The sequence below is a fragment of the Aedes albopictus genome, chromosome 2 (genome assembly GCF_035046485.1).
Source record: "Aedes albopictus strain Foshan chromosome 2, AalbF5, whole genome shotgun sequence".
In the NCBI taxonomy this organism is placed as follows: domain Eukaryota; kingdom Metazoa; phylum Arthropoda; class Insecta; order Diptera; family Culicidae; genus Aedes; species Aedes albopictus.
In genome coordinates, this window is record NC_085137.1 from 37,052,207 (window position 1) to 37,117,859 (window position 65,653).

Sequence of the window (65,653 nt, forward strand, 5' to 3'; positions counted from 1 at the left end):
ACAAGTATAGCTTTCAATTTCTGCCGAAAGAATTAAGTTTTGACATGTTTTAGTGTAGTTATGATTTTTTGAAGTTCAAAAATAGTCGAAAAACACAAAATTGATTTGATGCACCTCTTAATTTCAATGGATTTGGCTGAAATTTTGACCAGTTACTTCTTTTAGGATGCCAATCAAAATATGGGGGTGGACTTGAGAATCAGAGACCATTTTTGAAAAGTTGGACAGGCCTAATAAATATAACCTACAGCAGAGGTTCCCAAACTAATTGCTATCGCGGCGCCCTTTGACCTTTTCGAAAATGACACAGCGCACCAACATTTTTTTACATACAATTTTCATTATTTTAAAACGATCTTTACTTCAGAAATTGAAATGCAAAATTATGAAGAACTTTCAAACATGGTATTTCTTAAAAATCGAATAAAAATTAACTTTTCAACTATTTTTAGGTTTTTCGGGAAAAATTTCTCAAGGATTTCATAAATATGTGTTAGATTTCAAATGTCATATTTATTTATCATGCAAGTTAAACAAATATAACAAAAACTTCTTCAGCTAAAGCAATCTGCTGAGTAAAACTGTTGCAATACTTGGAGTTATCGAAGCGGGTGAATTGAAATGGTTTAACAGAATTTTCTGGAAATATTAAATTTCTGCGGGATGAACTAAAATGTTGAGTTAAGCATGTAGTGTGGAAAATATCAGCAAATTTATAAAAATACAATGTTCTGGCTGATTATAGATCATTCATTATCATGGGTTTGTTAATTAAGTCTTGAGGAAGGCTTGAAAGGCTGTCTTTTACATGAGTTTTGGATGATTATTTTCTAACGACCATTGAAAAATTTTGAGAAGTGATGAACAGTGTTTATTAAAAATGTATGAATATCACGTTTCTAAAAAAAAAATCCTCCATTTTCCATCAAGATCCAAAACCGACAATTTTGAGATGTGACCTACTTGCACGCAACAGACTACCTGAATGTTCTGTGATAGCCACATTAGTAGAAAATATCGTCCCGAAAAGTAAGACACAACATAAAGATCTGAGAAGACTGACGGACATTACTCTGGAACTGGATGAGCGACACTAGTTTTGTCAAAACGAGAAATCCCAAAAAAAATCGCCGAAAAAAAGATAAAAATAAACCGGTAAACCCCGCAAAAGTTTTTCTTCTTTTTTCGGCTTTTTGTGATATTACAGCTTGGGAAAACTGTCGACTCCCCCCCTTCTCTGGAAAGGGGCTGTCCATAAACCACGTGGTCATGAGGGGGGGGGGGGGGGGTTCGACCAATGACCATTTTGTATGGACAAATAAAAATTTTTGTATGGACTAATGACCAGGCGGGGGGGGGGGGGTGGTGGAAAAGTCCCAAAAAAATGACCACGTGGTTTATGGACAGCCCCAAAGACCTTTAATAAGATTTTTGAAATATTTTCTTGTAATTACAATCTGTTGATAGACTCAAAAATCAAACTTAAGTTTTGGAAATTAAAAAAAAAAAAAACAAAAAGGCAATGTAAGAATACAACAGAAAAAGCTCTGAAAATTTAAAAATTTGGTAAAAATCTGAATCTTATCAATTATTCTAAAATTGGGATAAATTTTGGGAAAATGCTGTTGAGCAACGCTCCCAAGTTCCATCAAACATAAAATGGCGTTCCATGCATTGAATCATATTTTTTTCTGTTTTTTTTTTTTTTGACTCAAGAACACGCGGCGCACCTGTTAAAGGCAGTTTGGGAAGCACTGACCTACAGTATGTGGCAGGAAAAAATGCAAAAGTGTTTTACAACTTCAAACCTCATTTTCGTCTATTTGACGTTAACCAATCTATGTTTCAACGTACCATGATCTCTAAAAGGCTTATTTTCTGAAAAGTTAATTCAAAATTTTCCCATTTTGGTCACCAACCTTTACAGGGCGGCGCCTAAAGCTGAAGACAATCAGAATTTTCAAACCGCAGAAAAGTACACAGGTCGCTAAATTTCGTATCTGATAATAAAAAAAAAATCTCTACAATATCATCAAATATATGTACTTATTTAATTTAGTATGTGAAACTACATGGCTCTGGATCAGTGTGGTCTGGTTGTTCATCAAATTTAAGCTAATTTTTTTTACTGTTATAGTAATTTTGTTTGATGACCATTGGGTGCGCAGTTTATTGATACCCGCTTATTAGGCTTACTTTATCACATGTTAAACATGAAATATTCATTTTTATTTTGCAGTGCTAGAATATAGACATTGACTCATACACTGTCATGAAAAAAATAGTCATATATATCCCATATTTAGCGTGTAATAATGCCTTGAACTTTTCGCATTTTTTCCTGCCGCACCCTGTATATGGCACATTTGGACATTTTTAACAAAATTGGCAATAACTCAAAAACGAAAAAAAGTGCATTCCAAAAATTATTGCGATTGAAGCTTATGAAATAACCTTCTCAAAAAAATTTTTTTGAAAATTTTCCACGAGTTCGGGCATAGTTTTCCCGGCTTTTCTTTACGAATTTTCTCAACTGTGGAAAATTTTGTGGAAAACTTTTACAAGTTCTTTTTTTTTATTTCTGAGAAAATTTACTTTCATTCTCTTAAAAAAACTTGGTTTCTACGATGCTTCGTTCTTGAGTTATGATTTTTCAAAGTAAGTAGTGTACGGGGAAAACATATAATTTGCACCATAGTTTTCCGGAAAATAGGCAATCCCCGAATTTTACTCGATTTTTTTGTGTTCATATATCCATGAGCCCTGCCTGTGGAAAAAGTTTCAGGAAGATCTGAGACCCTTCGGCCCAATTTGTACAATACTAAAAAAAAAAACCCCCACCACAGTGTATATTCTTAAAGTGCAGATCATCAGTACTGTAGGAATCCTCCTGCATCAGCACTATATAGGAATCCGAGTCCGTACTACTGGAATCTAGACTGTAATTCAACTTCAAATGTCTGTTAAACATTACAAAAAGCATCGCCCCCGGGTGGACTCGAACCACCAACCTTTCGGTTAACAGCCGAACGCGCTAACCGATTGCGCCACGAAGGCGAGTTGAATTTTGTGCACCTCTTTAACAATTTCAATTTATTTTCTTCACTCCAGCCCCCGTTATCTGGGAGATTCTTACAAACTGATTGCAAACATCACATGTTCATCGGGAACAACCGGCCTGCCGAAGGGAGTCTGCAACTCACATGCCCAAACGATCTCCTGCTTCTGTAGAGTAGTGTAAGTTGTTGACCTAACTAAAACTCCACCAAAACTAGTTTTAATCGCCTTTTGTCATTGTAGGAACTTGTCCACAGAGATCTGCCTCAACTTCAGCACCCTGTACTGGGGCACCGGCGTGTACGTGCTGAACATGTCGGTCATGAACGATGGTACCCGGCTCATCACACGGCGACCGTTTTCGGTGGATTTGTTCTACGAGCTGATCGCCAAGTATCGCATTCGGTTCCTGTACACTCCGGCCTCGTACGCGCTGGGCATTACGAGTGATGCCCGCGCCGGTGAGATGGATTTTTCCAGTATTAAGTTTTGGGCATTGGGTGCTTCGAGCGTTTCCGAAGCTATTCGGGATGCGGTGGATGGGTTGCTGAAACCGTCGGGTGGGAGGTCGTACAATTTCTACGGAACGTCGGAGAGTGGGTTTTTGGCGGCGGATTTCATGCGAAGGAAAGCGAATGCTGTGGGTCAGGTCGGTACCAATATGCAGGTTCGGATAGTGGATGAGGATGGGGAGCCGCTGCAGGTGGGCGAAACTGGGGAACTGGTCGTCAAGTCGATTGGAATTCCCTTTCTGGTGAGTTGGGGGGTTGGGTGGAGTCAATACCGTGAATCGAATGATTATTTATATTCTTTTCCAGGGTTACTACAAGAACGAAGAAGCTACTCGGGAAGCCTTGGACAAGGAAGGATGGTTCCGCACCGGAGATATCGGCTATTTCGATGAGGAAAAATACCTGTATTTGGTAGATCGGAAGAAAGACATTCTGAAGTACATGGGCAATCAGGTATCTCCGTCAGAGGTTGAAGCAGTTATCGAACAGATGGCGGGAGTGAAACTAGTATGCGTTACCGGAGTGCCGAATAAAACGGGAACATCAGATTTGGTTACTGCTGTTATTGTCAAAGATCCAAGTTCACAGTTAACAGCTGAGGAAGTCGAACAGCATGTGGCGAGGAACTTAAGCGATCCAAAGCATTTACGCGGAGGCGTCTTCTTCGTGGAGCAACTTCCGATGACCTCCAACGGAAAAGTTGTTAGAAGGAAAGTACGAGATATCATTCTACAAGAGCATTTTAAAAAATGAATAAATATTAGTTACAGTTAATACACAGTGAGTCATCCGAAAAAAGCCTACCCATGACACAATGTATGATAAGCTTTCCGTGAAACATGAAAAAGTCATCGCGAGCTAGTGTAGCTGACGAGTGAATGAAAAACCCAACGCATAATAAATCGAGCAAACATACCAGATGAGTTATTAAACTTTCGCTGATGAATAATTTAGCACTTGAGCAATGTGAAAAGTTAGAAGTTATTCTCCCGCGCTGTCCTGTCATATGCAATCATATCGTCGCCGTCCTCTGTGCCCGCCGTTCGTTCGCTCGTTCAAAGCTGTTGTCATCACACCGTGTATCCACAGTGTGGAAGTGGACATACATAAGCGTACAAGAAGGGGGCAATATGTAAACCATGTATCCCCATGTGTCTCAACGAATTCTTAGAATTTAATAATTTTGTTTTTAAACATATATAGGGCATGGGACCATTTGAGCAATGGGGTCCATTTTGGGCACTTGTTGCTATAACTCAGTCAATTTCAAACCGATTGATACGTCCAGTATCTAGCCATGTTCAAAAATTCAAGTCAATCGGTTTGAAAATGACTTAGTTATAGCAGCAAGTGCCCAGACATTTCAGCGCCCCCTATTTTCCTATTACTATTTGGCGATTTTTTTTTCCTGTTGGGGACGTAGTACCACTGCGACCATTACCATTACAATTTGGCGATAGTACTATGAATAAATATATTAAAAAAATCCGCCCAAGGAAAACCGCCCGAAATCCATCAGCGGTTCTTTTGACACTTACAGAAGTTTTTTTTGGAATTCAGAAAGAAAATTCTTTCATGAATTCCTTGAATGATTCTGCAAGATTTCCTCCAATGATTCCTTCAGGTATCTCTTCAAAATGTATACCTGTCCATGCATTTCTTTGAAAATTTCCCCAGGAATTCCAGGATTTTTTTTTCAGGAATTCCACCAGTAATTTCCTTGGGATTTCTTCATAAGCTTCACAATAAATTTCTCAAAACGTTCTTCTTGGAACCCTTCCACGCGTTTCTCCAGGTATTTCTTCAAAGATTACTTTAAAAAAAAATGCAATTTCAGTAAAAAATTTGTCACAGTTTCATGCAGAAATTTATGCAGAAATTTATGCAGAGATTTCCGCAGGAGTTCTTTCGGAGATTACTTCAGACATTCATGCAGGAACTCCTCTAATGGTTTCTTCAGAAAATTTGACTCCTTTCCAGAAAAATTCTGCTGGAAATCCTTAAGAGGTTTCTACACATATTCCCAGTTAAAATTTTCCAGGGATACCTTCAAGAATTCCAGCAGGAATTGGGTTTTTAAATTTGGAAAAATGTACTGATATTTTGATTTTATACGAAGGAGCACATTTTTCTGAGCTACTATGATTATTTTGCAGATTTTAGAACTTTATTTTATTACCTAAAATCAATTTCAAAGAGATTTTTTGAAATCACCTTTTGACAGCTGGGCAACTGTTCGACAACTCCGCCCAGTACAAAATGCAACGAGGGGTGATTCGACAAATCGCTCGCATACAAACTTCAAACTAATTTTAAAATAGGTTCCCGTGCACCCAAATTCATGAAAATTTGGATTTCGGCTCAGTTTGACATGCAGATTCAGAATATGGAATTATCTCAATACCGCTAAAAAAGCCAATAATTTCTCCAATAATTTTGGCATTTCTCCAGAAATTTGTTTAGAAAATACTCAAGAGGTTTTCTGGTAGTACCTCCGGAAGTCCTCAATGAATTGCTTCATAAATTCTTCATAGAATTTTTTCGGACCTTTCTTCTGATTCTTCAAGAATATGTCTCGAGATACTCTAATGGACTTTTTTTGAAAATTACGCCACGATCGTTTGGCATTTCTTCAGATTTTTTTTTTCAAGAAATGCTTATAAAGACTGGACTCGAAAAAAAGTGAGACACACAAAACAATGTATAACTTTTAGTTGAGTGCACAAAAAAGCTTATTTTTTACCAGGAATAATGCATTAAACTGTAACTATAACTGTACAGACAAAAATACTGAACCGATTTCAATGAAAAAAAAATTCAAAAACTTCTCTGTTATTTTTTTTTTCAAAAATTGTTTCAGGAATCTGTTTTGGTATTTTTTTCTTAAGTTCCTCCAGAAGTTTCTCATGACATTCATGACATTCTGTAAGGAATATCTCCTTGAGTATTTCAAGGATTTCTTCAATAATTTCTCCAGATATTGTTTCAGGGAGTCCTTCAAGAAAATGTTCAAGAAGTTCCTCAAGAAATCTCCTGAGGTATATCTACACGCAAAAAAAAAACCGTTCCGATATACGTGAACTCCCAATCACGGCAACGGGAACAAACGAGAACTATTCATAGCAACGATAACAATAATAAGAAATGTACACCGTGAACTAGATTTCACGTTTTCTAGAACGCCCATATTGACAGCTGGAACTAGTTGCAGTTCACGGTGTATATTTGCTTGTTCTCATATTTGCGTTTGTTTGTTCACGTTTATCAGAACGGTTTTCTGAGCGTGTAGGAGTTCTCCCAGGGATACCTTCAGAAAATTGTGCAACGATTCCTTTAGAAATTTATTTTAGGATTCCTTCTGCAATATTTTGTGCAACTTCAACTAGAGAACCCAAAGAAATCGCTCGAGGAAGATGAATGTCTAGAAGTTTTTCTGTAGTATTCACTGTATGAAATCCCAAAATAATTTCTGGAGAAATTAAGTGTTGAAGTTCCTTCGGAAATGCTTCAGGAGTTTTATTTGGAAACTCTTCCTTGAGTTCTACCGGATATTATTAGAAGATTTTTCGAGAATCTTTTGATGAGTTATTTTGAACAATTACTCAAAAAGCTCGTTGAGTGCCTTTCGGGATTTCTCCAAAAGTTCCATAGCGACTTCTTCCAAGAAGAAATCAATCGGGGATTCCTCCTTGTATCCTTTGGAATTTCCTGTATGAGTTCCTCCTGAAATTTATTTGGGATTTTTTTTCCAGTGGTTCCATCGGAATTTCTCCAAAAGTTTTATTGGGTATTTCAGGAGTTTTTTCGGTTGTTTCTCCAAGAGTTCCCTCAAGAATTTCTTCTGGAGCTCCTCCAACAATTACTCCAGAAGTTTGTTTAAAAAATATATTGGATGAGCTCCTTCGGGAAATCTCCTCCATGAAACACTTGAATTCTTCTAGGTTTTCAATTCGGAATTTCTCTAGAATGAATAAATAAACGTTCCAAACTTTAGCTTTTAACCTAACCGGTTGTTTTTAAAGTAATCCGTAGGAATATATTGTACCAAAGAAGTCCCCTAACTCGTTCGTTCGAGAATATCATTAAGGATTCCTCCTGGACCCCAATCAGGAATTTCACCGGGAATTCTTCCAGAAGATCCATTGAGAATTTCGCCAGGAATTTTTTTTTTTTCAACAATTACAGCAGGATTTTATTCAATAAGTCTTTCAATGATATCATCGGCAATACCTTGGAAACCCTATACTAACTTAAAAAGTTCCTTCGGGAATGCTTACAGGAGTTTTATTTGAGCATCCCTCCAGGAATAACAAGCAGGAATTCCTTAGAAATTCCATAAAAAATTACTCCAGAAGCTCCTTCAAGAAATCCTTCAAAAACTACTTCGGAAATACCTTGAAATGCTCCAGGACTTCTTCTTCAAGAATTCCTCCAGAAGTTCCTTTGGAAAATTCTCCATAAGTTGAGTTGTATGGAAAAAAAAGTAATAACTTACTTAAAAATTCTCCTGAAGTTCTTTTGGGAGTTCCTCCAGAAGCTCAACCACGAATTCCTCCAGGAGTTCCTTCGGAAATCCTTCTGAGAGTCCCGGTGGCAATTCCTCCAAGGAGTTCTATTGGAAGTTTCTCCAGGAGTTTCCTGAAAAAAAAAACTGCTGAAAGAATTCTCAAAGTATCTCCTGGAGGAATTCCCAAAGAAGCTGCTGGATAAAACTTCAAACTCCAGGAACTCCTCGGCTGCCTCGAAAAGTACACCTGGAAGAAATTTTTAAGAAACTACTGGAGCAACTCCCAAAGGAATTGCTTGAAGAATTTTCAAAGAAACTCCTGGAGGAACTATTTCAGCTGGAGCTTCTGGAGCAATTTTTATGGAACTTCAAACTTCAGTAAAGCGTATTCCTCCAATCGCCCAGGATGGAAATCGTTCAATTCGGCCATCTGCACCACCGTGGGTGCCCAGGACTGAAAGTAAGTAAGTAGGGACCCTTAGGAACTTCTGAAGGAATCCTCGAATGCACTCCTGGTGAAATTTCCGAAAGAATTCCTGAAAAAGTTCTCGAAAGAACTATTTGATAAATTTTCGAGTTAATTGCTGGCAACATTCCCAGGGAAAATTTTAGAGAAGTTCTCGAAATAAAAATTATAAAATTAAAATAGAAGGAATTTTTGGAGGAATTCGTGAAGAATATTCTAGTAAAACTTACGAAGGAACTTCTGGAGGAAATCTCAAGAATTTTCTTTAATGATTCTCAATTATGTTTGTGGAGAATTCTGGAAAGAACTCCTGGAGCAACCCCCGAAGGAATATTTGGAAAATTGAAGGAATTGCTGCAAAAAAACGCAACTCCTGGAGGAATTCCCAAAGAAACTCGTGGGGGCAATCTCCAAGAATTTCTTGGAAGAATCACAAAGATTGTTTTTGGGAAAAAAATGAATGTCCTGTAGGAGTTCTGTTGACAATTCCCAAAAAAAATCCTGTAGAAGCATACAAATGAACTCATTGACAACTTCTCGAAGGTACTGCTGGAGGAATTGCCTGAATATCTTCAGAATAGTTTTCAGAAGAAACTCGTAGAGCCATTTTGTAAGATATTTTTAAAGTAGCTACTGGACGATTTCCCGAAAACACATTGTCGAAGGAAACGTTGAAGGGACTACAGGAAGAATTTTGCCGTGATTTTCTACAAGAATACCCCAAGGAAATCTCGCAAATAATACCGTCAAACCCCCTGAAAGAAACTCCTAGGGGATTCACGAACGAAGAATACAATGTTGGCTGAAGGGTTTTCTTAAGAATTTTTGGAGCTTGACCTTGAGCTTGATTGACCGCCCGTGGATGCAACTCTAGTATCACCAGACTAGCTACACTCATACAAGGAACCACCTGCCGGAGACTAAGCAGGCATCTTCAGTGTGTGAGTGTTGGTGATCTTCTATTTTTCGGCGACTAATGGTGTCTGTCATGTTAGGTTGCAGGTCAATGCGGGAAATGGGAAACAAGTGATGATTGCAATCGTTTGTATCCACAGCAGACAAAATATATCTCTGCGTCTGCACAAATTCACGGGGATGTCGGAATGTTGGTAGGATATGGTTGGCAGAGGGTTTACACATTGGTGTGTGGATGCCAGGCGTAAGGTGAAAGATTAGTGTGTTGATACTCTGAAGATAATGCGGCACAGTTCGCTTGAACACATACATCGTAGGCGTTACCTGATAGAATAAACACTATGCTGTGAAAGTTGGAGGGAGGAGAAACGGCTTTTCAATCGTTTCTGGTTTTAGTAATTGTTCAACAAAGCGAGCCATGAAAATGTTTGACATTTTTGAGGTCATTTTGATAGACTACACACATGCAGGAAAAAGACGGATCATATATTCTACTTTATCGATCTTGTCGCCGTCCTTTTCAAGCTCATGTTACATCTGTCAAAATGACCTGTGAATTGTCAGTCATTTTGAGGTTAGGTTCGTTGGTGTAACAAAGAATGGCATGGCTATGAACATATGATTAAACATGAGTTGTATGTGTTAATAGGAGAGAGAGAGAAAAAGTATATGAGGAAATATATAGAAAAATACAAAGTAGGAAGAAAGGGACGAACTAGGTATTGAACCCAGGACCTTCTGCTTTCCTTTGGAAAGTTCTCCAAGAGTTCAATCGGCAATAACTGCTGGAGATCCATCGCGAATTCCTCCAAGGAGTTTTTTTGGGAGTTTCTCCAAGAGTTTCCCGAAAAGAATACTCCTAGAGGAATTCCCGAAGTAACACAGGATTACCGATGGAACTAATGGAGACATTCCCGAAAAAAAAACATCTGGATAAATTCTTAAGGCACTCCGTGTGAAAATAAGACTCATGGAGAAATTTTCGAAAAAAATCTCAGATGCATTCCCGAAGGAACTTTTGGAAACTTAAAGATAAACAAACTATTGTAGGAATACGTGAAGGAGTTGCAAGGAAAATTTACGAATGTACTTCTGACGACGTTCCTGAAGAACTACCTGGAAGAATTCTCAAAGTATTCTGAAGGAATTCTCAAAGGGACTTTTAGAGGAGTTCCTAAAGAAGCATCTGGATGAAGTTTTGTAGGAACATTTGGAGGACTACCCGTAGGAACTTCTTAAGGAATCCCCGAGTACACTCCTCGTAGAATTCCCGATGAAAATCCTTAAGAATTTCTCGAAAGAACTCCTTGAGGAACTTTTGAATGAACTCCAGGAAAAAACCTAGAAAAAAATCTGGATTAACTCTCGAAAGAATAATTGGAAAATAAAATTGAAGTAAAATTGAAGGAACTTTTAGGAAACTTACGAAGGAGCTTCTGGCGGTGGTCTTAAGGATTTTCTGGAAGGCTTCACAATTATGTACAGGAATAATTCTGGAAAGAACTCCTGGAGCAAACCCCGAAAAAATATTTGGAAAATTTAAAGAACTCCTGCAGAAATTAGCGAAGCAACTCCTGGAGGAATTCCAGAAGGAACGCCTAGATTTTGGAAGAATTTTCTGGACATTCCGGAAAAATTGTATAAGAAATCCCTGAAAGAATGTTTGAAGAAACTCTTAGGGAAACCAACGAAGATTTCCAACATTTCCTTGAAAGAATCCCCGGAAGAATTCCTCGAGGATGTCCTAGAGGAAATTCCGAAGAAAACCTGGAAGCTTCATCGAATCGATTTCCGAAAAAAAAACTCTTAGTTAATGTCCTTATGAAACTTCTGGAGTAATTCTCGAAAAAAAAAACTCTGGAAAATAAAAACGGAAGGAACTTCTTGAGAAATTTACCAAGGAACTTTTTGAGGAATACTTTAAGATTATCTGAAATTGTTCACAATTATGTTCTAGAAAAATTCCGAAAAGTACTCTTGGAGCAATCCCCGAAAGAATATTTGGAAAATTTAGGGTACTCCTACAAAAATTCCTGAACATCTGGAGGGATTACTGAAGGGACTCCTGGAAGTGTTTTAAAGATATTTGGAAAAATTCATGAAGATTTTGAGAAAAAATTGTGAAAGGCATCCCTGAAAAAAAATTGAGGAACATCTAGAGAAATCAAAGAAGAATTTCTAACGATATTGTGAAAGAGTCTCCGAAGGAATTTCTCTTTGAACTTCCAGAAAAATTCTATTGACTACGTACTGCTGGAGAAACTCCTGGACAGTGCTGAAAATGTAATTTCGTTATATCTAAATTCAAACACCCACACCTAATTTCAGAAGCTGAACCTGAGAATATGGTTGAAACTTTAGAGGAATTCCCGTGGAAGCTCCTGTAGAAATCTTCAAAAGAATCCTGAACGAATTCGCGAAGAAATTCCAGGAGGCTTCCCGAACGAACATTAAGCAATCCTGCACGAAATGAGGACCTTATCAATTAAAATCTTGGATAAATTCTCTAAGGATTTTTTTGTGGTGAAAAATAAATGGAACAACTAGAGCGATTCCTGCAGGAACTTCTGAAAATTTTAGAAAGATCTCTTGAAAGTATTTTCAAACGTTTATTGGAAGATTTCAAAATAACATCCGAAGGAATTCCCGAAAACACTCTTGGAGAAATTTGAGAAAGTCTAACATGCATTCTTCAAGGAGTTTTATAGAAAAAGTGCCATAAACAACTCCCGAAAAAAATCCTGAAGGAACTTCCGAAAGAACTTATTGACAACTTCTCGAAGGGAATTCCCTGAAAAACTCCAGCAAAATTTCTAGAAGGGAGACATTTTGGAAAATGCATTTTATCATTAAAATGCTTTACTGAAAATGGAAATCATATCAGTTTCAAATAATATGTGTTGATTCCCCACCCTCTGTTTGAAACCTACTTACGCCTCTGCAATAGATGCAAGCTAGTAGCCTAACTTTCCATTTTTTTTTCTTCCACCAAACTCAACCACCATCGCAACGGGCGTGGCCATGCACTGCACTTTTCCTGTCCAGCGAGTTTTCGTTTCACTTTCTGCCAGCAGCTGGCTCACGGGTCTACCAGGGAAGGAGAACCATATTTCCGGAGACTCCGGCCGGCTGCGGCCATGCTTCCTGGCTTTCTTCAGCTTTCAACCGAGCCGAGACCGAGAGTTAGTGTAACTTGCCGACAAGCGAGCAGCTGGGTCCCCCCGTTCTATCGTTGGGTTAGTTGGCCAACTTTTCCGTTGAGTGGCGGTGTTGCTGCTGCAGTAAAGTCCCCTGCTCTACCTCCTCCTTCCGAGCCAGCTCGCCAACATAATGCGCAGAATAAATTCTGTGAAATATGCATTTCGCGCTGTGTGAAATATAAATTTAAATATTTTGTTATATCAATCATTGTTGATGATTGCTCGCCGTGGATGGGGCTATCCGTGGTGGCCGTGGCTGTACCTGGCTGGCAGATGTGACGGTTGGGTCGGTCCTGGTTATGACACCGTGCCATAGTCAGCATCCTCCGGATAGGGGAAGCAGATTGAACCGAAGTGTAAAAGTGGCACTACTGGCGTTTGTCTTTTATGGCCTCCGGTTTTGATGGACTTTGAATGGGTTTTATTTTTAATACTTTTTGTTGGTTTAAGTGTGACACCACTGGAATTGATTTATTGTTCGTTTGATTTTCACATTGGCAAGATTCATGCACATTGCACGTGGGGTAAAAGCAGTCTATTTGCTCTAATTTCATATATGTACTACATTCCACCTTTATAGTGTTCATGTCATACGAACCCTTTCGGTCACCTTTCATACGCCGCGTTCTATAGTACTGGGCCCAGGATGGATCCCTGAGGTACCCCCGCGGTGATGATGTAGCTCCCCTCGCCTTCTTCCGTGTCAAAGATTAGCACCCTATTTTAAAAGTAGCTCTCTAGTATCCGGCATAAGCTAACCGGGACTCCTGGGTGGTAGGGTATCGAGCCACTTGGGTTGGTGGCTTCTATATTTGTCTGTTTTCCACTTATAACTTAGTCAATTTTGAATCAATTCACTTGAAATTTTGTACACGGGTAGATACTACACCTATCTCACCGCATTTCAAAAATTGTGTCAATTGGTTCAAATTTGATTGAGTTATAGCGGAAAACAGACGAAAATAGAAGCCACCGCCCAAGTGGCTCGATTCCCTATATGGCGCACTCGATGGCGGCTCAGCTGACACTGTTGAACGCATTATTTACGTCCAGCGTAACAACCGTTCGCTTCTTTTGGAGCGCTATCTCGGCCTCGACAAAATGATCCATTCCAACAATTTTGCAGCTGTATCCAGCAGGCAGATAGGTCTGTATGCCGACGAGTCACCAGGTGGCTTCCCGGGTTTGGGCAGTAGATTTAATCTTTGTCTTTTCCACCTCTCCGGAAATTCGTCTCTGTCTAGGCACATCTGCATAGCCATTCTTAACATGTCAGGGCTAGCCTCAATGGCCGTCTTGATGGCGACTGTCGGGATTCCGTCCGGACCAGTGCTGTCATGGTAAAATCAGAGCTGGTTACTCAAAGTTTCCAAATCTCAGTGCCCCCTATGCTGGTACGCCTCAAGGAAATTACTTCACTATTGCGCCTTATTAAGAATTATTCCGGGAAAACCCCTGCTTGCATTATTCAGAGATTCTTTCAGGAATTCCCTCAGGAGTTTTCCTGAGTACTTCTTCAGATTTTTCTCAAAAAAATTTATCAAATGATTTATCTTGAAACTGATACATGGGTGTCATCAGACATTTCTTCGTCAACTCCTCATGGGATTTCTTAAAGGATTCTGTAAGGAATTCCTTCAGGGATAGCTACATAAGCTCATGGTTGCATTCCTTTATGTATTGCTTCCAACATTTCTGAAGGAATTCTTACTGAAATATTGTCGGAATTTTCGCAGGCGGTTTTCTTTAAGATTTCTCCAATAATTCTTTTGGATTTTTTTTCTGAAGTTTTTCTAGGAATTACTAAACGGGTTTTTCCAGAAATGTCTCCAAACGTTTTTTTTAAACGCAACAAGAAATTTGTTCACAAAGATTCGGAGAATTTTTCAGAAATTCCTTCAGGAGTTTCTTTCAGAAGTTCAGATTTTTTTTCCAGAATTTTTTTCAGAAATTAATGTTTCTTTTTTTTTTTGGGATTTCCTCCAATAGTTCCTTCAGGTATTCCTCCCGGCATTGCTTTGGTTTTTTAGATTTTTTTCCTACGATGTTCTTAACATATTTTGCAAAAATTACTTAATTTTCAAAAAAAAGAAATCAAGATTTTTTTTTCTATGAATACCTGCAGAGGGTTTTTCAATTCCTCCAGATATTATTTAAAATATTTCTTCCATTTTTTTCTTCAGTGATATGCTAAAGAATTTCTCTAGGATTTTTTAATTATGTCTGCAGAATCTCCTTCAGAAAATTTTCCAGGTAATAGTTTAGGGATTATTTCCTTCAGGAATTGTATAAAAAAAAATGTGATAACGACACTTACCACACTTACCGTATGTCGCAGTTTGCTATGATACTATCAGAATGGTAGATAGGGTATTGATACCGTATGTACCAAATATATTTGTTATGATACATTGTTACATAGAGTGTTTTTCATTTTAATTCCTATAAACTATTGGAATGCTATTTGACAATAAAAAGAAGCTTTACGTATAGAATCTATACCAGTGCATGCAGAATCATCAAAATATCGATTTGTTTACATTTGGTACATACGGTGTTTTGTAAAGTTAAGCTTGAATTCTTCAGAGATGTTTTTTACATGAATCCCTTCAGAAGTTTCTCAAACATTTTTGGCTTGGAATGAATGGCAAAGATCCTCCATCAGTCTCTCATGATTTTTTTTCTGAGAATTAAGGGGGTGCCTTGAGGTGTTTCTTCAGATATTCTCATAGGCATTCATCTAGGAATTGCTCAAATATCTTCAGAAATTGCTCCTGGAATTTTTGTGCAAGAATTCCTAAAAAAAATCAAAAAATTCTTCTTGGAATTTCCAAAGATGTCTCCAGGAGTTTTTCAGGGGGTTTCTTGTGACAATTCTCCAGGGATTTGTTATAAATTCCTTCAGAAATCTATTAAAGATTCTTCAGTGATTTGTTCAATTCCTGAAATAACTTCTAAAAAATCCCAAATCTCGAAAAAAATGAGGAGGGATCTCATCTTATGAGATATTTCTGATGGAAACACAAGATCTTCCAAAGAAGTTGAAGTCCGTGTAGGAATTTCTGCAGAAATCACTGAAGGAATATCTCAAAGAACTCTTTAAAAAACCTTTGAAAAAATTTCCGAAGCAATCTCTGAAGGATTTGTAACGAAATTTTCAGAAGATTTTTGGAGTTCTTCACCATGGGAGAACTTTTGAAGAAATTCCTTGCTGAAATTCCTGACGTAATCCCAAAAAATCTAAAAAAGTCTCTGGAGATAAAAATATATCATCGAAGGAATTGCAGAAGGAATCTCAGCACGAATTTCCGAACAAAAGAACCTGAATGAATTTCTGAAGAAACTGTCAGTTGAATTCCTGTAGACATTTTAGGATGTTCTTTTGAAAAAATCTTTGGTGGAATTTTCGAATAAATTGCAAAGAAATTCTTGAAGGAATCCCAGGATAAATTCCTAGAAAAGTGTCTCGGGAAACCCTTGGTGGCATTCCAAGAAAAAATAAATAAAATGGTATTCATAGGAAAATTCCTGGAGAAATCCTTTTGTTAAATGTTTGAAGGATTTTCTAAAAGTCTATTTGGATAAATTCGTGGACGAATTTCTGCAAAAAAAATCGTCAATAACGTGGAGAATGGCATAGACAAGCGTCTGCAAAGATCCTTGAAAAAAAAAACTTTTAATATACATATTTCTAAAGGAATTCCGGAGAAATTCCTAATAAGTTATTTTTGAATAAATATCTTAAGAATCCATAGAGAAATTATTGGACTTGTCCTTAAAGAAAATGCCGGATAAATTTCTGGAGTAATACATAGAATAATATCCGAAGGAAATTCTGAAGGAATCTCTGTATGGACTTCAGCTCTGGAGGAATCGCTGCCTGGATCACTGAAGCAATGAAGGTAATAATGCAAAAATCTCTAGAATAATTCATGCAGAATTTTCTGCAGAAAAGTTTTTGGACTCATTAATGTTGGAATGTTTAATGCAATCCCTAGAACATTTGCAGAACAAATTTCTGGTGCATTTCGTAAAGAAATATTTAATGCAATTTCTTAAGGAACGTCTGTAAAATTTCCTGAAGCAGTTTCTTATTAAACAATCTTTGAAAACATTTCTACAGAACTACCTGTAGAAAATCTTGAAGAAATATCCATTGAATTATTTAACGAATCCATAAAATAATTCCTAAAGCAATTCCTGGTGAAGTTTCAGAAGGAACCCAAAGAAATCTACTTTATAGGATTTTTGCAGCAATTCACGAGGAAATATCTGAAGTAACCTCTTTACAAAAAAAAAAAACACCGAATGAATTTCTGTAAGAAACTTTGGTAGATTTCAGACCGAACTCCTGGAGTAATTTCTGAAGGAATCCATCGGTTAACTTCAGAAGGAATCCATAGAAGATTTCCTTGGACTCATTGAACAAATTTACGAAGGAATCTCATAATGATTTTTGAAGGAATCTCCAGGGAAATTTTTAAAAGCGTCCTTGAAAGAATTTCTATAGGAATCTCTGTAAGATTTTCTGTGAAGTCTGTGGAAGATTTTTTTTGGAATACATTGGAGAAATTTTTGATTTTTTTAAAGAATCGCTGAAAGCATTTCTGAAGGAATCCGTGGATGATTTTCTCATATGAATTCTCAAAGTAAAAAATAAATAAAACTGTGCACGATTTTTCAAGGAATTCCATGTACGCTTTTTTAGGGGAATTTTTGAAGAAAACGAGACTTCTGACGAAAATTCCGGATGAAAGTCTGAAGCGATCCAAAGAACTTTCTAAATATATCTGTGGAAAATAATTTCTGGAGGATTTTCCAAAATAATCCATAGAGCAATATCGGAAGAAATCCAGAGAAGGTTTTATAAAAGAGTTCCTAAACTAATTTCTGGGGTAATTCTTGGGGAAAACTTTGGAGAAAATTCAAAAGGAAACTAATAATTTTCTAATGGCGAATGAACTCTTGAAGGATTTCTCAAAGAAATCTCAAAAGGCATTCATGTTAGCATTTCTTTAAACTTTACAAGAACTTTTTATGAAGGAATCGCTGGAGGAATATCTAAAGAAATACCTGAACGATTTTTGGATGAATATATAAAAATATCCATTAGATATCCTACAATTCATGAAGAAAATTTCTGGATGATTTTTGAAAGAGATCCCATTGGAATTTCGGAAGAAATTTGTGGGGTTTTCATTAAAATTCTGAAGAAATGCCGTGACGAATTTTTTAAAAAGAATTCCCAACATATTTATTTAATTAAAATGGATTTTTGAAGGAATCTCTGAAGAAGTTCTAATATCACAGAGCTTTTTCGCACGTGTGAGGGAACAAAAAATAAATAAAAAACTCACAATGTAACGTTATTTTTCCACAAATATGAGGCCACAAAAAAAATCGGTTTCTTATACATGTGAGGTGAAATATCCATTACATATGCAGGTACTTACTTGTAATATTCACATAAATTATCACCCTCATTCTTGTTTTCGGGCGCATCCACTTTCGAGCGTATTTGGTTCGTTCAAATCCGTAGCCCATTTGTTTTTGCTGACGTGAACGGGAATGCGAACGATACACGTTCGAAAGTGGATTTGATCGAAAACAAGAATGAGAGTATTTCTCTATGTTTGTGAGAGCGAAAAAATATAATGAAAATTATAAAGGTGATTTTGTTATATTCAGGAGGGCGGATTAAAAATTTCCTAGTAATAAAACAAGTGCTTATTCCTTCAAATTTGAGAGGCACAAAAATATGAGGCTCTTCAACCGTTCAAAAAAAAACTGTTATCTTCCTTACACGATTAGGAATGGGAGCGCAAAAACAATGTAAATGTAAATATCAGAAAGGAAATTTTTCATTTCAGGGCGCTTCATATAAAAAAGTGAAAGAGGTGATATTCTTATATATTGGATAGCGGTAGAAAACTTCTGTATTCCCCATTCCATAAAAAAGCTATTTTACACCTAAAGCTTGGAATATTTGCAAGGGCAGTTTTTCTTAAATTCGTGAGTGAACAAAGATATGGAAACCCACATAGGAGATTTTCTTACATTCAGGTGAGCGTTGGAAATTTTTTCAATATCACAGTAATTTTTACTTACAGGGGATAGACAAAATGATCGGGATAGGCAAAATTTTCACTTTTCCAAAAATGTTCAACTAGCTGTAACTTTTCGAAAAGTGCATCACATTTTCTCACTATAAGTTCAACAACTAGTTGTGTATCAGTGGACAAAATTTGGAAAAGATCGGGCTATTCTACACGAAGTTATAATGATTCTAGAAATAGGTATATTTATCCGATAGCCAACTTTGAGCTGTTATATCTCCGGATTCAATGAACCGAATGCAATGAAATTTTGACCATTTATGACTTATATAATGAGCTCTGAAAAACAATTGACAAAACTTTACATTATTAACAAGAGAAAAAGTTATAGTGATTTTATTTATTTTATGATTTATTAATAAATTGGTCTATTTTTAATATGCATCCCAATACATTTTCTATTAATTGATGGCTATGTCGCTACTTTCCTTCAACACATATTTATATTAAAGACAATTAGAGGGATTTTAAGTAAACTATAATTAGCATCTTAAACTTTGAAACGATGTTGAAGTTTTAAAAAATTTGAAGTTTTATTAGGAAAATTAACTAATCGTAATAATTTTCTTCCGTATTAAGAATTTCAAGTTGTGTCAAAAGTTTTTCAAATTTTATTATATAAATCATAAATAGTCAAAATTTCATTGCATTCGTTTCATTGAATCCGGAGATATAACAGCTCAAAGTTGGCTATCGGACAATTATACCTTTTTCTAGAATCTTTATACTTCGTGCATAATAGCCCGATATTTTCCAAATTTTGTCCACTGATACACAACTAGTTGATCAACTAATAGTGAAAATTTGAGAATATTTTATGTACGTTTCGAAAAGTTACAACTAGTTGAACATTTTTTTTAAAGTAAAAATTTCGCATGTCCCTATCATTTTGTCTATCCCCTGTATATGAGGGCGCAAAAATTTAGAAATGTCCAGGTAATTTAGATTTATTTAGGAGACGAAAGAGTACATTCCAATATATATCATACATGAAACTTTTTTACACGTCTGTGGGCGCAAAATGTTAGAATATTTATAAACTCAATTTTGCTGAAATTTGTAAAGGCGTTAAACATCTCAAATCACATAGGTAATTTTCTTATATTTGACCGAGCGTATGAAAAAAATATTATATTTATCACAAAAGAGATTCTTCGTACAAGTATGTGACAGCGAAATCTTTTATATAACATATATATATATATATGAGAGGGCCAAGCTTGAAACCAAGGGAGTTAACCCTTTCCTATTACTCAAGTTCCATATAGTTGGCGCCCTACATCCTTTTAATACGAAAAATCGCTCCCTGACCGCCTTTGCTCGGGCCTGGAGGGCGCCAATATCCCGAAAAAATCACCAAGGTGTTTTTTTTTAATATGCAGTAGGGCGGAAACATTTCCTAATTTTACAGAGAAGCTATTTTCTTACATGTATCGAAGTACAAGCATTAATTTTAAACAACATAGGTTGTTTTGCTTATATTTGCGAGGGCGCTCATATTGGAAGTTTTTTTTTGTTTGACCTCAAGAGCAAGTTACTCAGTGAGTAACTTGGAGTAACCACGATGACACCACTGGTCCGGACCAGAAGCCTTGTTCAACTTAAGCGACTACGCTACTGCGATGAGCTCTTGTCGCTCGTTACCGGGGCGAACTCGCTTTGGCCGGTTTGGCCATGGGGGAGGGTGGCCCATGGCCTTGAATCGAAAACAGCATTTCCACGATCTTCTGCAACATCACGAGGGAGCGTTCTGGGGGTGCTGACGCGCCCTTCGTTTTGGCCATGACTACTCTGCTCTTCTGCAGGCAACACCCCAAGGGGTCGTGTTGGCTGCCTGGCAGAGATTTCCGAAGCACACTCGCTTCCCAAGTAACAGAACTAGCTGAATAACAGTTTCTTAAGCTAAAGTTTGATTAAGAGTAGTTTATTCCACTCTTGTACAGCAAAAATGTTTGTTGGGTTACGTCTTTCGGCCTTCGGCTGTGGCCGTCTTCTTCCGTGTTCCACCCTGTATCAAATCGCCAGGTGGTCACTGGTCGTGTATCCATCGTCGACCCTCCAATCCGAGCTAAGGTTTAGACCCGCACTCCAGAATGTCACATCAATGATGGACTCTGCACCATACTGTACATTTTCGTCACCTATGTTCGCGACATTCACGTTCAGTCTAGCCATAGCTTCGAGTAGAGCTCGCATTCTCGCATTATTCGAGCGGCTACCCCACTCAACCGCCTAGGCCTCCACCGATGACCACGGGACTCAATCCCAATAGTGCGTTTGATAGCGTATCCAGCATAGACGACTTCACACATCAGCGCACACCGACAACATGGATCACGCATTCTTTATTCTGTATTACACCAACGAACCTAACCTCAGAATGACTAACAAGTCTCAGGCCAGTTAGACAAGTGTAACACGACCATGAAAAGGACGACTAAGGTCAGTAGAGAAGTAGATATTTTTCTCTTCTTCATGCATGTACATATATGATCTGTCAAAATGACCTGAGAATTGTCAATCATTTTGAGATAAGGTTTGGTGGTGTAATAAAGAATTACACCATAAAACCTTTCCTACGAAAGGTCGAATCTATGACAAAAGGTCGAAGGACATAAGGTCGAAGGACAAAAGGTCGAAGGAGAAAAGGTCGAATGAACAAAAGGATGAATGGACAAAAGGTCGAAAGCACAAAAGGTCGAATGGGAGAAAAGGTCGAATGGGACAAAAGGTCGAATGGGACAAAAGGTCGAATAGGACAAAAGGCTAAATAGAAAATAGACAAATTGGAAGACAAGAAAAAGTCATCAGAATTTGCTAGATACACGATAATTAAAAATCCGACAAAAATAATAGAAGCAATGATACTTAAAACTTAAACTTTAAAACACCTAACTTAACATTATTGCACTTAAAAAAACGTTATTGAAAAATAGGAAAATACCGCATTGCATTGATATTCGAAATAGATGCCCATAAATGATAAAAAGTATCGAAAACAATATTCCTTGAAAGAACAGCCTATGTGTAGAAGAAGGATACACAGCGTAACAAAAAATAACTTTTTGTCTGTCTCAAGAGCAAACTTATGTGTCTCCGAAGGTTTTTGGGCCGCTGAATCCGAATCCGGGCTCAGATTTGTTCTAACACGTCACAATTTTGAGCTATACCTCAATCTATAGGGCAAAATATGCGATTTTGGGCTTTTTTGACTGCAAGCCATTAAGCTTGGAAATATTTTTTTTTAAGCAATCAAAAGGTTAACTGGTCAATTAACATCTAAACTAACGACTCATGCAAAATATTTCGTTTTACCAAATTGAATTTGATAGTTTTAAGCGATTTATGTTAGGTACGATATTTCCCATACAAGTCACCCTCCAAAAGTTGCATGCAAGTTTTCATACTAACATAAAATGCTTGAATCTATCAAATTTGATTAGGTAAAACGAAATATTTTGCATGAGTCGTTAATTTAGATGTTAATTGACCAATTAACCTTTTGATTGCTTAAAAAAAATATTTCCAAGCTTAATGGCTTGCAGTCAAAAAAGCCCAAAATCGCATATTTTGCCCTATAGATTGAGGTATAGCTCAAAATTGTGACGTGTTAGAACAAATCTGAGCCCGGATTCGGATTCAGCGGCCCAAAAACCTTCGGAGACACATAAGTTTGCTCTTGAGACAAAAAAATGTTGCGCTGTGCTATTTGATTTATAAATCATAGATTGAAATATTGACATATGAAACTCCAATCATATAGCGATTAAATCAATCCAAACGGTCTATGAATTAGAGAATTTGGGTATTATATGAGCACACAAACCTATATTACTCGCAAGAACTGCCTATCAATTCAAGAGAGGATGATCACTATGCACAAGTAGTCAATGATTATTTCTGCAGAATAGTTAGGAAGAACAGCTATTGAATAAAAGAAGGCAAAGTTTCAGTTTGAAAAATAAGTACCTAAAGAGTCAATAATTATTTGAGTAACACAACAATAAAGAACAGCTTATAAATATAAGAAGGAAAAATTCTTGAATAAAAAATCAAACTAAATTGCCATTAAAACTACATTAACGCAACTTGAAAGAACAGCCTATAAACAAAAGAAGGAAAAATTTCCTATAGAAATGTTAGTGGCTGAAATGCATTCTATAATAGCACTATAATGTTTCTCTCAATGAGAAACAACTAGGACTCATCTTTTTTTTTTATTAGTGAGGCACATCAGCTGGTAACTTGGTCTACTCAAATTTTTGTCCATTCGACCTTTTGTCCCATTTGACCTTTTGCCCCATTCGATCTTTTGTCCCATTCGCCCTTTTGTCCTTCGACCTTTTGTCCTTCGACCATTTGTTCTGAGACCTTCTGTCCTAAAGCCGTCAGGTCACTTGATGAGCGGGCTATGTTACCGTCAGAAGGAGATCGAAGTTTATGGGTAAACTTTAAATTGGAAATCTTTCCCGTAGAGGGTATTTCTCATTCAGATAGTACTTCGAAAATAATATTACCAAAGCATTCTTCAGAAAATACTTAGAAAATTCCTCCAGCAGATCATTCCCGGGTTCCTTCCGGGGTTCTTCAGAAATTCCGGGTTTCTCCAGTGAAGAACACAATCATTTGTCCGGGTTTCATCTAGTGAATCCTTCCATGATTTGGCAGAGTTTCTTACGGAATTTCTCAAGGATTTCCTTTCGGTATTCTCTAGTAAATCCATAAGGGAATCTAATGCTTTTCTTCCATTATTTCTTCAGTAGCCGCTTCTTCCAAGACTGCTTTCCAAAATTCCTCCAAGACTTCATTCCCGGATATCTCATAAAATTCCGCATTCCTGCAGGTATTCCTTACGGGATTCTTCCAAGACATTCCGGGATTCCTTCAGGAATTCCTTCAGGAATTCCTTCAAGGATTGCTTCAGGAATTCCTTCAGGGATTTCTTCAGGAATTCCTTCAGGGATTCCTTCAGGAATTCCTTCAGGGATTCCTTCTGGAATTCCTTCAGGGATTCTTTCAGAAATTCCTTCAGGAAATCCTTCAGGAATTCCTTCAGGGATTTCTACAGGAATTCCTTCAGGGATTCCTTCAGGGATTGCTTCAGGAATTCCTTCAGGAATTCCTTCAGGGATTCCTTCAGGAATTCCTTCAGGGATTCCTTCAGGAATTCCTTCAGGAATTCCTTCAAGGATTCCTTCAGGAATTCCTTCAGGGATTCCTTCAGGAATTCCTTCAGGGATTCCTTCAGGAATTCCTTCAGGGATTCCTTCAGGAATTCCTTCAGGAATTCCTTCAGGGATTCCTTCAGGAATTCCTTCAGGGATTCCTTCAGGAATTCCTTCAGGGATTCCTTCAGGAATTCCTTCAGGGATTCCTTCAGGAATTCCTTCAGGGATTCCTTCAGGAACTCCTTCAGGGTTTCCTTCAGGAATTCCTTCAGGGATTCCTTTAGAAATTCCTTCAGGGATTCCTTCAGGAATTCCTTCAGGGATTCCTTCAGGAATTCCTTCAGGGATTCCTTCAGGAATTCCTTCAGGGATTCCTTCAGGAATTCCTTCAGGGATTCCTTCAGGAATTCCTTCAGGGAATCCTTCAGGAATTCCTTCAGGGATTCCTTCAGGAATTCCTTCAGGGATTCCTTCAGGAATTCCTTCAGGGATTCCTTCAGGAATTCCTTCAGGGATTCCTTCAGGAATTCCTTCAGGGATTCCTTCAGGAATTCCTTCAGGGATTCCTTCAGGAATTCCTTCAGGGATTCCTTCAGGAATTCCTTCAGGGATTCCTTCAGGAATTCCTTCAGGGATTCCTTCAGGAATTCCTTCAGGGATTCCTTCAGGAATTCCTTCAGGGATTCCTTCAGGAATTCCTTCAGGGATTCCTTCAGGAATTCCTTCAGGGATTCCTTCAGGAATTCCTTCAGGGATTCCTTCAGGGATTCCTTCAGAAATTCCTTCAGGAATTCCTTCAGGGATTCCTTCAGGAATTCCTTCAGGGATTCCTTCAGGAATTCCTTCAGGGATTCCTTCAGGAATTCCTTCAGGGATTCCTTCAGGAATTCCTTCAGGGATTCCTTCAGGAATTCCTTCAGGGATTCCTTCAGGAATTCCTTCAGGGATTCCTTCAGGAATTCCTTCAGGGATTCCTTCAGGAATTCCTTCTGGGATTCCTTCAGGAATTCCTTACGGGATTCCTCCAGAAATTCCTCCAGGGATTGTTCGAGGAATTCTTCACAGGATTCTTCCAGCAATTCCTCACAGGATTTGTCCTGGAATTCCTACAGGGATTTTTCCAGCAATTACAACCGGGATTCCTTCAAAAATTCCTTCCGGGATTCCTTCTAGGATTCTTTCCGGGATTCTTTAAGCAATTCCTTCAGGGATTCCTTCAGGAATTCCTGGAAGAATCATAGAAGGAACTCCTGGAAGAATCCCGAAAGGAACTCCAGGAGAAATCCTGGAAGGAGCTCCTTGATGAACATCGGAAGGGATTCCTGAAGCAATCCCAGGAAGAACTCCAGGAGAAATCTCATATGCAACTTGTGTAAGAATCTCGGAACTCCTGGAGGAATCCTAGAAGGAACTACTGGATGAATCCCATAAGGAACTCTTGGAGAATTGCCTGATGGAACTTCTGGAGGAATCTCAGAAAGAACTGCTGGAGGAATGCTGCAGGATGCTCCTGGAGGAATCCCGGAAGACATTTCTGGAGGAATCCCGGAAGCATCTCGAAAAAAAAAGTCTTGAAGGAACTCAGGTAGGAACTCCTTAAGAAACTCAAAAGCAACTCTTGAAGGAATCCCGGAAGGAACTTCTGGAGGAATCCCAGAAAAACTCCTAGAGGAATCCTGGAAAGAACTCCTGGAAGAACCCTGGAAGGAACTTTTGGAGGAATCCTTGAAGGAACTCCTGGAGGAATCTCGGAAGGAACTCTTGGAGGAATCCTGGAAGGAACTCCTGGGGGAATCTCGGAAGGAACTCCTGGAGAAATCTCAGTGAAAACTCTTGGAAGAATCTTGGCAAGAACTCCTAGAGGTAACTCAGAAGGAACTCCTGGAGAAATTCAGGAAGGAACTCCTGGAGGAATTCCAGAAGGAACTCCTGGAGGATTCCCAGAAGGAACCTTGGAGGAAACCCAGAAGGAACTCCTGGAGGAATCTCAGAAGGAACTCATGAAGAAATCTCATCTCTCTTCTGAAGGAATCTTGGAAGGAACTCCTGGAGAAATCTCAGAGGGAACTCCTGGAGGCATCTCGGAAGGAACTCTTGGAGAAATTCCAAAAGGAACTCCTGAAGGAATCCCGGAAGAAACTCCTAGATGAATCCAGGAAGGATCACTTGGATGAATCCTGGAAGTAACTCCTGGAGGAATCTTGGAAGAAACTCCTGCAGAATACCCAGAAGAAACTCTTGGAGGAATCTCGGAAGGAACTTTTGGAGTTATCTCGTAAGGAACTCCTGGAGGAATCTCAGTTAAAACTCCTGGAGAAATCTCATAAGAAAATTCTGGAGGTATCTCGGAAGGAACTCCTGTACTCATCTCGGAAGGAATTCCTGGAAGAATTTGGAAAGGAACTCCTGGAGGAATCTCAGAAGGATGTCCTGGAGGAATCCCGAAAAGAACTCCTGGAGGTATCCTAGAAGGAGCTCCTGGGGGCATCTCCGAAGGAATTCCTGCAGGAATTCAGGAAGGAACTCCTGGAGGAATCTCAGAAGGAACTCCTGGAGGAATTCCGAAAAGAACTCCTGGAGGTATCCTGGAAGGAACTCCTGTAGGAATCTAGGAAAGAACTCCTGGAGGAATCTCAGAAGGAACTTCTGGAGGAATCTCGGAAGGAACTCCTGGAGGAATCCCAGAACGACCCATTGGAGGAATCTCGGAACGAACTCGTGAAGAAATCTCATAAGGAACCCCTGGAGGCATCTCGGAAGGAATTCCTGGAAGAATTTAAGCAGTAACTCTTGGAGGCATCCCGGAAGGAACTCCTAGAGGCATCTCAGAAGGAACTCCTGGAGAAATTCAGGAAGGAAGTCCTGGAGAAATTCCAGAGAGAACTCCTGGAAGAATCTCAAAAGGAGCTCTTGAAGGGATCCCAGAAGGAACTCCTAGGAATACCTCATAGAGATCACCTGGAAAACCTCAGAATGAATTTCAGGAGAATACCAAAATAACATATGTCGATATGCTCGTTTTTATTTACAGGTTGCTAGATTTCGTTTCTTAGGTGCAAAACATTTTGAAAAGGCGAAATGACATCTGTTTGTTGACGGTTTTTCCTAGTTACGGACGATTTTTCAATCTAGTGTGCATTGAAAAGTGGTTGTTGCATTCGATCTCTCCCTATCTCGATGGTCCATTCAATTCTTTATTACACCAACGAACCTAACCTCTAAATGACTGACAACTCTCAGGTCATTTTGACAGATGTAACATGAACATGAAAAAGACGGCAACAAGATCGAAAAAGAAGAATAATATATGATCCGTCTATTTCGCACATGTGTGTGGTCTGTTAAAATGAACTGAGAATTGTCAAACATTTTCATGGCTTGCTTCATTGGAGTAATGAAGAATCCGAGGAAAGGCGTGATCACGGATTTTATGTCAAACACTTCCATGGCTAGCTTTGTTGGTGTACTAAAGAATGTCGAGATGTAGAGAGTAGCCTGGTACACGGTTTACATGGGAAAATATAAAAAAATGAAAAACTCCAACTCCTGTATACTTTTTGAGTTCCTTTTTGGTCCCATATCAACTGTGCAAAATTTCAGATCGATCGAAGAAACTATATTTTAGCGCCCGCCTTTCTTAGTTTTTCATACGATTTACTATGGGGAAAATTTACTTCTTCAAAGAAAAATCGCTTGAGGTCGCCCATTGATCCCTAAAAATAGGTCGTTGAATGATTTCTGTAGATAACTTCACGAGGAATCAGACCTTCGAAGACCGCAAAGCGATGCGACATTTGTGGAAAAAGTTATTAAGCCTTACCCGATCGATAAAATGACGAGATTTTATTATTTATTGTTATTCCTTACATGTTAAACAGCGTTGGCATGCCATTCGGTTTTCAGTCAATATCTTTTTCCACATGCCTTAGATCGCTTTGCGGTCTTCAGAGGGTTTGTTCCTCGTAAAATTTCCAACAGAAATCATTCATCGATATATTTTTAGGAGTTAAGGGGCAACCTGTGGCGATTTTTCTTTGAAAAAGTGATTTTCCCCATAGTAAATCGTATGAAAACTTAAAACGGCTGGCGCTAAAATATAGTTTCTCCGATCGAGCTGAAATTTTGCACAGTTGATATGGGGCCAAAATGGAACTCAAAATGTGTACAGGAGTAAAATGTATTTTTGTGTCCCACGCTAGTAGAGAGGCAACTGTAATTCTTCATTACACCAACAAAGCTAGCCATGAAAATGTTTGACACTTCTCAGGTCATTTTGACGGACCACACACATGTGCGAAATAGACGGATCATATTTTCTTCTATATCGATCTTGTTGCCGTCCTTTTCATGCTCATGTTACATCTGTCAAAATGACCTGAGAGTTGTCAGTCATTTTGAGGTTAGGTTCGTTGGTGTAATAGCGAATGATCAAACACACCGGAATCGCTTAATGCGGTTGAAGCATTGAAGGCAAATCAAAATCGGCATACAGCCGTCGATAAGATCAGTTCCCCTGTGGCACAGAATTCAACGATTGATATCTGAGACAATTATCATCGTATATCGAGCTAACCAGACAAACTGGGTACAACCCTGTTGTAAATTTCTCAGGATGTACGTTACCACCTGGAGGAAACGACAGATTTTAGTATTTAAGCTGGGTGAATTCGATGACTTCTTCAGTGAATATCTGACCCTGATAAAGACTGCAAGTGGATGAGCATCATAGGACGGAAATAAAAAGTATTTACAATGGCTCGGAAAGTCGGTGGAAGATACAATATATTTTTTATATATACTTATCCTAATCTACAGGTCCAACTTGAGTTAAAGACGCATTTACTACTGCACATTGGTACTGAAAGGAACGATACTGTTTCCTATTTTACTTTTTCGATAGTAGAAGAAAGAGATCGAGGCGTGGTGTTGGTTCTGTTGTTCCATATCAGCCAATCCGAAGAGAAGTCCATTTGGTGTTGCCGTGAGTCCTTATCCATTTGTCCTTTTCGCTTGAGCAATTGCTTACAGAGGGGTTAGTGTGAATCGATAATATCAATATAAAATAGAATATAGTAGAGTAGAATAAAGTTAGGCAATAAACAAGTAAGTAATAAAGTTCAAATTCTGCATGTGAAACAAATGAGCCATAAATCAGGGTACCTCAAGACTATCCTTGAATTACTTGTTTGATTCTACGGATTCTATCATCAGCGATTTTCCTTGCCGTAGTTGGTTTTATTTTGTTGGCCATCTTTTGCATAATATCAATCACACTTTTCAACTCTCCACTCAAGTCTTCTTGAGAGCTGACCTTCTTAAGATCTTCGCAACACCTTCTGATGGCTGCTTCTTTTGCATCCAAGGCTTTATTCAATGCAGCAATATCTTCGCTCAGCTCACTAATTTTGTTATTTACTTCAGCATTCTTGCTTTTGCTCTGATCATAGACTGCTTTCACGTCGTAGAGAATATTTTCAATGGTTTTTGTTTTTCTGACTGGCTTCGTTGAATCGTCATAATGAAGAAAGCGTGAGCATTTGCATTTATCACAGCCAGGTGCACCAATGATCGTTTGAAATAAATTACCCACGAAGTTGATCACACTATGAGCTGTTGTTGAAACCAAAAATCCAGATATTGAAGACGTAGATACCCAATCTTCGTAGCAGATCCGCGCACAAGATGAACAAATTCTGCTGTAGAAATCGGATGGCACGTGTTCTACCCATTCCACTTCCCTGGTTCTTTTGTAGCTGGAATATTTTTCAATATCGTTCAGAATGTTTTGCTGAGCCAGTTTTGATTCGTCCAGCTCGTTTTGAAGGTTTTGAAGAATTTCCAGATCTTGCAGGAATTTATGAAGCTTTGACTTGATTTCATCTTTTTGGGTTGCTTGTGATGAAGCCATTTTTAGTTGAAGATAAACTGGAAGAAAAATTCAATGAAATTACATTAATGAATCCGTCCCGATGAAGCTGGTTCACATTCAAACAACGCAGTTAATCTAAATCGAGATAGTATTTTGCTTTTATTTGTTAACTTTCTTCCACAACGGATCCAATAATTATTTATCTTCGTATCTGAGGCAGCATTAGGCTGACCATCCGTCCCGTATTTAACGGGACAACAAAATTTTCAAACACTCGTCACTGGAGCATAATTAACGATTTTGACTCAATTATTCGTTCTTTCTAGCTGAAATAGCATTATTCACAACATGCAGTTCTGTTTTTGAACATTGATTTGCTTTTTGTAGAGTTTCCGAATTGTGTCCCGTATTTAAACGGGACAAATCTGGTCAGTCTAGGCAGCATAGTTTTAGAGAAAGAAAGATGAAATGTCTACTTACCGGTTTTCTTATCACAACTTGGATCACACTTTCGAACCAGTACCCACTAATTGTGGACAAATCGTTCTGACTGATTGCTGATATGGTAGTTTGGGATGCTATCCTCCCGATAGTTGGAGAAAGATTGAGTAAAGATTGCACTGTGCTGCGCTCATTATATAGTCAGCTATATTCAATCATGTCATTCCATGTAGAATCATGTCTTTTCAAGATTTTATGCATTGCATCAGAAAGAGCAAACTAAAAAAATTTTGCGTTCAATGGTGAAATAGATGTACATTTCCAAAAATAATCATGATTCAGTGATCACTGTTCTGTATTTGTCGACGAATTGTTACTTTGTGTTTAATTCAATTCGTAGAACTCACTTTTCATGCACGCCTCTGCGAATGACAGAAAGGTATGAGTCACTTTGAATCAGGAGTCTGTGGTGTAATACAGTCCAGTGTTGATGAGCCAATTATAACGTTTTCGTGTTGAAACATGCTCGAAAAAAAGTAATCCCAATGCTTCCACTAGGAGAACATCAGCGATACTACTGCCAACAATCTTTAGCCTTGACTCAAATTAGAAAACACGATCAGTCAAGGTTTCATCGTTTGGCGTTATAGCGTCTACCACCTGCAGTGTACAATGTGAAGTAGGTATGTGTTATCCGATCGTCTACTCAGTGGTATTACCGTACGAGAACACGCTGCTACGTTGGTTACATTGTAATGTCCTTATCTGCACAAGTAAAGGTTGCTGAAAATAGAATTGAGAGTATTCGATACAGTGGTAGACATTGGTTTAGTCGACTGAATAGATTGTATTCTGATTGAAATAATATTAATTTGAAACATCGCATTATAAGACAGTGCCACCAAACATTTGCAGTGCCATCATGGTAAAGTCAGAGTCAGATTCTCCCGGGAATTTTTTTTCTTTAGAATTTTCTCCATAAGTACCTCCAGGAATATCGCCACAGTTTCCTTTGGGATGGTTGGGATTTACCAAATTATTTTCGGATTTTTAATAGAAAGAAATTCTCGAAATTGTTTCAATCTAAATCAATTGCTTAAAACTAGTGCAAGCATTTCTTAAGGAAAATTTTCGAAAATTGCTCCCGGGATTCCTTCAGGGATTCCTTCGGAAAATCCTTCAAGGACTGCTACAGCAGTTAATGCATGTATTTATTTATGTTTTCTTTCAAGCAATTCTTAAGGAATTCTTCAGGTGCACTATCAGATTTCCTGCCACAGTGTTTTTTTTGCGATTTCTCCAGAAATTCTTCATAAAATTTTTCAAGAAATTCTAGCAATTTCGCCAAAGGTTTTTCCAGAAATTCCTCCAAACATTATTTTTTTTAAATGAAGTTCAAGGAGATTTGTTTTCCAAAGATTCGGACATTCTTTCAGGAATTCTTCTAGAAATTTTTCTAGAAAATCCCTGATATTCAGATATTTTTTCACCAGCTCTTTCAGAAATTATTGTTAGAATTTCTCAAGAAGGTCCTTTATGTATGTATTAATACTTATCGCTTCATATTTACAGGGGTTCTATCAGGCATTTTATTAATAAATTCGTCTTGCAAAATCTCTAGAGATTCTACCGACAGTTCCACCAGGGGTTTTTCCAGAACATCCTCCATTTATTCCTCCAGGGATTACCTACATTCTTTCGTGATTTTTCCGGTAATGCTTCAGGAATTCTTTTAAATATTTTCTCAGCAATACCTGCAAACGCTACTTCAGAATCTATTTGTTGGCATTTTTCAAGGATTTTTTCAAGAAAATCGTTGCGGAAAAACCTGCGGAGAGTGCTACAGTTCAACTAGGTATTCTTTCAAAGATTTCTTGAAAAAAAACTCTTTTAATAAAAATTTCTTGGGTGATTCTCTAAAGATCTCCTCCAGGATTTTTGTTGTTGTTTTTGCAGGATTGCGTTAAAAATTTTCTCTAGGATCTTTGTGTATTATTATATATTATGTGTATTATTATATGTTTGTGTAAGGGTATCTCTAGGAGGTCTCCTAAGGATTCCATAAAAAAACCAGGGACCCTTCAAAAATTTATTTGAGAGGTTTTTTAAGAATTTGTTCAGGTATTCAACCAGGAACTCCTCCAGAAATAACGTCAGGGATTGCTGCAAGCATTTTTGTTCGGGAATCCTTCCAGAAAATTTTCAAAAATTTCTTCTAGTAATCTTTAAAGCTAATACCAGGATTTTTTTAAGAAAGTCTTTCAAATAATCCTTAAGGAGTTCTCTCAAGAATTCGTCCAGTAATTCTGTGCAATTTCAGGAAAGAAACTTTAAATAAAAATCACTGGAAAAACATCAGAAACAATGATGATGAACCTGAACGTGTAAGTGGATTAACTTACAGATACAAAGAAAATCGGGTTAAGTACTGTTCCTTTTGATTCCACGAAGAATTTGCTTCCATTTTCAGACACGTATTTCAACCTCAACTGTAAGGTCGTTTTCAGAGTCCCAGAGTCAGATTAGAAAAATTTAGGGTCGCCTCCAATGGATTTTTTTTTTGTTTTACCCTAACACTATTTACTTTGAAAAATCAAAACTCAAAAACGAATCACCGTGGAAACAATTTTTTTTAAGGATATGAGAGCAAATGTCTCAGGAATCCAAAAAAAAAAAGAATTGGAAAAAGTTTTCCACAAAATTTTCCATAATTGAGGAAATTTGTAAAGAAAGTCCGGAAAAACTATGCCCAAACTTGTGGAAAATTTTCGGAAAATTATTTTTGAGAAAGTAATTCCATAGGCTTTAATCGCTGAAAATTTTGGAATGCATTTTTTTTTTCGTTCCTGAATTATGGCCAATTTTGTGAAAAATGGTCATTTAAAATAGGCCGTTCAGCCAGAATTCTTCTAAAGATTCCTCCGAGAATTCTTGTAAATTGTTTTCATTTCCTTGTACTTCTTTGGAATTTTCTCCATGAATGCCTCCAGGGACATTGCCACAAATTCCTTCGGGATAGTTTCAGGATATACCTTTTTTTTCCAAAATTTTGAAAGAAATAATATTTTTCACGGTTTTTATAAAATGCTTCCAGCAGAATTTCTTCAAAGATTCCTCCAGGTCCCTTTAAGAATGTGTACCTGTCCATGTATTTCTTCGAGATTCCTCTAGAGATTCATTCAGGAATTCCTTCTTCAGTTCCTTGAAACTAGTGCATGGGTAAATTTGGGTCAATGGGTTAATGGGAAATTTCTTCAAAAATTCTCCAAAAAATCTCATCAAACATTGCTACAGCAGTTTATGCATGTATTCCTTCATGTTTTTCTTGAAACATTTCTGAATAAAATCATTAGTAATACTTTCAGATTTCCTCCCGGAGTATTACTTTGGGATTTTTCCAGAAATTCTACTTGAAATTTATCAAGAAATTCGTCTTGCAATTACTCCAAGCGTTTCTGCACGAATTCCTTTTTTTAACATTTCTTCAAAAAATGCCATTCTAGGATTTTTTTTTTCTCCGGAAATTCGGACATTCGGAATTTTTCAGAAGTTTCTCTAAGATTTTCCTTTAGACAGTCAGACATTTTTTCACCAGATCTTTTAGAAATTTAAGGTAAACGTTTCTTTATGTATTGCTTTATAAATACACGAATTCTCTCAGGCAATAGTAATAATTTCGTTTCAAAAACTCACTAGAGATTCTTCTGACAGTTCCACCAGGGTTTTCTCCAGAAGTTCCTCCAAGTATTCTTTCAGGGGTTACTTAGAATACATTCCGACCTTTCATTAGGGATTCCTTCAGAAATTTTACGGATAATGCTTCAGGAGTTTCTGAAAACATTAGCGCAGCAATTCCAGCAGAAACTACTAGAGAATCTATTCGTAGGCTTTATTCAAGGTTCATCGAATCAAGAACGATGAAACGGTCGTTACCAGCGTACAGTGGTTTATATAAAATTAAAAAATCTAAAATAATAACACGTATACATGTACATAAACAGCCAACCAGAAAAGCATTCCGTGTGCAGAAAACCAGAAAACGATAAACGGTAGACACTACGCACGACCCTTGAAAAAGGCCAAATTCCCAGACCGAAACGTCGGGAAAGTAGATAAAAATCGTTCTTGATTCGAAGACTGAAAAAGCCTTTCGCCCTTGCCATTGAGTTTCCAGTCTCAAAACCCAACACTTAATTTCTTTAGTACTTTAGGGGTTTTTCTTGGGAATTAATCCTTACAGAAGTTGTAGAAATTCCTCAAAGAATTCCTCAGGAAGTATCTCTAGAAGGTCTTCCAAGAATCCCTCCAGAAATTCATCCAGTGATCCCTCAGAAATGTATTCAGAAAATTCTTCAAGAATATCACCAATACCTTTGGTTGTACCCAAGTAACAATGAGAGGTGAATAACAGCTTATACAGCTGAAATGTATAAAGTCAAGCTTAAGAGCGGTTTATTCATCCATTGTACAGCAAAAATGTTTGTTGGGTAATTTTGCAATTTTAAAAGACTCCTACGTCTACAGATTTCTCAAGGAATTTATCCAGAAATTTCTCAAGTAATTTTTCCTTGGAAATACTTCCAGAGTTAATCTAGACTAAAAGTTTTGTATCACTTTTTTTTTTTAGAAACATGAGGTATTTTAAGTTATTTTTTCAGGTATTCTCCCGAGCATTCATCCAGGGAGTTAACGCCAGGGAACACTGCAGGAATTTGTGTCCGGGAATCATTCAAGAAAATATTCAAGAATTTCTTCTACGAATCTCCAAAGGTAATACAAGGGTTTTTTAAGAGATTCGTTAAAACAATTTTCCAGAGATTTCTTGAGGAATTCTTTCAAGAATTCGTCCAGCAATTTTTTACAATTTCTCAAAAAAAAACTCAAGAAAAAGATCCCTGGAAAAACATCAGAAACAATTCCAGCATAAATCTCTGAGGAGATATTTCTGACGAAACCGCAGAAGTAAATTCTGAATAGAGCTCCTGTAGGAATTTCATCAAGAATTCCTGACAGAATGTCTCAAACATTTGTCGGAAGGACGTTTGGAAAAATGTTCGAAAGAATCTTTGTAGGATTACTAAATAAATTATCGGAGGAATTTCTGAAAAATTCCATGGAAGGACTTTTGAAGATATTCTCTGCTGAAATTCATGAAGAAATCCCTACAGTTCTGAAAAATACTTGGAGATTTAAAAAAAATCGGAAAGAATCAGAGCAGAAATTTCTGAAAAAAATCCCAAAGAATCCATGTAAATTCTCAAAAGTATTCTTGAGTGAATCTCTGGAGGAATAACGGAAGCAACGGAAAATCTTGATGGAATCCCAGGAGGAATTTCTGAAAAAAATGACACATTATATTTAAGTTAAAATACATAAAAATAAAAATTTAAAAAATTGAAAAAAAACGAGATTCTGTAGCAAAATTTGGAGAAACTCCTCGAGAAAACCTTAGTGGAATTTCAAGAAAAGTTTATTCAGGAATTTTGTGGAATTTTGAAATCTTTTGAAAATAAAAAACTTGGAGGATTTTCCGGAAGTACTCCTGGAGCGTTCTATGGACATATTTCAGAAGGAATTACTGGAGGCACATCTATGTAGATAAGCTTCGGTAATGATCCATAGTAAAAAAATGGATTTCAACCATAACATATTTTTCAAATCACTTGATATCAAACATTTGGTCCACTTTTTGCACACTATTATCGATTTTTGCAGTACAAGCAAAATATAATTGTGCTATAAATCTCGTAAGTTGCAACATTAAGCAAATCGGGTAGATGTTCCATGTACCAAATACAATGCATGATCAAATGCCTCAAAAATCTCATTTCCATAAATTTTGTTACTTGTTCCCCTCTGACTTGTATTGAGCAGAACTCAATCAAATTAATACAGCCCACAATTCACGGAATCCCATGGCAATTGTCAAAATTTCAGGCAAATTTGTTCACTAGTAATCGAACACCGTATGGTCAAACATTTCAGAAGTAGCTAAAAAAAGGTACCTAATAGAATATACATAAAAGCCAAGCGTTGTCTGTCTGTCTGTCCGCAACGCTTTGAAATGTTTCGTTGAAATGTTTCGCCATAGTGGTATCAAATTTAAAAAAAATACGAGAACTTTCTGGATGTGTTTTGACTTTCGAAGAACCTTCCGGAATGTTCTCTGGAACATCAATATTCTAAAGATTCCAAGAACTTTCTGAGAGATGATGAAGCTTCCTGAAAAAAGAAAAAGAACGTTCTAGAATGTTCAGGAGTATTGAACTTCTTAAAGTTTCGAGAATCTCCTCGAAGTTTCTTGACGCTTCAAAAGAAGGGGAAGAATCTCCTGCAGCATTATGGAACATCTTCTTCTTCTTTTTCTTGGCGTAACATCTCAACCGGGACATAGTCTGCTTCTCAGCTATGAGCATCTGTATATGATCTCTACCACAATTATTGACTGAGAACTTCCTCTTCTAATCACCACTTCTAAGTGATTGAACTTTTTAGAAAAGAACCTTCTAGAATGTTCTCAACATCAATCCTAATAAAATTTAGAAAACTTTATGGAAGTTAGAAAAAAAAACCTTCTCGAATGTTCCGGAACATAAAAATCTATAAAATTTCCAGAAACCTCCTGAAAGTTACTGAATGTTTCAAAAGTAAAACAATCATCTGAGATATTCTGGAATATCACACTTTCTCAAATACGGAAAACTTTCTGTAAGCTACTAAAATGAGAAGAACCTTATGGAATGTTCTGTTACACTTTTTTAATTTCTGGAAGTTGAATATCGTTCAAGAATAAATACAGATCCTTTTGGAATGTTCTAAAACATTAAAAATTAAAATTTCGAGAACTTTCTGACGATTACTGAAAGTTTAGAAAAGAAGAATAATAATGTACGGATATGTTCTTGATCATAAAAAATCTTAAGATTCTAAGAACTTTCGAGATGTTACTGGACGCCGCAAAAACAAGACAAAGAACCTTTCGCAAACTTTTAAGATTTACGAAAAGTCTCTGGAAGTTTGTGGACGTTCCAGAAAAAAAAAACTTTCAAGAATTGATTTATTGATTTGTCTTTATTTAAGAGACAGTCAGTCCTTGGCTGGTTCGTCTCTCCCTTCCCTTTAGTTCTGAAACAAAATTCATATATATTTTTTTTTAGATATTTCCGGAAGCTACTCAACGTTCCAAAAAAAACTGAAAAATCCTCTATAATATCCAGGAACATCAAACTGCTTTAAATACCTGGAACTTTCAAGAAGCTGCAGTAAGTATAAGAAAACGAACCTTCTGGAATTTCCTGGAACATATTTTTAATGCCGAGAATGTTCGGAGAGTTCGGTGAGCGTTCATGAAAAAATATAAAATGACCCTCCTAAAAAATTCTGGAACATCAAAATTTCCAACTTCCGGTCTTTCGTGCTTGCAATTAAGGTTTTCGGGTGATTTTATTACCAGCCAAGTGTTTCCAAGTAGATTGAGGCACCCATGGAGGCGCATGGTTGATGAAGTCTACGCTATCCATGTTAGGGGTCATTCAAATATGACGACCATCGTTTAGCGGGGAAGGGGGTGACACTCCTTGTATTGAGCATACGAAAAAACATGACAGAGGGGTGAAAGTAAGTCGAAAATGCCAGAAAACTGATGGACGTAATTTTTGAATGTTTTCATGAAGTGGCATCTTACCCCATGGCAGATGGGCTTTTTGCACCACTTCCGTTTTACGAACCAGTTTTTGAAATCGCAAAAAATCGATGAAAATTCAATAGTTTAGTGAATATTTTTGTTGAAGCATCGAGCAAATATTGTCTAGTTGCTGTTACCACCTTGAAAGCCTAACAAATGAGGCTATATATTATTGAAAGCGATGAAAGTTTGACAAATCGCATATTGCCCCACTTTCCCCTACTAACAAAATAGTGTGATCTTAGTTTTGTTAGACATCACAATTCTTAATCTGTTCAGTTGTAAAAAGCGACAAGTGACACGAGTGTGGAGAGAGTTCGTAAGATTTTTCGATTGTTCGGTGAAGATAAGGACATTACAATGTAACCAGCGTAGCGACGCTGGCGTTTGCTGATACGTTAATACCGTTGGCTGGTAGACGTAAAAGCGTCACACGATGAGATCTTGACCGATCATGTTTTCTGCTTTTAGCCCAGGCCAAACTTGTTGATTTGTTGTTTCACTGCTTATTTGCTGGTGGATGCCTTAGGATTATCTTTGTTTTAACATGTTACAACACGATATTAATTCACACTAAGAATAAAATAAACGCAATGAAACTATTCTACAGTGTGGACAATTGATTTAACGTGACTCATATATGCATATAGCTTACTATCACTTATCGCAGTGTGTACGAATTGTGAAATCTTGGAACTAATTTTAGCACATAGTAACAATTTATCGAAAAAGAAAGAATTACCAGTCGTTGCCGAAAATGTTTCTTTGTTAACAGAGTACAACTATTTCATCATCAATAATTCTTTACCTTTACGCTTTCTAACTTGCTGCCTACGAACTTGAAAAGACATGATGCTACGTGAAATGTTATGATTTAATTTAGATGCCTGATAGGCATATATAATGTGTTCAGAGCCATACTTTTTTCAGTCTTTCTCCAATCATTGCAAGGATTGCATCTAAAACAACGATATCAGAAAAAAAAATTCACAATTTGTAGGAACTGTTGCAAAAGTGTGATCGTGGTTGCGATATAGAGTCTGTAAGTAGAACTTTTATCTTTCATTCTGTTAAATTGTAAATGTATGTTTTTCGATTATTAAAAGCCAAATCAAATCAAAAACTATTCACAAATTTTTGGAAAGCTGAACAAAGGTTTAGCGGAACGAACTCTCAAAATCGTTAAGAATAATCGCCTAACGTTCAAATGACCGTGGTTAGGATGTTGGCTAGTTGTGTTAATTTTGATGAATTCTTAAAGTGTTTCCGTTATCTACACTAGTTAACAAAATAAAACGAAAGTCGTGAACTTCTGTCAATGACCAAAATTTTTGAATCATAATTTAGCGCTGATTTCGAAACCGTGCTTCAAAAAATTTAAAGTAGAACAGTTTTTGAGTTTTAGCTCAATATTGAGTTTTACAACTTTTTAAAATATGGAATTTATTAAAATTCAAATATCTTGCGTTTTGTTCAATCAATTTTAAATCTTTTTTCATAAATTAAAAGCTGAATATAATACCATTCGATCATCTGAACGCAGGTTTTGCGTCAGATTGATGAAATTCAAGATATTGGCGAGTTTTGGGGGCGATCTCCTTAAATTTTAGCAAAATTTCCAAAAATATATAAAGAAATGTATTTTTTTCAATAAGAAAAAAAACAATTTAAAAATTCTTTTTCAACGTTTATTTGACATATCATATATAGGCGAGTTACAGTAAAAAATTCAGCTCAATCGGAGCATTGAATACAAAGAAAGAGATGTGTAAAGTGAACGACTTTGCTTAAAAATAGAACAAAAATCGATTTCAAATCATCAACCTTGTATGGAAAGTCGAAAAAAATTCCGCTCTACTGTATTTTTTTTCCTTCACGTTTTCGAACTCAGGGCACGATTCTACACCAAAAACAATCATCAGCTTACCGAGTTCAAAAATGCTGTAAACTAGTGCTATTTGTGGCAGTGCTGAAAATGTCATTTCATTATATCTAAATTCAACCACCTACAGCTCACTTTTGAATTAACAAAAAAAAAAGAAACCGGGAATTTCTTTTGGGAAATTTTCCTAAGCTTTCTTGAGAAATCCTTCCCAAATTTCTTTCGGAAAATTTTGCATTGATTTTGTGAGATTGTTTTCTATTTTCGCGAGTTTTTCAAGTATTCCTACAGGGATTCCTCAAGGAGTTCTCCTTCTGAATCTGAGAATTCAATAAAATTGTTGTTTTTTTTATTCTTAATCACTTAACCTAATTTACAGCTCTATTGTCCACTGGGGCACTACGTGAGCGATTTCAATTGACAGCTGTACCTACAGTATTGTACAGAGCCTAGATGTATTCTATTATACTTTATCGAACTGGTGCCTTCCTGCTGCTTTCACTTTTCTACTCTACATGGTAGAATGATGAGCACAAGGATGATAGGTGGCCGTTGTTCCTTTCCAGTCCGATTGGGGGTCCATTATGAGTAGCAGTTCGCCGATGTCCAGGTATCCGGGTCCGTTTGAGCCATGGGGCTCAGAAGAGGGTCAGTGTCAGCCGCTCTCGGTGAAGAGCAACTGACGAAAAATTGCAAGTGCCGGGGCTGGGAATCAAACCCATGACCATCCGCATATGAAGCGAACGTGTGACCAACTACGCCACGGGCCCCGGCTAAAATTGTTGTTAACGGTTTGAAATTAAGGTACCCCGGGGCAAGTGAGAATCGGGGGCAAGTGAGACCTATAGCTAGTATTTTTATTATTATTTATTTTTAAGGCTAACATTCTTCATGGAAAACATAGGCATCACACCTACTGATACTTTGAATACAAAAAATGTTATTGTTTCAACCATAAAGAGACCATATTCGTTATTGTTGTTCATATGTAATTTTCAATTCACTAGGTGAGATTGACGTGCTCTACTACATTCGTCGTTTAAAAATAGATTTGTCATTATACAAATACATTTTCGGTTTCAGGATAGTATTTGGAGTTCTTGCAAATGATTTCAAGCGAAAAAGCTGTATTTTATTTTTTATTTATTACCTTTAGTTTATTGCTCTCACTTGCTCCAGTGCATTTTGCTATCTGGGGTAAGTGGGACCTATGAGAATAAACAAACACAATTTTATGGGTTCATCTCGCCTTGTCCAGCCTAAGATGAAATTAGCACGAAAGTCAATAAAAATTGACGCGTTAAGTAATCTACTATTGAATTATACTTTATTACCTCTAATTAGATGATGAAATTCTGGTTAAAAATGGTAAAACCTTGCGTAAAACAAAAAAATCAAAAGCATGTATTTTTTATGTTTTTCTCTAAATATCTTCCATTATTTTTTCACTGAACGCTGCATAATGAATTCTTTTGAGCATTCAGGAACTGTCCATAAAAATTTAAAATAGGGAAATGACCTTTTCAAAATTCATGATTAAAAAAAAACATTATTTAATGATCGTAAGATTATGTAAGGGAGAAGATATTACTGAAAATCTCGAAACCCAGATTTACTTTTGGCGAGATTCATCAACTATATAATATAGGGAACAAGTTTCAAAATCTTTTGTCTCTTCACTTTACGGCGCTTTTTGTATAAAAAATCAATTTATTTTGCATGAGCTGCTAGAGTTGATTCAAGTATTTTTCCCCAGCGATTTTTTATGTGTTGCGTAATTTATGCATGATACCATAAACCTCTTCTTATTTTAATCTCTAAAGATAGTCATTCATATTAGAGATTTATGATTTATGTTACCTTATTTGTTGCAACTTATATTAAGCCCTTTGAACAAAAACTCTGAATAGGTCCCACTTGCCCCGTGAAACGCAGTAAATGAAAATGAAGATTTGCTACACTTTTCATTATATGCATAATATATGGAATTTTAAAATTTTGAAACAGTTTTAATGCACGTTAATAAGTACAAATATACCAACAACGTCTTTTGGGTTCATTGGAATTATTAAAAAAATGTGTTCTGAAATTTTTGGCATGACAAAACCAAATTAGCATTTTTTAGGTCCCACTTGCCCCGGGGTACCTTATATAAAAAAAAGAAAGTCATGGGTATTGTGATTGCATGTGGATTTGCACGCGTTGAGAAGTGTGCTCATTTATGACTTGCTGACAAGAGCTCTTTGTGGCATCCTCCAGGAGCTCCCTGAGGGATTCCTTCTGAGATATTTTCCAAGAGTTTTTCAGAAGTTCCATCAGGGATTTCTCCAGGAGTTCTTTCTAATATTCCTCCTACTAACATTTCCTTCTTCGGATAATACTTCAGAAGTTCCTTCAAGAGTTCCTCCAGGAGTTCTTTCAGGGTTTTCTTTTGCGTTTCCACCAAGAGCTTTTTCTGACATCCGGGAATGTCTTCCGGAGTTTCTTCAGAAGTACCTTCCAAGATTCCCCGAGGCCGTCCTTCCGGGAATCTTCGAGAAATTTCATTCAAACCTTCTCCAGGAGCACCTTCTGCGATTCCTCCAAGAACTCTTTTCTAGATTCTTCCAGGACTTACTGAAACATCCCAGGAGTTCCTCTAGTTTTCTTTTACTAGTTCTTTCGAGGTTTATTTTTTAGATTCCTCCTGCTAAGATTTCTTGAGAAGTTTCTTCACGGACTGCTGCAGTAGTAGAAATTTAACAGTTATGGAACTGGAAACGCATCTGTTTTAATATACCTTTTTCAGCAACTATTGCCAATAACTATAGTAACATTTAATGGCTAGTTTCCACCTGGTAAGTATTGTGTAAACGGATAGGACGATATCCCTGGAAATTCTTCCAGGAGTTCATCGGGAATTCGTGAAGCGGATTTTCGAGAATTTCTGCAAGAGTTCCCTGTGAATTCTTGTAGGAGTTCCCCGGGAATTCTTGCGTAATATCTCCTGAAATTCCCCAATGAATTTCCAGGGAATTCCTCCAGGAGTTTCCCAGGAACTCATTTAAAATTACCTCGGGAATTCTACCAGAAGTTCACCAATAATCCCAACAGGAATTCTTCGGAAAATTTTCCAGGAGTTCCTCTGAAATTCCCGTGCGATTTCTCCAGAACTCCTGCAGGACTTCCGCGGGAATCCCTGGAGGGATTTCAGGAGGAATTTCCCGGGGGAATCCTCGAAGGAATTTCTGGAGCAATCACCGGAGGATCTTCTGGAGCAAATTTCCAGAAATTCCTTCTGAGATTTCTCTGCGGAATTCCTGGGAGAATCTTTGGAAGAGTTCCTGGAAAATCAGCAAAGATAATCCGGAGGAATCCCCAAAGGAATTCCTGAAGGAATCCTCAGAGGAATTCCAGGAAGAATTGGTGGTGATATCCCTGGAGGAATCCTCGGAAGAATTCCTGGAGGAATCCTCGGAGGAATTCCTGGAGGAATCCCCGGAAGAATTCCTGGAGGAATCCTCGGAGGAATTCCTGGAGGAATCTTCGGTGGAATTCCTGGAGGAATCCTCGGAGGAATTCCTGGAGGAATCCTCGGAGGAATTCCTGGAGGAATCCATGGAGGAAATCCTGAAGTTCCTCCGAAATTCCCGTGCGATTCCTCCAGAACTCCTGCAGGACTTCCGCGGAGGGATTTCTGGAGGAATTTTCCGGGGGAATCCTCGAAGGAATTTCTGGAGCAATCACCGGGGGATCTTCTGGAGCAAATTTCCAGAAATTCCTTCTGAGATTTCTCGGCGGAATTCCTGGGAGAATCTTCGGAAGAGTTCCTGGAAAATCAGCAAAGATAATCCGGAGGAATCCCCAAAGGAATTCCTGAAGGAATCCTCAGAGGAATTCCTGGAAGAATTGGTGGAGATATCCCTGGAGGAATCCTCGGAGGAATTCCAGGAGAAATCCTCGGAGGAATTCCTGGAGGAATCCTCGGAGGAATTCCTGGAGGTATTCTCGGAGGAATTCCTGGAGGAATCCTCGGAGGAATTCCTGGAGGAATCTCCGGAGGAATTCCGGGAGGAATCTCCGTAGGAATTCCGGGAGGAATCTCCGTAGGAATTCCGGGAGGAATCTCCGGAGGAATTCCGGGAGGAATCTCCGGAGGAATTCCTGGAGGAATCTCCGGAGAAATTTCGAAGGAATCTCCGGAGGAATTCCGGGAGGAATCTCCGGAGGAATTCCGGGAGGAATCTCCGGAGGAATTCCGGGAGGAATCTCCGGAGGAATTCCGGGAGGAATCTCCGGAGGAATTCCGGGAGGAATCTCCGGAGGAATTCCGGGAGGAATCTCCGGAGGAATTCCAGGAGGAATCTCCGGAGGAATTCCGGGAGGAATCTCCGGAGGAATTCCGGGAGGAATCTCCGGAGGAATTCCGGGAGGAATCTCCGGAGGAATTCCGGGAGGAATCTCCGGAGGAATTCCGGGAGGAATCTCCGGAGGAATTCCGGGAGGAATATTCGAAGGAATTCCGGGAGGAATCTCCGGAGGAATTCCGAGAGGAATCTCCGGAGGAATTCCGAGAGGAATCTCCGGAGGAATTCCGAGAGGAATCTCCGGAGGAATTCCGAGAGGAATCTCCGGAGGAATTCCGAGAGGAATCTCCGGAGGAATTCCGGGAGGAATCTCCGGAGGAATTCCGGGAGGAATCTCCGGAGGAATTCCGGGAGGAATCTCCGGAGGAATTCCGGGAGGAATCTCCGGAGGAATTCCGGGAGGAATCTCCGGAGGAATTCCGGGAGGAATCTCCGGAGGAATTCCGGGAGGAATCTCCGGAGGAATTCCGGGAGGAATCTCCGGAGGAATTCCGGGGGGAATCTCCGGAGGAATTCCGGGAGGAATCTCCGGAGGAATTCCGGGAGGAATCTCCGGAGGAATTCCGGGAGGAATCTCCGGAGGAATTCCGGGAGGAATCTCCGGAGGAATTCCGGGAAGAATCTCCGGAGGAATTCCTGGATGAATTTCTGGAGAAATTTCGAAAGAAATTTCTGGAGGAACCCGGGAGGTATTTCTGGAGGAATTCCGGGAGGAATCCCTGGAGGAATCTGGGAGGAATTCCTGGAGGAATTCCAGGATGATTTTTTTTAGGAATTCGTGGAATTTCCGGAAAAATTATTGCAGGAATCTCCGGAGGAATTTCTGGGGGAATCTTTGGAGGAACGATGGACGATGGACTTCTTCCGAATCCTCTGATTTTTTTCTATAAATCTTTCTGGAATTCTTCCAGAAGATTTTGATGAACATTCTCCCGTAATTCATTACGGAATGCCTTCGAGATTTTTTATGGAATTACTTTAGGAGTTCTGAATGAAATTGTTTCATATCATGAGTACCTTATGAAATTCTCACTATATTTTTTCAGAAATTCCTCCTCGAGCAATCTCCTGGAAACTCTTAGAGGAGTTTTGAAAGACATATCTGAAGGAATCTGAATAAGACTCCTGGAGTAATTCCAAAAGAAAATCCAGGATGAATCACGGCTCTACTCCATTTGACATAAAGGCCATTTGGCATAACAAATATTATGCACATTCTTATCAAGAGGCTGTTCTTCGTGTTATAACAAACGGCATTATGCCAAATGGCCATTATGCCAAACGGTGATATACCAAATGGGGTAGAGCCATCCTGAAGGAAACCCGGAAAGACCTTATGGAGGAATCCCAGACGAAATCGTTTTGTTTTGTTGGTTTTCGTTGCAAAGTTACTGATGCGTTTGAGTGACCAGATGTTTGCTGTTGGATACAGGCTTCAGTGTTTGAAGTAATAGATATAGTTTTAATGTGTTTTATGTATTAAGGAATTCGTATGGTTGCATCATCACGTAGATTATGTGTGTACTAATTCAACATCCTTTATTTTTCAGATTATAGTATATCTGGCAGCACGTCCAGGGCATAATGGCATCAACACATAAACCACAATCAACCAAACCAGTTCCCATGGAGAAGTACAACATTCTTCTGATAGGAGAAACAGGATCAGGAAAGTCAACTTTGGTCAATTATCTCACAAACTTTTTTCTTGGCGGAAGTCCGTATCATCTTAAAATTGCTATCCCCACGAAGTACTACGCAGTAACAGAGAGTTTCGAACATTCTGAACGCGATATAGAAGATTCAACAAAGAGTCAAACGATAAAACCCATTGAATACGATTTCAAGAGTGATGAACTCCAGTTCAGTTTTATTGACACCCCGGGACTTTGTGATACGGCAAGCACTCAGAATGACGAAGATCACATCACGAAAATTTTGGCGGCCGCTGAAGAGGCGGGGACTTTGGCGGCCATCATGATTGTTATAAATGGCACTCGTTCTAGAGCTACTGTAGATCTATCTCATTCATTGAATGAAATGAAAAGCTTCGTGCCAGATTGTCTACTGGACAATCTGATGATTGTTCTCACGAACTGCAATCGGGCTACGGCGAATTTCGAATTGAAGCAATTGAAACCATGGAAGATCCTTGATGATAACGTGTTCTATATGAACAATTCTGCTCTAAGTAAACCACAAGAATTGTGGAGCAAAGATGAAAGATTGAAGCAAACCATTGAAAATGAATGGACTGCATCAATGGAAACAATGGAACAAATCAAATTGCGACTCAAGCAAATTGGCATGAAAGTTACCAATGTGTTCAAAGAAATGCGCCTTAAGAAGAATCAAATAAAATCTGAACTGTTTAAAATTTTGCAGGAAGTAGAAAAACTTCAAAATTTACAGAATGATTTGGATGAGTTGAAATCAGCTCAGCAAAATGCTTTAAATGATATTAAAATGTATTCTAACTTCACTCAAACAAAAACAGTGAACTATGTGGAATATGTCGATTCTCAATACTACAGCAGGATCTGTTCAAATTGTCTAAAAGTTTGCTACGAAGATTGGGCATATATCTGTTCAATTACCGGATACCTTATCCCAACATTCGCATATCAGTTTTGCAATAGGACCAGTAATATTATGCACTGTGCCTTTCTGCCATGTGTTTGCGACATTTGCAAATGTTCTCCCTTTATGCACTACGACGATACAAGAAAGCCAATTAAAAAAACCAAAACCGTTCAGGAAATTCTCGATTCGGTGAAAGCAGCTTACGACAGCAGCGTCCAGAAAAACGAAGCGATGCAGAACCAAATCGGCGGAATAAATGTCGATATGGCAGCACTGAATGCTGCTCTAGATGCCCATGAGGCTACTATTCGAAAATGTTGCCAGGATCTGAAAAATGTCTGCTCCCAGTTCAACCTGGTGAAAGAGCTAAGTGGCATAATTGGAGTAATGGAAAAGGCAGCGGAAAATCTCAAATCTGTGGAAGCCCGGAAGAACGCACATGATAGAATTCGCAAGATTCAACTAGTGATTGACGAGCTCACACGTGGTTAAAATGTTGTGAAAGCATCTAAATAGTTTGAAAATAATTAAATATCATCCAACGAGAAGGAACCTGGTCAACTTTTTTGTTGTATTTTGTTGCTTAGGGTTTCTTATTTTTTTTTAGAAAAGTAATTCTTTCACTTTCGACGTTTTGTCCTTTCGACGTATTATCTTTCAACGTTTTGTCACCCAACCGTTTCTTTGTATGTGGGTCAGTTATAAAAATATCGTAATCAAATATTACACAACGTTTTCCAGTTACGTGGCGTATATTCTCTACATAGACTACACATACTGAAGCTACGATTATTACATTATAGGGTAATTTTCCAATTGTTGCACGGCTAAAAATTCGCCAATTGTTGCACACCTCATAAGAATAACATGGAGTGTGCAACAATAGGCGAGTTTTTAGCCGTGCAACAATTGGAAAATTACCCTAGTTGTTAAAAGCTTAACAAAAAGTTGGAAAAGAAGAAAACATATGTTCAACAATGATGTATGTTATAAGAAATGATACTGTATCACTTACCTGACGCGGAAAACATCAAATAAATAGAAATATATAAATATATAAATAGAAAGATCCTGCATTAGAATTTATCGGAAGTTCCGAATTTCAACGTCGTGATACAGGGTTTAAATAGCACAAATACTATTCGAATAGTATTATTATGTATTAGAAATATATTCAGTAATCCAAATTTTGTGCCATTTCTTTTCTAAATGTTCTTCGAAAGCCGTTTCCCTGAAATCAGACAACACTAGAATCTCTTTTTATATCATGGGCTGAGGGTGCAATGGTGTGTATCAGTGGAGAACATTAAGTGGCTGCAGGTCTTCATCAATAGGTCTGCAATATAAAATTCGTGCATGGTAGCCTCGCAATTGGATCTCCAACGTGAAACTCCATCGTCGATGTAATCACAAGCCAATAGCGACAGAAATTCGGGAGCGAAAGTGGAGGTGAGTCGGCCACACTCTATGCAGGGGTGGAAACGAAATCTGCAAACAAGCGTTAGATAGCCAGCAGGACATCACAGCAGAGGCAGACCCAGAGGCTCATGGCAGCGCATCCTCAACAACGAAATAAAGGAAGTCAACAGAAATTTGACCTGGTCACAGGCGAATCACCTATCGTTCATAAGGTTACTCAAAAAAACACGATTTGATTTATCTCATGCATGGGTAGGGTATTTTTTTCCTCCCCTGTTGGGGAAATTAAGCCACTGCGTCCAATAGGCTGAACTTTTGTGGCATATGGGTAGGGTATACATCACTTTTACATTTGATCACTTCCAGTGGGGCACCCGTAACTGGTTTCGGGACACTTGATTTTCACATGAGGCGCTGAATTTTGTTGGGACTACTTGTATCACTCACCTTTGGGGGTGATTTGTGAAAAAATACCCGGATTTTTCACGTTTCCGAAATGCTCAATTACTATGGGAACAGCGAACTTCCCCTTCGATTTTCTCCGTTCGTGGATTTTGTTAGAAAGGGTGTTTGGTAAAGTCAGGCTTGGTTTGTCGAATTAAAAAATGATCAAATGTCACTGTGTAATTCACTGTAAATACGAATGATACGTTATTGTGCTGTTATTACCCCCCCCCCCCCCCCCCCGCGCAGCGGCTTCTCGTGCAGCTGCTACTTCCGGAAATTCAAATTTTGTGCTATCCGACACCTGATCCGTTTGGTGATCAACCGCAGTGAGCTTTGGAAGCCAACAATCGTAAAATGAACAAGCTATCAATTCGTACCACCAGAATATCTGTGGGATTTGTGTTCAAAAACAAATCCTCCATTCTAAAAACCCTAATGAATCCACCTAGCGGTGATGCTACCTTTCTCGTTCTTTAAAATATCCTTTCAACAAAACTCGAGCGACATGTTGATGACATTGACATAAATACAAAATGAAAACTGCTTGCTAAATCTACTCAATATGGATACATTTTATATTAGCATAACATCCAATATTCAGAAAATATAAGACAACGATCCAAAACTCAAACCATACAAGTGTCATGAAGCCGCAAAATTTTGAAACGTCATTTTAGATTTTCCGGTCATCATTTTATAATTCCAGATATCTACCCCAACTAAACTAACCGCCATCTTGAACATTGAGACACCATCTTGGATATTCTGGTATTCATTTTTGGACTCTGCGCCTAAAATTACATAAAATAGTCGTCGTATTGAATTTTGGCATGTCGTTTATGATTTTCTGGTTACCAGTTTTGGACGAAGTCCGGCATTCTTCCCCATTCAAACTATAGTCATATTGCAGATCTTGTGAAACAGCGCACATCTCGGGTTTTCTGTTTACAAATTTTGAATTCTGGACATATTTTCATACAAAATATGCCCATAATGCAAGAATTAAAAATCCTATAAAATAGGCACTAACTTGAATACTGGGCCATTATCTTGGACTTTGAACCGCTATCTTGGTTACTCTGGTGGACTCCGAACATATTTCCCATACCAAATACAATTATTTTACATAGTTTTAGAGCTCAAAATTCCTTAAAACAGTCACCATCTTCTGTTGACGCGATCAAATTCTTATTTTTCTATTCAACGTTGACCCATCCTGCTATAAATTTACACCTTAGGAATCTGAAATGGTACGATTTGATGAGATCACTTTAGTTTTGTCAACATTTTGTTCTCATATATGAGAACTTAGACCTATTCGTCACTGTTGTTTATACCATTAAACAAAGTCACGATTTAATTTTTCACATGAACGTTGGTTCTGCTACACAACAGCTAGCCTCTAAAGTGATCTAAGGCTATTTTCTTGCTTCGGCCTCCTTTGTCTCCGACATTCGCAACACAAGCAATCAAACTACTGTTCGAAACAAAAATGTCAAACGAATGCGGCTTTGGGAGACGGTTCGGCTTTTGTTATTCCTGTCTTCTTCCATAATAAGAGCTATGTTGCCCATCTGTGTGTCGTATTCAATGCAACATGCAATAATGAACTAATATTAACATTCATAATCGGAATTGGCTGAAAATCTATGCGTAAAGCTAGAATTAGACACATGTCATCGTGTCAGATGACATTGATTTGACCCTTTCTTATGTTTATTGATCTTCGTTCTACTGCTCGTGTTGTGTGTAGGTAAGAGGTAACGATAGCGTACGAATATAACAAAGCCGACTGCGGCAACGAAATGAAGGTAGTAAAAAGTGTCGAATGTTTACAAGACTGGTCGTGATTTGATGTACCGCATCCATGGGTTTGGTTAAATTTTACATTTTACTACCCGTATCTGATTCCGGGTAACTACCGGCTGAACCAAATATGGACTAACATTATTGTCTTGTTAACTGCTCATTGGTTAATCAAAAACGCTGCAAATTGAAGGTGTCACATGCAGGGTTTGACAATTTCGACGGGACTCTCGGAACCAATTCCGGAACACTACCAGTTGTCTTTAGTGTGACGTAAGGCTATTTTCTAGCTAACTGTTCATCAGGTTATCGCAAAAGCCACGATTTGATGTGTCACATACCTGGATTTGGTTTACTTTTACATTTGGCCTCTTCCGGCCACTCAAAACCGATTCCGAAACACTTGCTGGCCGTTCATTAGGTAATCTAGAAAGCCGCCATTTGATGTGGCGCATGTACGGGTTTGTTCTCTTTCAGATTTAACCACTTCGGCGGGAACCCCGGAACGGGTTCCGGAACACTACTGGTTCAGATATGGTCTGAGATGATTTTCCTGCTCATTGTCCATCAGGTCATCTAAAATGCCGTGGTTTGATGTGTCACGTGCATGGGTTTGGTACAATTGCATATTTGGCCACTTCCAGCGGGACACTCGGAACCGGTTCCGGAACACTACCAGTTTAGATATGGTCTGAGATGATTTTCCTGCTCATTTTCCATCAGATCATCGAAAATGCCGTGGTTTGATATGCCGCATGCATGGGTTTGGTTCAATTGTATATTTGGCCACTTCCAGCGGGACCCCTAGAATCGGTTCCGAAACACTACCGGTTCAGATACGGTCTGAGATGGTTTTCCTGCTCATTGTCCATCAGGTCATCGAAAATGCCGTGGTTTGATGTGTCGCATGCATGGGTTTGGTTCAATTGTATTTTTGACCACTTCCAGTGGAACGCCTAGAATCGGTTCCGGAACACTACCGGTTCAGATATGGTCTGAGATGGTTTTCCTGCTCATTGTCCATCAGGTCATCTAAAATGCCGTGGTTTGACGTGTCGCTTGCATGGGTTTGGTACAATTGTATATTTGGCCACTTCCAGCGGGACACCCGGAACCGGTTCCGGAACACTACCGGTTCAGATATGGTCTTAGACTATTATTCTGCTTACCGCTCATCAGGTTATCGAAAATGCCGTGGTTTGATGTGTCGCATGCATAGGTTTGATGCATTTTCATATCTGGTCCCTTCCTGGGGTACCGTTCCGGAACACCTAAATGGCCATATCTCCGGAACGGCTGAACCGATCCGAACCATTTTCAATAGGAAACAATGGGACCAGATTCCCCGTCGAATGAACCGTCGGTCATTGAAATCGGATGAGGATTACTGCCAAAAAGTGATGTGAGTTTTATTGTACACACACATACAGACACACACACACACGCACACACATACACACACACATACACACACACAGACATCACCTCAATTCGTCGAGCTGAGTCGATTGGTATATGTGATTTGACCCTCCGGGCCTTCTATCGAAAAGTCATTTTTGGAGTGAACATATAGCCTTTCCAGTACACTTAGTGTACGAGAATGGCAAAAAATAAAATAGAGTTAGTTTATCGGATCAAAAGTTTACCCATGTAATTTGACAGCAATCATTGTTGAATAAGCGTGGGTTTATGGTACCACAGAAATAAGGTCAGCTAAACGGAAATCGTGGATTCTAATGTGTGAAAGCATAGAGAATACACCCGTAGTGGCCAGACTCCAAAAAATTCTTTCAAAAGACCACTCCAATGGTGTGGGTAGCCTCCGAAAGACGGATGGTTCGCTCACTGTAGAGCCTAGCGAAACACTGAGCGAATTGTTAAAGATCCACTTTCCTGATTCAATCCCTGAGTCGAGCATCGGCGACCAAGGCACTGGAATTGCTGTCTCAGATCCACAAGAGATCCAATCATGGGTTTCTGGATCTAAAAAAGACGCAATAAAGGTTGCAAAGGAAGCTTTCACTCGGGCCAAGGTTGAGAGGGCGGTGAGATCTTTCGAGCCATTTAAGTCTCCTGGCATGGATGGAATATTCCCAGCGTTGATCCAAAAAGAGGAGAAAACACTGGTTCCACCCTTGGTTGAGATTTATAGGGCGAGTCTGATTTTGGGGCATATACCCAACGATTGGCGTCAAATCCGGGCTGTCTTCATTCCGAAGGCAGGAAAGAGAGATAAAACCAACCCCAAAGCATTCAGGCCGATAAGTTTATCGTCTGTAATGGAAAAGGTACTATGCGAGTACATAAAACACAAATTTATGAAAGCAATGCCTTTGTCAAAAAACCAATTCGCTTATCAAAGTGGAAAATCTACTATTTCGGCACTACATACGGTAGTCCAAAAGATCGAAAAAACACTTAATGCAAAAGAAATTGCTCTTGTAGCATTTCTTGATATTGAGGGCGCATTCGATAACGCTTCTTATTCGTCTATAGGGTCAGCAATGTTGAGGAGAAAATTCGACTCATGCATTGTTACCTGGGTACACGCTATGCTAGCTAATCGAAAAATCTCCTCTGAGCTTAGCGGTTCATACATTACTGTTAAAGCAACAAGGGGGAGTCCGCAAGGCGGAGTACTTTCTCCTTTGTTGTGGTCACTGGTGGTGGATGAGCTTCTAGACAGCTTAGAGAGAAGAGGCTTCGAAGTGGTTGGATATCCTGATGACGTTGTCATTATTGTACGAGGCAAATTCGAAAGTGTTATCGTGGAAAGAATTCAATCTGATCTAAATCACACTTTTTTCTGGTGTCAAAAGGAACAACTAGACATAAATCCTACAAAAACTTCCATTATCCCTTTCACCAAACAGAGGAAGGTCCAACTGAAACCCCTTTTCTTGAATCATACACAACTAGTTTATTCGAGCGAAATAAAATATCTAGGTGCCATACTCGACGCAAAACTGAATTGGAACTCTCATCTCCAATCAGTTGTGCAGAAAGGTCTCAATACACTTTGGGTTTGTTCAAAAACCCTGGGTAAAAGATGGGGCCTAAAACCAAGTATGATCATGTGGATATATAAAACCATTATTCGTCCCAGGACTACTTACGTTTCCCTTGTCTGGTGGCCTGAAACTAATGAGGCTGCTGCAAGGGCGAAGCTCAACAAAATCCAACGCACCGCTTGCATAGCGATCACTGGTGCAGTTCGTAGTAGGGTAAGAAATCAAACTTTGAACTAGTCAAATTGTAATCTTAATTTGAACCATTTCGAAATTCAATAAAACGACGTACTTTTTAGGCAAATATTTCCCCGATAAAGATGTCAAACAGCTTTCCGTAATATAACCTGATAACATGGATTTTAAAATCATTGAAAAAAGCGTTTTTGTCATGAAGAACAGGCAATTGAACAATCACTGTGATTTCACCCATTTTCCCCCAGAGAAAGCACATTTTCGGTGCACTCGTCCAGCTCATGCATTGTATCACACGCAATATGTGAACACGTCAAATGAAAGCTTATTCATCGTAGAATCGACCAACCAAATAATATTTCGCATTATTTGTCATAAAATTATCAAATTTAAGTAATTCTTACTTGACGAATGTTATCTTAAATTAAACCATTTGTAATCTAAATTTGAACTAGTAAACGGGGGCGAGCTTTCAGTGTTGGCCTGCAGACTGCGCTAGTGGTTGTTTTGTTTACTCTTGGGAGATGAAAAATTCCAAATTTAGTTACTAAGTTCCTGAAGAGTTTAGAACATTCTTAGTTGAAATTCCACTGCCTAATGAAAAATAGTTATGGGAATTAGCAGATCCATGTGTTGTTCAATTGTTCAGCACGAAATTGGCTGTTGTGGGAGATGCTCTAGCTCCTGCCGCCAGTAGTTCAAATTAAGATTAAAATTGGTTCAAATTATGATTACGATGGTTCAAATTAAGATTAAAATCATTGTTGACGAATAATCGAATTTTTCAATGAAATTCGGTGCAAATACAAACTTTTTACCACTTAACAGAAAGCTCATACCCGTGGCTATTAGTATGGCTACATGAGTTTTTGCGGTAGTAAATTATTTTCATGTGGGAGAAAATATCACTCAAAATTTGCGCTACATCAGAAAGCCGCAATTTGGTTCAACTTTTGATTACCTACCCTACACCACCTTTGACCCTAGACGCAATGCTTCACCTGCCCCGGTGTAGCAATTAAAACAATACGTGCTTTCGGTTTAAGCGTTTATTCAGGAATGATGTAGTTAAGTCAAGTGTCAAAGTCTGTTCTCAGTCATGGCCTACTAGTGATTGGGGATAGCTTAGTTAGGAGATAAGTAACATTTAATACTACACCCGGTTAAATCAATTCATAAAGCTGGAAGCGGAAAAAAGTGCTCTAAGGTTAAAGAGAACAAAAGCACTGCTGTCGGGAGACCTTACGGGTCACCTCAGCATATTAAGTCGCAACACTTAAGTTGCTTAATAACTACACTTGTAACTCAAAGCTAGTGTGGGAATGCATTCTGGCTTTGAAAAACTTATCCATACGCAATCGAGTCTACCTACACTACCCGCCATAAATATGGAATCGCATCGCCTAGTATTGCAACACCCCAGTTGAATATTGCAGCACCCCCAGAAAGTTTGGCATCACCTGAAGACTTCATCACTTTCTGAACTGTATCTCAAAAACCGTATCCCCTGCATAGTTTAGACCTTCAGCAAAGTTGATCAGAAGACCTTTGGCTATCAAATGGTAGTAAGTTTAGTGCGTAATTCCGCCGCTATGTGGCGCCAGTGTGCATTTACAATGAAGTGCTTTAACATGGTTTATCTCATGATTCTGACCACCTAGAATGTTCGTGTCTTCAGCAATGTTGATCAGAATATCTACGGCTATGAAATGGTGGTAATTTTAGTGCGTAATTCCACCGCTATGTGGCGCTAGTGTGCATTTACAATAAAGTGCTTTGACATGGTTTATCTTATGATTCTGACCACCTACAATGTTCGTGTCTTCAGCGAAATTGATCAGAAGACCTATGGCTATCAAATGGTAGTAAGTTTAGTGCGTTATTCCGCCGCTATGTGGCGCCAGTGTGCATTTACAATGAAGTGCTTTGACATGGTTTATCTCATGATTCTGACCACCTAGAATGTTCGTGTTTTCAGCAATGTTGATCAGAAGGTCTACGGCTATGAAATGGTGGTAATTTTAGTGCGTAATTCCGCCGCTATGTGGCGCCAGTGTGCATTTACAATGAAGTGCTTTGACATGGTTTATCTCATTATTCTGACCACCTAGAATGTTCGTGTCTTCAGCAATGTTGATCAGAAGGTCTGTGGCTATCAAATGGTGGTAATTTTAGTGCGTAATTCCGCCGCTATGTGACGCTAGTGTGCATTTACAATGAAGTGCTTTGACATGGTTAATCTCATGATTCTGACCACCTAGAATGTTCGTGTCTTCAGCAATGTTGATCAGAATATCTACGGCTATGAAATGGTGGTAATTTTAGTGCGTAATTCCACCGCTATGTGGCGCTAGTGTGCATTTACAATAAAGTGCTTTGACATGGTTTATCTTATGATTCTGACCACCTACAATGTTCGTGTCTTCAGCGAAATTGATCAGAAGACCTATGGCTATCAAATGGTAGTAAGTTTAGTGCGTAATTCCGCCACTATGTGGCGCCAGTGTGCATTTAAAACGAAGTACTTTGACATGGTTTATCTCATGATTCTGGCCACCTAGAATGTTCGTGTCTTCAGTAATGTTGATCAGAAGGTCTGTGGCTATCAAATGGTTGTAATTTTAGTGCGTAATTCCGCCGCTATGTGGCGCCAGTGTGCATTTACAATGAAGTGCTTTGACATGGTTTATCTCATTATTCTGACCACCTAGAATGTTCGTGTCTTCAGCAATGTTGATCAGAAGGTCTGTGGCTATCAAATGGTGGTAATTTTAGTGCGTAATTCCGCCGCTATGTGACGCTAGTGTGCATTTACAATGAAGTGCTTTGACATGGTTAATCTCATGATTCTGACCACCTAGAATGTTCGTGTCTTCAGCAATGTTGATCAGATGGTCTGTGGCTATCAAATGGTGGTAATTTTAGTGCGTAATTCCGCCGCTATGTGGCGCTAGTGTGCATTTACAATGAAGTGCTTTGACATGGTTTATCCCATGATTCTGACCACCTAGAATGTTCGTGTCTTCAGCAAAGTTGATCAGAAGACCTATGGCTATCGAATGGTAGTAAGTTAAGTGCGTAATTCCGCCGCTATGTGGCGACAGTGTGCATTAAAAACGAAGTACTTTGACATGGTTTATCTCATGATTCTGACCACTTAGAATGTTCGTGTCTTCAGCAATGTTGATCAGAAGGTCTACGGCTATCAAATGGTGGTAATTTTAGTGCGTAATTCCGCCGCTATGTGGCGCTAGCGTGCATTTACAATGAAGTACTTTGACATGGTTTATCTCAAAATTCTGACCACCCAGAATGTTCTTGTCTTCGGCAATGTTGATTAGAAGGTCTGTGGCTATCAAATGGTGGTAAATGTAGTGCGTAATTCCGCCGCTATGTGACGCCCGTGTGCATTCAAAACGAAGTACTTTGACAGGGTTTATCTCATAACTCTGACCACCTAGAATGTTCGTGTCTTCGGCAATGTTGATCAGACGGTCTCTGACTATCAAATGGTGGTAAGTTTAGTGCGTAATTCCGTCGCTATGTGGCGCCAGTGTGCATTTAAAACGAAGTACTTTGACATGGTTTATCTCATGATTCTGATCACCTAGGCCATACGCCACAGTTTGTCACGCCGCCGGTTTTTATTTTTCGCACCGGTGATCAGTGCACAAACAAAATTAATGTTGCATTCCTTCAAGGATTCTTCTTGAAATTCTTTCGGGGATTTCTCCTGATACACTGTCGTGGATTTCTCTTAAAATTCCATTGGGTGCGCAGTTTATTGATACCCACTTTTCAGGCTCACATTATCACATGTTAAAAATCAAATATGTATGTTTATTTTTATTTTGCAGTGCTAGAATATAGACATTGACTGATACACTGTCATGAAAAACAAGTCAAAAATATTCCATATTAAGCGTGTGATAGCGCCTTGAACTTTTCGCATTTTTTCCTGCCGCACCCTGTATATTTTAGTATAAATGGTAACACGATTCATGTGAAATTTGACCTCCTTACGGGAAAAAGCAGAAAATGGAAATTTTCCATTCAAATTTCAATCGCAATGAGAAGAGTGATATTTTTTCCTACCATATATTTACACCACGGGAATCTGAAATGGTATGATTTGATGAGATCGCTTTGGTCACGATTTTGTTCTCTTGCATATATGAAGATTTTGAACATTTCTTCACTTATAATCTTACCCAACGTTTACATGCTATCAAAAAAACCACGATTTGATTTATCGCTTTGACATTTATTTTGTTCACTTTTATAATTCCGCTATTTGATGTGCAGCTTACATGGGTTTTGTTCAATTTTACGGCGGGACACCTGGAACCGATTCCGGTTGTCTCACATATGGACTGAGACTATGTTCTTGTCAACTGTTCATCGGGTTACCTAAACAGCCGAATATTAATGTGATCTGAGGCTATTTTCTTGCTAACCGTTCGGCAAATTTAAGATAAAGCTGCGATTTTATGTGTCGCATGCACGAGTTTGGATCACTTCTATTTAATCACTTCCGATTCCGAAATACTATTACTAGTTCTAGATGTGGCCTGAGAATATTTTCTTGTTGACCGTTCATCAAAAAATCAAAAACGCCGCTATGGTTTGGTTCCCCTCTATATTTTACCACTTCCGGCGGGTTACTCGTCTCATCACCAGTTCTGGAACACTACCGGTTCTCTCAAATATGGTCTGAGATTATGTACTGGTTAACCGTTTATCATGTTACTGAATGAGTCAATGATATGTCGCATGTATTGGTTCTCTTTTACATTTGACCATTTCTGGCGGGACACCCGGAATCGGTTCCGTAACACACTGATATGGCTTGCGTCTATTTTCTTGCAACTGTTCATCATGTTACCTAAAAAGCCACGATATCTCAATGCATGAGTTTGGTTTCACTTTCGGCCCGGAATTGGTTGCGGAACACTACCGGTAGTCTCTTAAATAGTCTGAGCCTATTGGCTTGCTAACGTTTATTAGGTTATCAAAAAAGCCGCGCTTTGCTGTGTTGCATGCATGGGTTTGGTTCAATTTTATATTTGGCCGCTTTTGGAATGAAACCCGAAACTAGTTTCGGCACTACATACTGGCAGTCCCTAATGTGGTCTTAGCCTACTTCCTTGATAAGCGATTATCAAGTTGTCGGAAAAGACTTGATTTGATGTGTCGCATGCATAAGTTTTGTTCACTTTTAAATACGGCCATTTCCGGCGGGAAACCTGGAACCGGTTCCGAAACACTACTGGTTCAGATATGATCTGAGTCTTTTTTTATACCAACCTTTCGTTATAAAAAAAAGCCACGCTTCGATATGTCGCATGCATGGGTTTGGTTTATCTTTATATTTGGCCACTTCCGGCGGGACACTAGCAACCGGTTCCAGAACACTACCGGTTCAGATAGGGTATGAGACTGTTTTCTTGCTAACTGTTCATCAGGATATCGAAATTGCCGCGATTTAATGTGTTGCATGCATTGCTTTGGATCACTTTTATATTTGGCGACTTTCAGCGGGGCAAGCGGAACCGGTTCCGGAACACTACCGGTTCAGATATGGTCTGAGAATATTTTCTTGCCAGCTTTCAATAGGTTATCAAACAGCGCCGCTTTGATATGTTGCATGCATAGAATTGGTTCACTTTTATATTTGGCCACTTCCGGAGGGACATCAAGGAACCGGATCCGGAACACTTCCGGTTCAGATATGGTCTGAGAATATTTTCTTGCCAGCTTTCAATAGGTTATCAAACAGCGCCGCTTTGATATGTTGCATGCATAGAATTGGTTCACTTTTATATTTGGCCACTTCCGGAGGGACATCAAGGAACCGGATCCGGAACACTTCCGGTTCAGATATGGTCTGAGACTGTTTTCTTGCTAACTGTTTATCAGGTTATCGAAAATGCCGCAGTTTGATGTGTCGCATGTATATGTTTGTTACATTTTTATGTATGGCCCCTTCCAAGGGCACTGGTCCGGAACACCTAAATGGCCATAACTCAGGAACGGCTGGACCGATCCAAACCATTTTGAATAGGAAACAATGGGACCAGATTCCGCGTCGAATGAACCGTCGGTCATTAAAATCGGTTGAGGTTTACTGTCAAAAAGTGATGTGAGTTTTTTTGTACACATACACACATACATACACACATACATACACACACACATACACACACACAGACATCACCTCAATTCGTCGAGCTGAGTTGATTGGTATATGTGACTCGACCCTCCGGGCCTTCTATCAAAAAGTCATTTTTGGAGTGAACATATAGCCTTTCCAGTACACTTAGTGTACGAGAAAGGCAAAAAGAATAGTTCATATGTGCAGCTTCAACATTTCAAGTTTTCGCAATAAAATTTTCATCGGTTTTTGCTTGGAGAGTTTACCACAAAGTTATATGTTAAAGTAGATAATAGTATGTATTCTGCCCAGCTGTTTGTACATGTTCGAGTAGGGATTTGCTGAGTACGCGTATGCAGAACTTATGTATATGTTTCCACCAATAAGTTGGTATGTGCAGATAATTACCATTGGCGGCGTGCTGAATGTGACGGGTTGATAATTAGTCTACCTAGAGATAACCTTGGACTGTTCTGAAAAAATATATTTGGTAATTTAAGTTGTAAGGACCAGGATGAGGATCTAAGGTTGGCTTAGAAGATGATCTGAAGAAGTGACCAGTGCTCGGACCAGAGGCTAAAAAAATATGTATAAAGAAGTTAGGACTTTTGTGTTTTCAAAGCTTATTTGGTATACTTTGGTTTGGGTTTTGCAACTGCGTCTAGTGTGGAAGGATTGTGAAAAAATCATGATCTATCAATATAACGCCAACCCAGACGTATCGTATGCTATGTGACTCAGGTAGTTTCACCATCTATGCTCGTCCGACTAGGAAAAAGTTGAATTATATTTTCACTTGTTAATAGCAAAATTTTACATACAGTGGTTGTGGCATATGCAGCGATATATACTCGGATATATATGACAACGGTTCAAAAAAAAAGGGGAGAAGAGAGTCCACTTGGAAAGTTTTAGGTGTGAGACTATAACAGGTATTGTAGTCATATTATTGTTGTCAATTATGGTGTTCACGTCAGCCGAATATTCATCATATTTATGAACTAAGAAAAAATAAATAAATAAGATTATTTGCACAGGGTAGCCCAAAGTTTTTGGGAGCATGAGTCAGCATAGACCAAGCCCTACCCGCATAAACAATAACCTTAAAACGTGCTTAACAACCCATTCGGGATACCATTCGAACAGTATGCTGTATTGTTGAACCGTTTACATTACGGTTCGTGTATGGTGTTGGTTTAAAAGGGTAGACCTGTTCAATTAAAGAAGGATGGGGGTGTAGGGTTCATACTAGCATTCATTTGTGTGATTTGTGTTAAGTAGGTAACTCAGTGGGTATGGAGTGTCAATTGAGTAGTTAGGCATCAACGTGTAGTGTGTGACGGAAGGAGAGAGTGTGTTTGGAAGAGCATGGAGCCGGAACCGGGAGCGGTGCGTGTAATAGGTAGGCTGGGAATCGGGTAAGTTCTGCCGCTGCGGATGTCCTTCCCGACTGGGACCCTACAAAGACACGAACATTCTAGGTGGTCAGAATCATGAGATAAACCATGTCAAAGTACTTCGATGTAAATGCATACTAGCGCCACATAACGGCGAAATTACGCACTAAAATTACCACCATTTGATAGCCATAACCCTTCTGATCAACATTGCTGAAGGCACGAACATTCTAGGTGGTCAGAATCATGAGATAAACCATGTCAAAGTACTTCGTTGTTAATGCACACTAGCGCCACATAGCGGCGGAATTACGCACTAAAATAACCACCATTTGATAGCCACAGACCTTCTGATCAACATTGGTGAAGACACGAACATTCTAGGTGGTCAGAATCTTGAGATAAACCATGTCAAAGTACTTCATTATAATGCACACTAGCGCCACATAGCGGCGGAATTACGCACTAAAATTACCACCATTTGATAGCCATAACCCTTCTGATCAACATTGCTGAAGACACGAACATTCTAGGTGGTCAGAATCATGAGATAAACCATGTCAAAGTACTTCATTGTAAATGCACACTGGCGCCACATAGCGGCGGAATTACGCGCAAAAATTACCACCATTTGATAGCCATAGACCTTCTGATCAACATTGCTGAAGACACGAACATTCTAGGTGGTCAGAATCATGAGATAAACCATGTCAAAGTACTTCGTTGTAAATGCACACTAGCGCCACATAGCGGCGGAATTACGCACTAAAATTACCACCATTTGATAGCCATAACCCTTCTGATCAACATTGCTGAAGACACGAACATTCTAGGTGGTCAGAATCATGAGATAAACCATGTCAAAGTACTTCGATGTAAATGCATACTAGCGCCACATAGCGGCGGAATTACGCACTAAAATTACCACCATTTGATAGCCACAGACCTTCTGATCAACATTGCTGAAGACACGAACATTCTAGGTGGTCAGAATCATGAGATAAACCATGTCAAAGTACTTCGATGTTAATGCATACTAGCGCCACATAGCGGCGGAATTACGCACTAAAATAACCACCATTTGATAGCCACAGACCTTCTGATCAACATTGGTGAAGACACGAACATTCTAGGTGGTCAGAATTTTGAGATAAACCATGTCAAAGTACTTCGTTGTAAATGCACACTGGCACCACATAGCGGCGGAATTACGCACTAAAATTACCACCATTTGATAGCTATAACCCTTCTGATCAACATTGCTGAAGACACGAACATTCTAGGTGGTCAGAATCTTGAGATAAACCATGTCAAAGTACTTCATTATAATGCACACTAGCGCCACATAGCGGCGGAATTACGCACTAAAATTACCACCATTTGATAGCCATAACCCTTCTGATCAACATTGCTGAAGACACGAACATTCTAGGTGGTCAGAATCATGAGATAAACCATGTCAAAGTACTTCATTGTAAATGCACACTGGCGCCACATAGCGGCGGAATTACGCGCAAAAATTACCACCATTTGATAGCCATAGACCTTCTGATCAACATTGCTGAAGACACGAACATTCTAGGTGGTCAGAATCATGAGATAAACCATGTCAAAGTACTTCGTTGTAAATGCACACTAGCGCCACATAGCGGCGGAATTACGCACTAAAATTACCACCATTTGATAGCCATAACCCTTCTGATCAACATTGCTGAAGACACGAACATTCTAGGTGGTCAGAATCATGAGATAAACCATGTCAAAGTACTTCGTTGTAAATTCACACTAGCGCCACATAGCGGCGGAATTACGCACTAAAATAACCACCATTTGATAGCCACAGACCTTCTGATCAACATTGCTGAAGACACGAACATTCTAGGTGGTCAGAATCATGAGATAAACCATGTCAAAGTACTTCATTGTAAATGCACACTGGCGCCACATAGCGGCGGAATTACGTACCAAACATTTCACCATTTGAAGGTCATAAACCTGCTGAACAACTTTGCTGAAGGTCTAAACTTTGCAGAGCACACGGTTTTTGAGATATAGTTCAGTAAATCATAAGGTTTTCAGGTGATGCCAAACTTTTTGGGGTGCTGCAATATTCAATTGGGGTGTTGCAATACTAGAAGATGCGATTCCATATTTATGGCGGGTAGTGTATATTGGATCCCAGGACATACGGGTCTAGAGGGAAACGAGATTGCTGATGAGCTAGCCAGGATTGGATCTAATGAAAGGTTCATTGGCCCTGAGCCCTTCTGCGGGATCTCAGACTGCTCTGTAAAAATGGAACTGAACAAATATATGGTCAGTCAAATCACATCAAACTGGAATGCACTTCCCCATACGAGCCAATCCAAAAGGCTCGTAACGATAAACCCCAAGAAAACCCAACAACTATTAGGTCTCAACAAAAGGGATCTCAACATCTACACCGGTCTAATAACTAGACACTGCCCCTGCAGATACCATCTACAGAAGATAGGAGCAATCCAAACCTCAAATTGCCGCTTCTGTGACGAGGAGAGGGAAACATCAGAACACATCCTCTGCTATTGAAGTGCACTCACTCAACGTAGGTTCAAAGTTCTCAGCAAGCCCTTTTTAGGGCCTGCTGACATATGGATCTTATCTCCCAAGGACGTGGTTGGCTTCATAAAGCTAGTCTCGCCAGAATGGGGGAGTCACATACTGTAACTCAGGATCCCTATTCATCAATAATAGATGGTCTTGAGTTCAGTCGATACCAAGGTATCTCAGTGACAAATATGTTAATGAGATAACTTGCGTACCTCACAGTAAAAGGGTATATCACAATAGTTCTAAAATCTGGACGCAGTGATCTTCACCCGACAAACGAGAGGATGGTACCACACGCATGGATTTGGTTCAATTTCACGTTTTACCACTTTCCACTTTCGGTTCACATTTTACCACTTACCGATTGTCCCTGATATGGTCTTAGACTAGTTTCATGCAAATTGTTAATCAATTTTCCCAAAAAGTCGCGAATTGATGTACCGCTTGCATGGGTGTGCTTCCTTTGTGCATTTCGCCAGTTCCGGCGAGATACTCGAAACTGGTTCCGGAACACTATCGGTAGTCTTAAATGTGGCCTGAGACTATTTTCTTGCTGACCGTTCTTCGCGTCATCGAAGAAGCCGTTATTTAATGTGCTGCGTGTACGCGTTTGGTTCCGTTCTACATTTGACCACTTCCGGCGGAGCACCTGGAATCGGTTTCGGCACACTATTGGTTTTCCAAAGTGTGATCTACGATTGTTTTTCTTGTTAACCATTCATCAGGTTACCTAAAAAGTCATTTAATGTGTAGCATGTATGAGGTTGGTTCTCCTTTACATTTGACCACTTCCGGTGGGGCAACCGTAATTGGCGTTGAACAGTACCGGTTGTCCCAAATATGGCAGGAAACTTTTTTTTGCCAAATCAAGATTCCTAAAAATCCGCGATTTGATGTGTCGCAAGGGTTTGGTTCACTTTTTTGTTAAACCATTTCCGGCGGGACACTCGGAACCGGTTCCGGATTACTACCGGTTCATATAGGTTCTGAGAATGGTTTCCTGCTTACTGTTTATCAGGATATCAAAAAAGCCACTATTTGATATGTTGCATGCATGGGTTTGGTTAACTTTTATACTTGGCCACCACCGGCGAGACATCTGGAACCAGTTCCAGAATACTACTGGTTCCGATATGGTCTGAGAATGTTTTCCTTCTTACTGTTCATCAGGGTATCGAAAAAGTCGCGGTTTGATATGTCGCATGCATGGGTTTAGTGAACTTTTTTGTTTGGCCACTTCCGGCGGGACACCCGGAACCGATTCCGGGACACTACCGGTTCAGATATGATCTGAGACCATTTTTCTGCTTACCGTTCATCAAGTTATCGAAAATGCCGTAGTTTGATGTTTGCCATGGATGGGTTTGTAGCGTTTTCATATCTGGCCCCTTCCTGGGGTACCGGTCCCTGAATGGCCATAACTCTGGAACGGCTGAACCGAACCGAACTAATTCCAATAGGAAACAATGGGACCAGATTTCGCGTCGAATGAAGCATCGGTCATTAAAATCGGTTGAGCTTTAGTTCAAAAAATTGATGTGAGTTTTTTTGTCCACACAAATACACACATACACATACAGAGACCTCACCTCAACTCGTCGAGCTGAGTTGATTGGTACATGTGACTCGACCCGGGCTTCCTATCAAAAAGTCATTTTTGAAGTGAACATATAGCCTATGTAACGTTCCTTGAAAAAAAACTCTTGAGATATTTCCGTAGAAAATCCTAGGAAATATTTTTAATTCAAGCGCAATAGTAAGGTCATTTCCTTGGGAGCGTACCAATGGTTGAGTAGTCAGCGCTGATTTTACCATGATAGTACTCTTCAGAAATAAAAAGAAAAACGTATTCTGAACAATAAAAATTAACGAAACAATTCGTAGAGGACCAT

General features: G+C 38.8%; 2 protein-coding genes, 1 long non-coding RNA gene and 1 other non-coding gene across 4 annotated transcripts in view; 2 read left to right on the plus strand and 2 right to left on the minus strand.

Annotated features, from left to right (window-relative positions):
• Positions 1–4,338, plus strand: part of LOC109410832 (probable 4-coumarate--CoA ligase 3) — a 14,169-nt gene extending 9,831 nt beyond the window's left edge. Inside the window, exons 2-4 of the mRNA XM_019684366.3 lie at positions 3,112–3,237; positions 3,301–3,811; positions 3,876–4,338. Of these exons, the coding sequence (XP_019539911.3) occupies positions 3,112–3,237; positions 3,301–3,811; positions 3,876–4,322 (1,084 nt within the window). The 3' untranslated portion in view covers positions 4,323–4,338. The remainder of the gene's footprint in view (positions 1–3,111; positions 3,238–3,300; positions 3,812–3,875) is intronic.
• Trnan-guu (transfer RNA asparagine (anticodon GUU)) lies at positions 2,984–3,057 on the minus strand. The gene has a single exon. It is a non-coding gene; the product is annotated as a tRNA-Asn (tRNA).
• Positions 4,339–28,694: 24,356 nt separating the features above from the next.
• On the minus strand, positions 28,695–31,538 carry LOC115268601 (uncharacterized). Its single transcript, XR_003898368.2, has 2 exons — positions 30,291–31,538; positions 28,695–29,866 (listed from the first exon to the last, which is right to left on the minus strand). It is a non-coding gene; the product is annotated as an uncharacterized LOC115268601 (long non-coding RNA).
• Positions 31,539–38,864: 7,326 nt separating this feature from the next.
• LOC109621387 (uncharacterized) lies at positions 38,865–47,543 on the plus strand. Its single transcript, XM_062854805.1, has 2 exons — positions 38,865–38,977; positions 45,714–47,543. The coding sequence occupies exon 2, from the start codon at positions 45,748–45,750 to the stop codon at positions 47,236–47,238; it is 1,491 nt and encodes a 496-aa protein (XP_062710789.1). The 5' UTR covers positions 38,865–38,977; positions 45,714–45,747; the 3' UTR covers positions 47,239–47,543.
• Positions 47,544–65,653: the final 18,110 nt, after the last annotated feature.

Coding starts and splice junctions, on each gene's coding strand:
- LOC109621387 (XM_062854805.1), top strand. CDS start 45,748: ATGGCATCAACACATAAACCACAATCAACCAAACCAGTTCCCATGGAG.